Source organism: Castor canadensis, chromosome 17 (assembly GCF_047511655.1).
Source record: "Castor canadensis chromosome 17, mCasCan1.hap1v2, whole genome shotgun sequence".
Lineage (NCBI taxonomy): Eukaryota > Metazoa > Chordata > Mammalia > Rodentia > Castoridae > Castor > Castor canadensis.
In genome coordinates, this window is record NC_133402.1 from 24,875,311 (window position 1) to 24,947,399 (window position 72,089).

Genomic DNA, 72,089 nt, shown 5'->3' on the forward strand with positions numbered 1-72,089 from the left:
ATCTGTGTTAGAAGCAGGAGCAGCTAACACTTTGTATCCCTCTGAGAACTGAGGTAGGTTTTGAGAGGAACACTTCCTACACCCTAGGTTTTTCAAGGTGGAGATAGGCTGTCTTTGTTCCAAATAGGCCTATTTGGCTAAGGTGTAGAAACACATATACGTCACAAAAGACAATGATTTAGGTTAGAAGCAGGAGCACCTAGCACATAGTTTTCCTCTGAGAAGTGATTTAGATTTTGTAAGGAATACACACTGCCAATGAGAATTTTCAAACAGGAGAAATGCTTAGTTGGTTCCAAAGAGGACTGCCCAGCTAATTTGAAGGAACTCTTGTAACTCTCCAAAGAAAACTGTGTATGTTAGATGCCTCAGAACCTAGGGCATTGTTTCCTGTGAGAATTGAGTTACTTTTCAGAGGAATTCCTACCGCCAGTCTGAGTGTCAAGGTGGAGACATGCATATTTTGTTCGAGCTAAGTGGAAGCAGCACATGTATCTCTGGAAAGAAATCAATCTGTGTTTGGAGGAGGAGGATCTAGCACATTGTTTTCCTGTGAGAATTGTGAGAGGTTTTGTCAGAAATACTTCCTGCAACTTTCAGCTTTAAAGGAGAAACATGATCTCTTTGATCCAAATCGGCCTATACAGTGAAGATGAAAAGCCACATCTATGACTCGAAAGATAGCCATCTGTTTTAGGAGCAGAAGCATCGAGCACCAGCACATTGTTTCCCTGTGAGAATTGAGTAAGTCTTTGATAGGGATACATCCTGCAACTCAGGTTTCTCATGGTGGAGATAGGCTCACTATGTGCTAAGTAGACCCATAGCTGTGAGTTGAAGAAACACATGTATCTTTCCAAAGAAAACCACCCGTGTTAGGAGCTGCAGCATGTAGCACATTGTTTTCCTGTGAGAATTGAGTTAATTTTTGAAAAGCATAATTCCTGCAGAAAAGGTTTTTCAAGGTGGAATTAGGATCACTTGGTTCCAAATAGGTGTATTGGGCTGAGTCGAAGAGACACATGTATCTGTCAAAAGAAAACCATTTCCTCAGAACCAGGAGTTTCCAGCACTTTGTACTCCTGAACGAATTGAGTTAGTATTTAAAAGGAGTACTTCCTAAAAGTTAGGTTTTTCAATGTGGAGCTAGGCTGTCTTTTTTCCAAATTGTCTTATTTAGCTAAGTTGAAGAAACGCATGTATTTCTTGACCGAAAACTTTCTCTCTTAGAAGCAGGAGAATCTAGCACATTGTTTCCCTGTGAGAACTGACTTAGTTTTTGAAAAGAATTCTTTCTGCAACTTCGGTTTTTCAAAGTGGAGTTAGGCTTTCTTTGTTCCAACTAGGCCTTTTCAGCTGATTTATGAAACACATTTGTCTCTCCAAAGGAAAACATCTATCTATGTTGGAAGCTGCAGCTTGTGTGAGATTTGAGTTCGTGTTTAAACGGAATATTTCTGTAACTTAGGATTTTCACGGTGGACATAGGCTATGTTTATTCCAATCACGCCTCTTCAGCTGAGTTGAAGGAACACATGTATATCCTGAAAGAAAACCATGTGTGTTAGAAGCAGAAGCATCAAGCACATTGATTCCATGTGATATTTGAGTTGGTTTGGAAAGGAATACCTCCTGTCACGTAAGGTCTGCAAGGCAGAAGTAGGGTCTCTTCGTTCCAATAGTGCATTGTAGCTAGTTGAAGAAACAAAGGTATCTCTCGACAGAAAATCATATCTGTTAGAAGCAGGAGCATCTAGAGTATTTTTTCCCTGTAAGAATTGAGTTCCTTTGTGGAAGGAACACTTCATGCAACTTCGGATTTTCAAGGATGAGATTGGCACTCTTTGTTCCAAATAGGCCTATTAAGCTAAGTTGAAGAAACACAGGTATCACCCGAAAGAAAATAATCTGTGTTAGAAGCAGGAGGATGTTAAACAATACTTCCCTGTGAAAGTTGAGTTAGTTTTTTAAAGGAATACTTCCAGCACTTAGGTATTTCAAGGTGGAGATGGGCTCTCGTTTTTCACAAGAGGCCTGTTTAGCTGAGTTGGAGAAACCCATGTGTCTCTCAAAAGAAACCCACTTGTGTTAGAAGCAGGAACACCTACAACGATGTGTCCCAGTGAGAACCGAGTGAGTTTTTGAAGGGAATATTGACTGCAGCTTAGAATTCAAGGTTGAGATAGGCTACGTTTGTTCCTATTCTGTATTGTCAGTTGAGTTGAAGAGACACGTGAATCTCTTGAAAGAATACCTTCTGTGTTAGAAGCAGGCACCTCAAGCCCTTTGATTCCCTGAGGGAATTGAGTTTCTTCCGAAATGAATACCTTTTCAACGTAAATTTTCCAAGGCAGAGATAGGGTGTCTTTGCCCCAAATAGTCCTATTTACGTAAGTTGAAGAAACACATGGAGCACTAGAAAGAAAGACCATATTTGTTAGAGCATGTGCATGTAGGCCCAATTTGCCCTCTGACAGTTGAGTTAGTTCTGAAAGGAATTCATACACCCAATCCCAGTTTTCAAGGTGAAGAAAGGCTCATTTTGTGCCAAATAGGACTGTCCAGATAACTTGAAGAAACACATGAATTTCTCGAAAGAAATCCATCTATATTAGAAGCACAAGCATCAACCACATTGTTTTACTGTGAGAACGCAGTTAGTGTACTTAAGGCATAGTTTTTGCAACTTAGGATTTTCAGCGTAGAGATAAGCTCTCCTTATTCCAATAGACCTATTCAGCTGACTTCAAAACCACGTGAATCGAACCAGAGAAAACCATCTACGTGGTAAGCCTCAGAATTTAGGTCATGGTTTCCCTGCGAGTACTGACTTAGTTAGTGGAAGGAATTCACATGGCCATCAGAGTTTTCAAGGTGGAGAGTGGCTCATTTTGTTCCAAATAGGCCTCTCCAGACAAGTTGAAGGAACTCATGTATCTCTCAAAGAAAACCAGGGATGATAGAAGGAGGTGCATCTAGTCCATTATTTCTCTGTGAGAAATGAGGTAGGTTTTTAAAAGGAAACTTCCTGCAACTTAAGTATTTCAAGGTGGAGGTTGCCTCTCTTTGTTCCAAACAGTCCAGTTCAGCTGACTTGATGAAACCCATGTATCTCTGAAAAGAAAACAGTCTATGTTAGAAGCAGGAGCATCTCACACTTTCTTTCAATGTAAGAATTGAGGTAGATTTTGCAAAGAATGCTTCCTTCAACTTAGGTTTTTCCAGGTGGACATAGGCTCTCTTGGTTCCAAGTAGGCTTATTAGGCTGAGGTGAAGAAACACATGCATCTCGCCAAAGAAACCCACTTGTGTTAGATGCGGGAAGATGGAGAACATTATTGCCCTCTGAGAACTGAGTTAGTTTTGGCAAAGAATACCTCCTGAAACATAGGATTTTCAAGGTGCAGATAGGCTATGTATATTCCAAATTGGCCTTTTCAGCTGAGTTTAAGAAACACATTCATCTCTCAAAAGAAAACCCTTTGTGTCACAAGCAGGAGTGTCTAGCACATTGTTTCCCTCTGACAATCGAGTTAGTTCTCGAAAGGAATACCTCCTGCAACTTAGGTTTTTCAAAGTGCAGATGGGCCCTCTTTGTCCCAAACAGGTCTATACAGGTGAGTTGATGAAGCACGTAACTATCTCATTGGAAAACCATCTGTGTTAGAAGCAGGAGCAGCTAACACTTTGTATCCCTCTGAGAACTGAGGTAGGTTTTGAGAGGAACACTTCCTACACCCTAGGTTTTTCAAGGTGGAGATAGGCTGTCTTTGTTCCAAATAGGCCTATTTGGCTAAGGTGTAGAAACACATATACGTCACAAAAGACAATGATTTAGGTTAGAAGCAGGAGCACCTAGCACATAGTTTTCCTCTGAGAAGTGATTTAGATTTTGTAAGGAATACACACTGCCAATGAGAATTTTCAAACAGGAGAAATGCTTAGTTGGTTCCAAAGAGGACTGCCCAGCTAATTTGAAGGAACTCTTGTAACTCTCCAAAGAAAACTGTGTATGTTAGATGCCTCAGAACCTAGGGCATTGTTTCCTGTGAGAATTGAGTTACTTTTCAGAGGAATTCCTACCGCCAGTCTGAGTGTCAAGGTGGAGACATGCATATTTTGTTCGAGCTAAGTGGAAGCAGCACATGTATCTCTGGAAAGAAATCAATCTGTGTTTGGAGGAGGAGGATCTAGCACATTGTTTTCCTGTGAGAATTGTGAGAGGTTTTGTCAGAAATACTTCCTGCAACTTTCAGCTTTAAAGGAGAAACATGATCTCTTTGATCCAAATCGGCCTATACAGTGAAGATGAAAAGCCACATCTATGACTCGAAAGATAGCCATCTGTTTTAGGAGCAGAAGCATCGAGCACCAGCACATTGTTTCCCTGTGAGAATTGAGTAAGTCTTTGATAGGGATACATCCTGCAACTCAGGTTTCTCATGGTGGAGATAGGCTCACTATGTGCTAAGTAGACCCATAGCTGTGAGTTGAAGAAACACATGTATCTTTCCAAAGAAAACCACCCGTGTTAGGAGCTGCAGCATGTAGCACATTGTTTTCCTGTGAGAATTGAGTTAATTTTTGAAAAGCATAATTCCTGCAGAAAAGGTTTTTCAAGGTGGAATTAGGATCACTTGGTTCCAAATAGGTGTATTGGGCTGAGTCGAAGAGACACATGTATCTGTCAAAAGAAAACCATTTCCTCAGAACCAGGAGTTTCCAGCACTTTGTACTCCTGAACGAATTGAGTTAGTATTTAAAAGGAGTACTTCCTAAAAGTTAGGTTTTTCAATGTGGAGCTAGGCTGTCTTTTTTCCAAATTGTCTTATTTAGCTAAGTTGAAGAAACGCATGTATTTCTTGACCGAAAACTTTCTCTCTTAGAAGCAGGAGAATCTAGCACATTGTTTCCCTGTGAGAACTGACTTAGTTTTTGAAAAGAATTCTTTCTGCAACTTCGGTTTTTCAAAGTGGAGTTAGGCTTTCTTTGTTCCAACTAGGCCTTTTCAGCTGATTTATGAAACACATTTGTCTCTCCAAAGGAAAACATCTATCTATGTTGGAAGCTGCAGCTTGTGTGAGATTTGAGTTCGTGTTTAAACGGAATATTTCTGTAACTTAGGATTTTCACGGTGGACATAGGCTATGTTTATTCCAATCACGCCTCTTCAGCTGAGTTGAAGGAACACATGTATATCCTGAAAGAAAACCATGTGTGTTAGAAGCAGAAGCATCAAGCACATTGATTCCATGTGATATTTGAGTTGGTTTGGAAAGGAATACCTCCTGTCACGTAAGGTCTGCAAGGCAGAAGTAGGGTCTCTTCGTTCCAATAGTGCATTGTAGCTAGTTGAAGAAACAAAGGTATCTCTCGACAGAAAATCATATCTGTTAGAAGCAGGAGCATCTAGAGTATTTTTTCCCTGTAAGAATTGAGTTCCTTTGTGGAAGGAACACTTCATGCAACTTCGGATTTTCAAGGATGAGATTGGCACTCTTTGTTCCAAATAGGCCTATTAAGCTAAGTTGAAGAAACACAGGTATCACCCGAAAGAAAATAATCTGTGTTAGAAGCAGGAGGATGTTAAACAATACTTCCCTGTGAAAGTTGAGTTAGTTTTTTAAAGGAATACTTCCAGCACTTAGGTATTTCAAGGTGGAGATGGGCTCTCGTTTTTCACAAGAGGCCTGTTTAGCTGAGTTGGAGAAACCCATGTGTCTCTCAAAAGAAACCCACTTGTGTTAGAAGCAGGAACACCTACAACGATGTGTCCCAGTGAGAACCGAGTGAGTTTTTGAAGGGAATATTGACTGCAGCTTAGAATTCAAGGTTGAGATAGGCTACGTTTGTTCCTATTCTGTATTGTCAGTTGAGTTGAAGAGACACGTGAATCTCTTGAAAGAATACCTTCTGTGTTAGAAGCAGGCACCTCAAGCCCTTTGATTCCCTGAGGGAATTGAGTTTCTTCCGAAATGAATACCTTTTCAACGTAAATTTTCCAAGGCAGAGATAGGGTGTCTTTGCCCCAAATAGTCCTATTTACGTAAGTTGAAGAAACACATGGAGCACTAGAAAGAAAGACCATATTTGTTAGAGCATGTGCATGTAGGCCCAATTTGCCCTCTGACAGTTGAGTTAGTTCTGAAAGGAATTCATACACCCAATCCCAGTTTTCAAGGTGAAGAAAGGCTCATTTTGTGCCAAATAGGACTGTCCAGATAACTTGAAGAAACACATGAATTTCTCGAAAGAAATCCATCTATATTAGAAGCACAAGCATCAACCACATTGTTTTACTGTGAGAACGCAGTTAGTGTACTTAAGGCATAGTTTTTGCAACTTAGGATTTTCAGCGTAGAGATAAGCTCTCCTTATTCCAATAGACCTATTCAGCTGACTTCAAAACCACGTGAATCGAACCAGAGAAAACCATCTACGTGGTAAGCCTCAGAATTTAGGTCATGGTTTCCCTGCGAGTACTGACTTAGTTAGTGGAAGGAATTCACATGGCCATCAGAGTTTTCAAGGTGGAGAGTGGCTCATTTTGTTCCAAATAGGCCTCTCCAGACAAGTTGAAGGAACTCATGTATCTCTCAAAGAAAACCAGGGATGATAGAAGGAGGTGCATCTAGTCCATTATTTCTCTGTGAGAAATGAGGTAGGTTTTTAAAAGGAAACTTCCTGCAACTTAAGTATTTCAAGGTGGAGGTTGCCTCTCTTTGTTCCAAACAGTCCAGTTCAGCTGACTTGATGAAATCCATGTATTTCTGAAAAGAAAACAGTCTATGTTAGAAGCAGGAGCATCTCACACTTTCTTTCAATGTAAGAATTGAGGTAGATTTTGCAAAGAATGCTTCCTTCAACTTAGGTTTTTCCAGGTGGACATAGGCTCTCTTGGTTCCAAGTAGGCTTATTAGGCTGAGGTGAAGAAACACATGCATCTCGCCAAAGAAACCCACTTGTGTTAGATGCGGGAAGATGGAGAACATTATTGCCCTCTGAGAACTGAGTTAGTTTTGGCAAAGAATACCTCCTGAAACATAGGATTTTCAAGGTGCAGATAGGCTATGTATATTCCAAATTGGCCTTTTCAGCTGAGTTTAAGAAACACATTCATCTCTCAAAAGAAAACCCTTTGTGTCACAAGCAGGAGTGTCTAGCACATTGTTTCCCTCTGACAATCGAGTTAGTTCTCGAAAGGAATACCTCCTGCAACTTAGGTTTTTCAAAGTGCAGATGGGCCCTCTTTGTCCCAAACAGGTCTATACAGGTGAGTTGATGAAGCACGTAACTATCTCATTGGAAAACCATCTGTGTTAGAAGCAGGAGCAGCTAACACTTTGTATCCCTCTGAGAACTGAGGTAGGTTTTGAGAGGAACACTTCCTACAACCTAGGTTTTTCAAGGTGGAGATAGGCTGTCTTTGTTCCAAATAGGCCTATTTGGCTAAGGTGTAGAAACACATATACGTCACAAAAGACAATGATTTAGGTTAGAAGCAGGAGCACCTAGCACATAGTTTTCCTCTGAGAAGTGATTTAGATTTTGTAAGGAATACACACTGCCAATGAGAATTTTCAAACAGGAGAAATGCTTAGTTGGTTCCAAAGAGGACTGCCCAGCTAATTTGAAGGAACTCTTGTAACTCTCCAAAGAAAACTGTGTATGTTAGATGCCTCAGAACCTAGGGCATTGTTTCCTGTGAGAATTGAGTTACTTTTCAGAGGAATTCCTACCGCCAGTCTGAGTGTCAAGGTGGAGACATGCATATTTTGTTCGAGCTAAGTGGAAGCAGCACATGTATCTCTGGAAAGAAATCAATCTGTGTTTGGAGGAGGAGGATCTAGCACATTGTTTTCCTGTGAGAATTGTGAGAGGTTTTGTCAGAAATACTTCCTGCAACTTTCAGCTTTAAAGGAGAAACATGATCTCTTTGATCCAAATCGGCATATACAGTGAAGATGAAAAGCCACATCTATGACTCGAAAGATAGCCATCTGTTTTAGGAGCAGAAGCATCGAGCACCAGCACATTGTTTCCCTGTGAGAATTGAGTAAGTCTTTGATAGGGATACATCCTGCAACTCAGGTTTCTCATGGTGGAGATAGGCTCACTATGTGCTAAGTAGACCCATAGCTGTGAGTTGAAGAAACACATGTATCTTTCCAAAGAAAACCACCCGTGTTAGGAGCTGCAGCATGTAGCACATTGTTTTCCTGTGAGAATTGAGTTAATTTTTGAAAAGCATAATTCCTGCAGAAAAGGTTTTTCAAGGTGGAATTAGGATCACTTGGTTCCAAATAGGTGTATTGGGCTGAGTCGAAGAGACACATGTATCTGTCAAAAGAAAACCATTTCCTCAGAACCAGGAGTTTCCAGCACTTTGTACTCCTGAACGAATTGAGTTAGTATTTAAAAGGAGTACTTCCTAAAAGTTAGGTTTTTCAATGTGGAGCTAGGCTGTCTTTTTTCCAAATTGTCTTAATTAGCTAAGTTGAAGAAACGCATGTATTTCTTGACCGAAAACTTTCTCTCTTAGAAGCAGGAGAATCTAGCACATTGTTTCCCTGTGAGAACTGACTTAGTTTTTGAAAAGAATTCTTTCTGCAACTTCGGTTTTTCAAAGTGGAGTTAGGCTTTCTTTGTTCCAACTAGGCCTTTTCAGCTGATTTATGAAACACATTTGTCTCTCCAAAGGAAAACATCTATCTATGTTGGAAGCTGCAGCTTGTGTGAGATTTGAGTTCGTGTTTAAACGGAATATTTCTGTAACTTAGGATTTTCACGGTGGACATAGGCTATGTTTATTCCAATCACGCCTCTTCAGCTGAGTTGAAGGAACACATGTATATCCTGAAAGAAAACCATGTGTGTTAGAAGCAGAAGCATCAAGCACATTGATTCCATGTGATATTTGAGTTGGTTTGGAAAGGAATACCTCCTGTCACGTAAGGTCTGCAAGGCAGAAGTAGGGTCTCTTCGTTCCAATAGTGCATTGTAGCTAGTTGAAGAAACAAAGGTATCTCTCGACAGAAAATCATATCTGTTAGAAGCAGGAGCATCTAGAGTATTTTTTCCCTGTAAGAATTGAGTTCCTTTGTGGAAGGAACACTTCATGCAACTTCGGATTTTCAAGGATGAGATTGGCACTCTTTGTTCCAAATAGGCCTATTAAGCTAAGTTGAAGAAACACAGGTATCACCCGAAAGAAAATAATCTGTGTTAGAAGCAGGAGGATGTTAAACAATACTTCCCTGTGAAAGTTGAGTTAGTTTTTTAAAGGAATACTTCCAGCACTTAGGTATTTCAAGGTGGAGATGGGCTCTCGTTTTTCACAAGAGGCCTGTTTAGCTGAGTTGGAGAAACCCATGTGTCTCTCAAAAGAAACCCACTTGTGTTAGAAGCAGGAACACCTACAACGATGTGTCCCAGTGAGAACCGAGTGAGTTTTTGAAGGGAATATTGACTGCAGCTTAGAATTCAAGGTTGAGATAGGCTACGTTTGTTCCTATTCTGTATTGTCAGTTGAGTTGAAGAGACACGTGAATCTCTTGAAAGAATACCTTCTGTGTTAGAAGCAGGCACCTCAAGCCCTTTGATTCCCTGAGGGAATTGAGTTTCTTCCGAAATGAATACCTTTTCAACGTAAATTTTCCAAGGCAGAGATAGGGTGTCTTTGCCCCAAATAGTCCTATTTACGTAAGTTGAAGAAACACATGGAGCACTAGAAAGAAAGACCATATTTGTTAGAGCATGTGCATGTAGGCCCAATTTGCCCTCTGACAGTTGAGTTAGTTCTGAAAGGAATTCATACACCCAATCCCAGTTTTCAAGGTGAAGAAAGGCTCATTTTGTGCCAAATAGGACTGTCCAGATAACTTGAAGAAACACATGAATTTCTCGAAAGAAATCCATCTATATTAGAAGCACAAGCATCAACCACATTGTTTTACTGTGAGAACGCAGTTAGTGTACTTAAGGCATAGTTTTTGCAACTTAGGATTTTCAGCGTAGAGATAAGCTCTCCTTATTCCAATAGACCTATTCAGCTGACTTCAAAACCACGTGAATCGAACCAGAGAAAACCATCTACGTGGTAAGCCTCAGAATTTAGGTCATGGTTTCCCTGCGAGTACTGACTTAGTTAGTGGAAGGAATTCACATGGCCATCAGAGTTTTCAAGGTGGAGAGTGGCTCATTTTGTTCCAAATAGGCCTCTCCAGACAAGTTGAAGGAACTCATGTATCTCTCAAAGAAAACCAGGGATGATAGAAGGAGGTGCATCTAGTCCATTATTTCTCTGTGAGAAATGAGGTAGGTTTTTAAAAGGAAACTTCCTGCAACTTAAGTATTTCAAGGTGGAGGTTGCCTCTCTTTGTTCCAAACAGTCCAGTTCAGCTGACTTGATGAAATCCATGTATCTCTGAAAAGAAAACAGTCTATGTTAGAAGCAGGAGCATCTCACACTTTCTTTCAATGTAAGAATTGAGGTAGATTTTGCAAAGAATGCTTCCTTCAACTTAGGTTTTTCCAGGTGGACATAGGCTCTCTTGGTTCCAAGTAGGCTTATTAGGCTGAGGTGAAGAAACACATGCATCTCGCCAAAGAAACCCACTTGTGTTAGATGCGGGAAGATGGAGAACATTATTGCCCTCTGAGAACTGAGTTAGTTTTGGCAAAGAATACCTCCTGAAACATAGGATTTTCAAGGTGCAGATAGGCTATGTATATTCCAAATTGGCCTTTTCAGCTGAGTTTAAGAAACACATTCATCTCTCAAAAGAAAACCCTTTGTGTCACAAGCAGGAGTGTCTAGCACATTGTTTCCCTTTGACAATCGAGTTAGTTCTCGAAAGGAATACCTCCTGCAACTTAGGTTTTTCAAAGTGCAGATGGGCCCTCTTTGTCCCAAACAGGTCTATACAGGTGAGTTGATGAAGCACGTAACTATCTCATTGGAAAACCATCTGTGTTAGAAGCAGGAGCAGCTAACACTTTGTATCCCTCTGAGAACTGAGGTAGGTTTTGAGAGGAACACTTCCTACACCCTAGGTTTTTCAAGGTGGAGATAGGCTGTCTTTGTTCCAAATAGGCCTATTTGGCTAAGGTGTAGAAACACATATACGTCACAAAAGACAATGATTTAGGTTAGAAGCAGGAGCACCTAGCACATAGTTTTCCTCTGAGAAGTGATTTAGATTTTGTAAGGAATACACACTGCCAATGAGAATTTTCAAACAGGAGAAATGCTTAGTTGGTTCCAAAGAGCACTGCCCAGCTAATTTGAAGGAACTCTTGTAACTCTCCAAAGAAAACTGTGTATGTTAGATGCCTCAGAACCTAGGGCATTGTTTCCTGTGAGAATTGAGTTACTTTTCAGAGGAATTCCTACCGCCAGTCTGAGTGTCAAGGTGGAGACATGCATATTTTGTTCGAGCTAAGTGGAAGCAGCGCATGTATCTCTGGAAAGAAATCAATCTGTGTTTGGAGGAGGAGGATCTAGCACATTGTTTTCCTGTGAGAATTGTGAGAGGTGTTGTCAGAAATACTTCCTGCAACTTTCAGCTTTAAAGGAGAAACATGATCTCTTTGATCCAAATCGGCCTATACAGTGAAGATGAAAAGCCACATCTATGACTCGAAAGATAGCCATCTGTTTTAGGAGCAGAAGCATCGAGCACCAGCACATTGTTTCCCTGTGAGAATTGAGTAAGTCTTTGATAGGGATACATCCTGCAACTCAGGTTTCTCATGGTGGAGATAGGCTCACTATGTGCTAAGTAGACCCATAGCTGTGAGTTGAAGAAACACATGTATCTTTCCAAAGAAAACCACCCGTGTTAGGAGCTGCAGCATGTAGCACATTGTTTTCCTGTGAGAATTGAGTTAATTTTTGAAAAGCATAATTCCTGCAGAAAAGGTTTTTCAAGGTGGAATTAGGATCACTTGGTTCCAAATAGGTGTATTGGGCTGAGTCGAAGAGACACATGTATCTGTCAAAAGAAAACCATTTCCTCAGAACCAGGAGTTTCCAGCACTTTGTACTCCTGAACGAATTGAGTTAGTATTTAAAAGGAGTACTTCCTAAAAGTTAGGTTTTTCAATGTGGAGCTAGGCTGTCTTTTTTCCAAATTGTCTTATTTAGCTAAGTTGAAGAAACGCATGTATTTCTTGACCGAAAACTTTCTCTCTTAGAAGCAGGAGAATCTAGCACATTGTTTCCCTGTGAGAACTGACTTAGTTTTTGAAAAGAATTCTTTCTGCAACTTCGGTTTTTCAAAGTGGAGTTAGGCTTTCTTTGTTCCAACTAGGCCTTTTCAGCTGATTTATGAAACACATTTGTCTCTCCAAAGGAAAACATCTATCTATGTTGGAAGCTGCAGCTTGTGTGAGATTTGAGTTCGTGTTTAAACGGAATATTTCTGTAACTTAGGATTTTCACGGTGGACATAGGCTATGTTTATTCCAATCACGCCTCTTCAGCTGAGTTGAAGGAACACATGTATATCCTGAAAGAAAACCATGTGTGTTAGAAGCAGAAGCATCAAGCACATTGATTCCATGTGATATTTGAGTTGGTTTGGAAAGGAATACCTCCTGTCACGTAAGGTCTGCAAGGCAGAAGTAGGGTCTCTTCGTTCCAATAGTGCATTGTAGCTAGTTGAAGAAACAAAGGTATCTCTCGACAGAAAATCATATCTGTTAGAAGCAGGAGCATCTAGAGTATTTTTTCCCTGTAAGAATTGAGTTCCTTTGTGGAAGGAACACTTCATGCAACTTCGGATTTTCAAGGATGAGATTGGCACTCTTTGTTCCAAATAGGCCTATTAAGCTAAGTTGAAGAAACACAGGTATCACCCGAAAGAAAATAATCTGTGTTAGAAGCAGGAGGATGTTAAACAATACTTCCCTGTGAAAGTTGAGTTAGTTTTTTAAAGGAATACTTCCAGCACTTAGGTATTTCAAGGTGGAGATGGGCTCTCGTTTTTCACAAGAGGCCTGTTTAGCTGAGTTGGAGAAACCCATGTGTCTCTCAAAAGAAACCCACTTGTGTTAGAAGCAGGAACACCTACAACGATGTGTCCCAGTGAGAACCGAGTGAGTTTTTGAAGGGAATATTGACTGCAGCTTAGAATTCAAGGTTGAGATAGGCTACGTTTGTTCCTATTCTGTATTGTCAGTTGAGTTGAAGAGACACGTGAATCTCTTGAAAGAATACCTTCTGTGTTAGAAGCAGGCACCTCAAGCCCTTTGATTCCCTGAGGGAATTGAGTTTCTTCCGAAATGAATACCTTTTCAACGTAAATTTTCCAAGGCAGAGATAGGGTGTCTTTGCCCCAAATAGTCCTATTTACGTAAGTTGAAGAAACACATGGAGCACTAGAAAGAAAGACCATATTTGTTAGAGCATGTGCATGTAGGCCCAATTTGCCCTCTGACAGTTGAGTTAGTTCTGAAAGGAATTCATACACCCAATCCCAGTTTTCAAGGTGAAGAAAGGCTCATTTTGTGCCAAATAGGACTGTCCAGATAACTTGAAGAAACACATGAATTTCTCGAAAGAAATCCAACTATATTAGAAGCACAAGCATCAACCACATTGTTTTACTGTGAGAACGCAGTTAGTGTACTTAAGGCATAGTTTTTGCAACTTAGGATTTTCAGCGTAGAGATAAGCTCTCCTTATTCCAATAGACCTATTCAGCTGACTTCAAAACCACGTGAATCGAACCAGAGAAAACCATCTACGTGGTAAGGCTCAGAATTTAGGTCATGGTTTCCCTGCGAGTACTGACTTAGTTAGTGGAAGGAATTCACATGGCCATCAGAGTTTTCAAGGTGGAGAGTGGCTCATTTTGTTCCAAATAGGCCTCTCCAGACAAGTTGAAGGAACTCATGTATCTCTCAAAGAAAACCAGGGATGATAGAAGGAGGTGCATCTAGTCCATTATTTCTCTGTGAGAAATGAGGTAGGTTTTTAAAAGGAAACTTCCTGCAACTTAAGTATTTCAAGGTGGAGGTTGCCTCTCTTTGTTCCAAACAGTCCAGTTCAGCTGACTTGATGAAACCCATGTATCTCTGAAAAGAAAACAGTCTATGTTAGAAGCAGGAGCATCTCACACTTTCTTTCAATGTAAGAATTGAGGTAGATTTTGCAAAGAATGCTTCCTTCAACTTAGGTTTTTCCAGGTGGACATAGGCTCTCTTGGTTCCAAGTAGGCTTATTAGGCTGAGGTGAAGAAACACATGGATCTCGCCAAAGAAACCCACTTGTGTTAGATGCGGGAAGATGGAGAACATTATTGCCCTCTGAGAACTGAGTTAGTTTTGGCAAAGAATACCTCCTGAAACATAGGATTTTCAAGGTGCAGATAGGCTATGTATATTCCAAATTGGCCTTTTCAGCTGAGTTTAAGAAACACATTCATCTCTCAAAAGAAAACCCTTTGTGTCACAAGCAGGAGTGTCTAGCACATTGTTTCCCTCTGACAATCGAGTTAGTTCTCGAAAGGAATACCTCCTGCAACTTAGGTTTTTCAAAGTGCAGATGGGCCCTCTTTGTCCCAAACAGGTCTATACAGGTGAGTTGATGAAGCACGTAACTATCTCATTGGAAAACCATCTGTGTTAGAAGCAGGAGCAGCTAACACTTTGTATCCCTCTGAGAACTGAGGTAGGTTTTGAGAGGAACACTTCCTACACCCTAGGTTTTTCAAGGTGGAGATAGGCTGTCTTTGTTCCAAATAGGCCTATTTGGCTAAGGTGTAGAAACACATATACGTCACAAAAGACAATGATTTAGGTTAGAAGCAGGAGCACCTAGCACATAGTTTTCCTCTGAGAAGTGATTTAGATTTTGTAAGGAATACACACTGCCAATGAGAATTTTCAAACAGGAGAAATGCTTAGTTGGTTCCAAAGAGGACTGCCCAGCTAATTTGAAGGAACTCTTGTAACTCTCCAAAGAAAACTGTGTATGTTAGATGCCTCAGAACCTAGGGCATTGTTTCCTGTGAGAATTGAGTTACTTTTCAGAGGAATTCCTACCGCCAGTCTGAGTGTCAAGGTGGAGACATGCATATTTTGTTCGAGCTAAGTGGAAGCAGCACATGTATCTCTGGAAAGAAATCAATCTGTGTTTGGAGCAGGAGGATCTAGCACATTGTTTTCCTGTGAGAATTGTGAGAGGTTTTGTCAGAAATACTTCCTGCAACTTTCAGTTTTAAAGGAGAAACATGATCTCTTTGATCCAAATCGGCCTATACAGTGAAGATGAAAAGCCACATCTATGACTCGAAAGATAGCCATCTGTTTTAGGAGCAGAAGCATCGAGCACCAGCACATTGTTTCCCTGTGAGAATTGAGTAAGTCTTTGATAGGGATACATCCTGCAACTCAGGTTTCTCATGGTGGAGATAGGCTCACTATGTGCTAAGTAGACCCATAGCTGTGAGTTGAAGAAACACATGTATCTTTCCAAAGAAAACCACCCGTGTTAGGAGCTGCAGCATGTAGCACATTGTTTTCCTGTGAGAATTGAGTTAATTTTTGAAAAGCATAATTCCTGCAGAAAAGGTTTTTCAAGGTGGAATTAGGATCACTTGGTTCCAAATAGGTGTATTGGGCTGAGTCGAAGAGACACATGTATCTGTCAAAAGAAAACCATTTCCTCAGAACCAGGAGTTTCCAGCACTTTGTACTCCTGAACGAATTGAGTTAGTATTTAAAAGGAGTACTTCCTAAAAGTTAGGTTTTTCAATGTGGAGCTAGGCTGTCTTTTTTCCAAATTGTCTTAATTAGCTAAGTTGAAGAAACGCATGTATTTCTTGACCGAAAACTTTCTCTCTTAGAAGCAGGAGAATCTAGCACATTGTTTCCCTGTGAGAACTGACTTAGTTTTTGAAAAGAATTCTTTCTGCAACTTCGGTTTTTCAAAGTGGAGTTAGGCTTTCTTTGTTCCAACTAGGCCTTTTCAGCTGATTTATGAAACACATTTGTCTCTCCAAAGGAAAACATCTATCTATGTTGGAAGCTGCAGCTTGTGTGAGATTTGAGTTCGTGTTTAAACGGAATATTTTTGTAACTTAGGATTTTCACAGTGGACATAGGCTATGTTTATTCCAATCACGCCTCTTCAGCTGAGTTGAAGGAACACATGTATATCCTGAAAGAAAACCATGTGTGTTAGAAGCAGAAGCATCAAGCACATTGATTCCATGTGATATTTGAGTTGGTTTGGAAAGGAATACCTCCTGTCACGTAAGGTCTGCAAGGCAGAAGTAGGGTCTCTTCGTTCCAATAGTGCATTGTAGCTAGTTGAAGAAACAAAGGTATCTCTCGACAGAAAATCATATCTGTTAGAAGCAGGAGCATCTAGAGTATTTTTTCCCTGTAAGAATTGAGTTCCTTTGTGGAAGGAACACTTCATGCAACTTCGGATTTTCAAGGATGAGATTGGCACTCTTTGTTCCAAATAGGCCTATTAAGCTAAGTTGAAGAAACACAGGTATCACCCGAAAGAAAATAATCTGTGTTAGAAGCAGGAGGATGTTAAACAATACTTCCCTGTGAAAGTTGAGTTAGTTTTTTAAAGGAATACTTCCAGCACTTAGGTATTTCAAGGTGGAGATGGGCTCTCGTTTTTCACAAGAGGCCTGTTTAGCTGAGTTGGAGAAACCCATGTGTCTCTCAAAAGAAACCCACTTGTGTTAGAAGCAGGAACACCTACAACGATGTGTCCCAGTGAGAACCGAGTGAGTTTTTGAAGGGAATATTGACTGCAGCTTAGAATTCAAGGTTGAGATAGGCTACGTTTGTTCCTATTCTGTATTGTCAGTTGAGTTGAAGAGACACGTGAATCTCTTGAAAGAATACCTTCTGTGTTAGAAGCAGGCACCTCAAGCCCTTTGATTCCCTGAGGGAATTGAGTTTCTTCCGAAATGAATACCTTTTCAACGTAAATTTTCCAAGGCAGAGATAGGGTGTCTTTGCCCCAAATAGTCCTATTTACGTAAGTTGAAGAAACACATGGAGCACTAGAAAGAAAGACCATATTTGTTAGAGCATGTGCATGTAGGCCCAATTTGCCCTCTGACAGTTGAGTTAGTTCTGAAAGGAATTCATACACCCAATCCCAGTTTTCAAGGTGAAGAAAGGCTCATTTTGTGCCAAATAGGACTGTCCAGATAACTTGAAGAAACACATGAATTTCTCGAAAGAAATCCAACTATATTAGAAGCACAAGCATCAACCACATTGTTTTACTGTGAGAACGCAGTTAGTGTACTTAAGGCATAGTTTTTGCAACTTAGGATTTTCAGCGTAGAGATAAGCTCTCCTTATTCCAATAGACCTATTCAGCTGACTTCAAAACCACGTGAATCGAACCAGAGAAAACCATCTACGTGGTAAGGCTCAGAATTTAGGTCATGGTTTCCCTGCGAGTACTGACTTAGTTAGTGGAAGGAATTCACATGGCCATCAGAGTTTTCAAGGTGGAGAGTGGCTCATTTTGTTCCAAATAGGCCTCTCCAGACAAGTTGAAGGAACTCATGTATCTCTCAAAGAAAACCAGGGATGATAGAAGGAGGTGCATCTAGTCCATTATTTCTCTGTGAGAAATGAGGTAGGTTTTTAAAAGGAAACTTCCTGCAACTTAAGTATTTCAAGGTGGAGGTTGCCTCTCTTTGTTCCAAACAGTCCAGTTCAGCTGACTTGATGAAACCCATGTATCTCTGAAAAGAAAACAGTCTATGTTAGAAGCAGGAGCATCTCACACTTTCTTTCAATGTAAGAATTGAGGTAGATTTTGCAAAGAATGCTTCCTTCAACTTAGGTTTTTCCAGGTGGACATAGGCTCTCTTGGTTCCAAGTAGGCTTATTAGGCTGAGGTGAAGAAACACATGCATCTCGCCAAAGAAAGCCACTTGTGTTAGATGCGGGAAGATGGAGAACATTATTGCCCTCTGAGAACTGAGTTAGTTTTGGCAAAGAATACCTCCTGAAACATAGGATTTTCAAGGTGCAGATAGGCTATGTATATTCCAAATTGGCCTTTTCAGCTGAGTTTAAGAAACACATTCATCTCTCAAAAGAAAACCCTTTGTGTCACAAGCAGGAGTGTCTAGCACATTGTTTCCCTCTGACAATCGAGTTAGTTCTCGAAAGGAATACCTCCTGCAACTTAGGTTTTTCAAAGTGCAGATGGGCCCTCTTTGTCCCAAACAGGTCTATACAGGTGAGTTGATGAAGCACGTAACTATCTCATTGGAAAACCATCTGTGTTAGAAGCAGGAGCAGCTAACACTTTGTATCCCTCTGAGAACTGAGGTAGGTTTTGAGAGGAACACTTCCTACACCCTAGGTTTTTCAAGGTGGAGATAGGCTGTCTTTGTTCCAAATAGGCCTATTTGGCTAAGGTGTAGAAACACATATACGTCACAAAAGACAATGATTTAGGTTAGAAGCAGGAGCACCTAGCACATAGTTTTCCTCTGAGAAGTGATTTAGATTTTGTAAGGAATACACACTGCCAATGAGAATTTTCAAACAGGAGAAATGCTTAGTTGGTTCCAAAGAGGACTGCCCAGCTAATTTGAAGGAACTCTTGTAACTCTCCAAAGAAAACTGTGTATGTTAGATGCCTCAGAACCTAGGGCATTGTTTCCTGTGAGAATTGAGTTACTTTTCAGAGGAATTCCTACCGCCAGTCTGAGTGTCAAGGTGGAGACATGCATATTTTGTTCGAGCTAAGTGGAAGCAGCACATGTATCTCTGGAAAGAAATCAATCTGTGTTTGGAGCAGGAGGATCTAGCACATTGTTTTCCTGTGAGAATTGTGAGAGGTTTTGTCAGAAATACTTCCTGCAACTTTCAGTTTTAAAGGAGAAACATGATCTCTTTGATCCAAATCGGCCTATACAGTGAAGATGAAAAGCCACATCTATGACTCGAAAGATAGCCATCTGTTTTAGGAGCAGAAGCATCGAGCACCAGCACATTGTTTCCCTGTGAGAATTGAGTAAGTCTTTGAAAGGGATACATCCTGCAACTCAGGTTTCTCATGGTGGAGATAGGCTCACTATGTGCTAAGTAGACCCATAGCTGTGAGTTGAAGAAACACATGTATCTTTCCAAAGAAAACCACCCGTGTTAGGAGCTGCAGCATGTAGCACATTGTTTTCCTGTGAGAATTGAGTTAATTTTTGAAAAGCATAATTCCTGCAGAAAAGGTTTTTCAAGGTGGAATTAGGATCACTTGGTTCCAAATAGGTGTATTGGGCTGAGTCGAAGAGACACATGTATCTGTCAAAAGAAAACCATTTCCTCAGAACCAGGAGTTTCCAGCACTTTGTACTCCTGAACGAATTGAGTTAGTATTTAAAAGGAGTACTTCCTAAAAGTTAGGTTTTTCAATGTGGAGCTAGGCTGTCTTTTTTCCAAATTGTCTTATTTAGCTAAGTTGAAGAAACGCATGTATTTCGTGACCGAAAACTTTCTCTCTTAGAAGCAGGAGAATCTAGCACATTGTTTCCCTGTGAGAACTGACTTAGTTTTTGAAAAGAATTCTTTCTGCAACTTCGGTTTTTCAAAGTGGAGTTAGGCTTTCTTTGTTCCAACTAGGCCTTTTCAGCTGATTTATGAAACACATTTGTCTCTCCAAAGGAAAACTTCTATCTATGTTGGAAGCTGCAGCTTGTGTGAGATTTGAGTTCGTGTTTAAACGGAATATTTCTGTAACTTAGGATTTTCACGGTGGACATAGGCTATGTTTATTCCAATCACGCCTCTTCAGCTGAGTTGAAGGAACACATGTATATCCTGAAAGAAAACCATGTGTGTTAGAAGCAGAAGCATCAAGCACATTGATTCCATGTGATATTTGAGTTGGTTTGGAAAGGAATACCTCCTGTCACGTAAGGTCTGCAAGGCAGAAGTAGGGTCTCTTCGTTCCAATAGTGCATTGTAGCTAGTTGAAGAAACAAAGGTATCTCTCGACAGAAAATCATATCTGTTAGAAGCAGGAGCATCTAGAGTATTTTTTCCCTGTAAGAATTGAGTTCCTTTGTGGAAGGAACACTTCATGCAACTTCGGATTTTCAAGGATGAGATTGGCACTCTTTGTTCCAAATAGGCCTATTAAGCTAAGTTGAAGAAACACAGGTATCACCCGAAAGAAAATAATCTGTGTTAGAAGCAGGAGGATCTTAAACAATACTTCCCTGTGAAAGTTGAGTTAGTTTTTTAAAGGAATACTTCCAGCACTTAGGTATTTCAAGGTGGAGATGGGCTCTCGTTTTTCACAAGAGGCCTGTTTAGCTGAGTTGGAGAAACCCATGTGTCTCTCAAAAGAAACCCACTTGTGTTAGAAGCAGGAACACCTACAACGATGTGTCCCAGTGAGAACCGAGTGAGTTTTTGAAGGGAATATTGACTGCAGCTTAGAATTCAAGGTTGAGATAGGCTACGTTTGTTCCTATTCTGTATTGTCAGTTGAGTTGAAGAGACACGTGAATCTCTTGAAAGAATACCTTCTGTGTTAGAAGCAGGCACCTCAAGCCCTTTGATTCCCTGAGGGAATTGAGTTTCTTCCGAAATGAATACCTTTTCAACGTAAATTTTCCAAGGCAGAGATAGGGTGTCTTTGCCCCAAATAGTCCTATTTACGTAAGTTGAAGAAACACATGGAGCACTAGAAAGAAAGACCATATTTGTTAGAGCATGTGCATGTAGGCCCAATTTGCCCTCTGACAGTTGAGTTAGTTCTGAAAGGAATTCATACACCCAATCCCAGTTTTCAAGGTGAAGAAAGGCTCATTTTGTGCCAAATAGGACTGTCCAGATAACTTGAAGAAACACATGAATTTCTCGAAAGAAATCCATCTATATTAGAAGCACAAGCATCAACCACATTGTTTTACTGTGAGAACGCAGTTAGTGTACTTAAGGCATAGTTTTTGCAACTTAGGATTTTCAGCGTAGAGATAAGCTCTCCTTATTCCAATAGACCTATTCAGCTGACTTCAAAACCACGTGAATCGAACCAGAGAAAACCATCTACGTGGTAAGCCTCAGAATTTAGGTCATGGTTTCCCTGCGAGTACTGACTTAGTTAGTGGAAGGAATTCACATGGCCATCAGAGTTTTCAAGGTGGAGAGTGGCTCATTTTGTTCCAAATAGGCCTCTCCAGACAAGTTGAAGGAACTCATGTATCTCTCAAAGAAAACCAGGGATGATAGAAGGAGGTGCATCTAGTCCATTATTTCTCTGTGAGAAATGAGGTAGGTTTTTAAAAGGAAACTTCCTGCAACTTAAGTATTTCAAGGTGGAGGTTGCCTCTCTTTGTTCCAAACAGTCCAGTTCAGCTGACTTGATGAAACCCATGTATCTCTGAAAAGAAAACAGTCTATGTTAGAAGCAGGAGCATCTCACACTTTCTTTCAATGTAAGAATTGAGGTAGATTTTGCAAAGAATGCTTCCTTCAACTTAGGTTTTTCCAGGTGGACATAGGCTCTCTTGGTTCCAAGTAGGCTTATTAGGCTGAGGTGAAGAAACACATGCATCTCGCCAAAGAAACCCACTTGTGTTAGATGCGGGAAGATGGAGAACACTATTGCCCTCTGAGAACTGAGTTAGTTTTGGCAAAGAATACCTCCTGAAACATAGGATTTTCAAGGTGCAGATAGGCTATGTATATTCCAAATTGGCCTTTTCAGCTGAGTTTAAGAAACACATTCATCTCTCAAAAGAAAACCCTTTGTGTCACAAGCAGGAGTGTCTAGCACATTGTTTCCCTCTGACAATCGAGTTAGTTCTCGAAAGGAATACCTCCTGCAACTTAGGTTTTTCAAAGTGCAGATGGGCCCTCTTTGTCCCAAACAGGTCTATACAGGTGAGTTGATGAAGCACGTAACTATCTCATTGGAAAACCATCTGTGTTAGAAGCAGGAGCAGCTAACACTTTGTATCCCTCTGAGAACTGAGGTAGGTTTTGAGAGGAACACTTCCTACACCCTAGGTTTTTCAAGGTGGAGATAGGCTGTCTTTGTTCCAAATAGGCCTATTTGGCTAAGGTGTAGAAACACATATACGTCACAAAAGACAATGATTTAGGTTAGAAGCAGGAGCACCTAGCACATAGTTTTCCTCTGAGAAGTGATTTAGATTTTGTAAGGAATACACACTGCCAATGAGAATTTTCAAACAGGAGAAATGCTTAGTTGGTTCCAAAGAGGACTGCCCAGCTAATTTGAAGGAACTCTTGTAACTCTCCAAAGAAAACTGTGTATGTTAGATGCCTCAGAACCTAGGGCATTGTTTCCTGTGAGAATTGAGTTACTTTTCAGAGGAATTCCTACCGCCAGTCTGAGTGTCAAGGTGGAGACATGCATATTTTGTTCGAGCTAAGTGGAAGCAGCACATGTATCTCTGGAAAGAAATCAATCTGTGTTTGGAGCAGGAGGATCTAGCACATTGTTTTCCTGTGAGAATTGTGAGAGGTTTTGTCAGAAATACTTCCTGCAACTTTCAGCTTTAAAGGAGAAACATGATCTCTTTGATCCAAATCGGCCTATACAGTGAAGATGAAAAGCCACATCTATGACTCGAAAGATAGCCATCTGTTTTAGGAGCAGATGGCATCGAGCACCAGCACATTGTTTCCCTGTGAGAATTGAGTAAGTCTTTGATAGGGATACATCCTGCAACTCAGGTTTCTCATGGTGGAGATAGGCTCACTATGTGCTAAGTAGACCCATAGCTGTGAGTTGAAGAAACACATGTATCTTTCCAAAGAAAACCACCCGTGTTAGGAGCTGCAGCATGTAGCACATTGTTTTCCTGTGAGAATTGAGTTAATTTTTGAAAAGCATAATTCCTGCAGAAAAGGTTTTTCAAGGTGGAATTAGGATCACTTGGTTCCAAATAGGTGTATTGGGCTGAGTCGAAGAGACACATGTATCTGTCAAAAGAAAACCATTTCCTCAGAACCAGGAGTTTCCAGCACTTTGTACTCCTGAACGAATTGAGTTAGTATTTAAAAGGAGTACTTCCTAAAAGTTAGGTTTTTCAATGTGGAGCTAGGCTGTCTTTTTTCCAAATTGTCTTATTTAGCTAAGTTGAAGAAACGCATGTATTTCTTGACCGAAAACTTTCTCTCTTAGAAGCAGGAGAATCTAGCACATTGTTTCCCTGTGAGAACTGACTTAGTTTTTGAAAAGAATTCTTTCTGCAACTTCGGTTTTTCAAAGTGGAGTTAGGCTTTCTTTGTTCCAACTAGGCCTTTTCAGCTGATTTATGAAACACATTTGTCTCTCCAAAGGAAAACATCTATCTATGTTGGAAGCTGCAGCTTGTGTGAGATTTGAGTTCGTGTTTAAACGGAATATTTCTGTAACTTAGGATTTTCACGGTGGACATAGGCTATGTTTATTCCAATCACGCCTCTTCAGCTGAGTTGAAGGAACACATGTATATCCTGAAAGAAAACCATGTGTGTTAGAAGCAGAAGCATCAAGCACATTGATTCCATGTGATATTTGAGTTGGTTTGGAAAGGAATACCTCCTGTCACGTAAGGTCTGCAAGGCAGAAGTAGGGTCTCTTCGTTCCAATAGTGCATTGTAGCTAGTTGAAGAAACAAAGGTATCTCTCGACAGAAAATCATATCTGTTAGAAGCAGGAGCATCTAGAGTATTTTTTCCCTGTAAGAATTGAGTTCCTTTGTGGAAGGAACACTTCATGCAACTTCGGATTTTCAAGGATGAGATTGGCACTCTTTGTTCCAAATAGGCCTATTAAGCTAAGTTGAAGAAACACAGGTATCACCCGAAAGAAAATAATCTGTGTTAGAAGCAGGAGGATGTTAAACAATACTTCCCTGTGAAAGTTGAGTTAGTTTTTTAAAGGAATACTTCCAGCACTTAGGTATTTCAAGGTGGAGATGGGCTCTCGTTTTTCACAAGAGGCCTGTTTAGCTGAGTTGGAGAAACCCATGTGTCTCTCAAAAGAAACCCACTTGTGTTAGAAGCAGGAACACCTACAACGATGTGTCCCAGTGAGAACCGAGTGAGTTTTTGAAGGGAATATTGACTGCAGCTTAGAATTCAAGGTTGAGATAGGCTACGTTTGTTCCTATTCTGTATTGTCAGTTGAGTTGAAGAGACACGTGAATCTCTTGAAAGAATACCTTCTGTGTTAGAAGCAGGCACCTCAAGCCCTTTGATTCCCTGAGGGAATTGAGTTTCTTCCGAAATGAATACCTTTTCAACGTAAATTTTCCAAGGCAGAGATAGGGTGTCTTTGCCCCAAATAGTCCTATTTACGTAAGTTGAAGAAACACATGGAGCACTAGAAAGAAAGACCATATTTGTTAGAGCATGTGCATGTAGGCCCAATTTGCCCTCTGACAGTTGAGTTAGTTCTGAAAGGAATTCATACACCCAATCCCAGTTTTCAAGGTGAAGAAAGGCTCATTTTGTGCCAAATAGGACTGTCCAGATAACTTGAAGAAACACATGAATTTCTCGAAAGAAATCCAACTATATTAGAAGCACAAGCATCAACCACATTGTTTTACTGTGAGAACGCAGTTAGTGTACTTAAGGCATAGTTTTTGCAACTTAGGATTTTCAGCGTAGAGATAAGCTCTCCTTATTCCAATAGACCTATTCAGCTGACTTCAAAACCACGTGAATCGAACCAGAGAAAACCATCTACGTGGTAAGCCTCAGAATTTAGGTCATGGTTTCCCTGCGAGTACTGACTTAGTTAGTGGAAGGAATTCACATGGCCATCAGAGTTTTCAAGGTGGAGAGTGGCTCATTTTGTTCCAAATAGGCCTCTCCAGACAAGTTGAAGGAACTCATGTATCTCTCAAAGAAAACCAGGGATGATAGAAGGAGGTGCATCTAGTCCATTATTTCTCTGTGAGAAATGAGGTAGGTTTTTAAAAGGAAACTTCCTGCAACTTAAGTATTTCAAGGTGGAGGTTGCCTCTCTTTGTTCCAAACAGTCCAGTTCAGCTGACTTGATGAAACCCATGTATCTCTGAAAAGAAAACAGTCTATGTTAGAAGCAGGAGCATCTCACACTTTCTTTCAATGTAAGAATTGAGGTAGATTTTGCAAAGAATGCTTCCTTCAACTTAGGTTTTTCCAGGTGGACATAGGCTCTCTTGGTTCCAAGTAGGCTTATTAGGCTGAGGTGAAGAAACACATGCATCTCGCCAAAGAAACCAACTTGTGTTAGATGCGGGAAGATGGAGAACATTATTGCCCTCTGAGAACTGAGTTAGTTTTGGCAAAGAATACCTCCTGAAACATAGGATTTTCAAGGTGCAGATAGGCTATGTATATTCCAAATTGGCCTTTTCAGCTGAGTTTAAGAAACACATTCATCTCTCAAAAGAAAACCCTTTGTGTCACAAGCAGGAGTGTCTAGCACATTGTTTCCCTCTGACAATCGAGTTAGTTCTCGAAAGGAATACCTCCTGCAACTTAGGTTTTTCAAAGTGCAGATGGGCCCTCTTTGTCCCAAACAGGTCTATACAGGTGAGTTGATGAAGCACGTAACTATCTCATTGGAAAACCATCTGTGTTAGAAGCAGGAGCAGCTAACACTTTGTATCCCTCTGAGAACTGAGGTAGGTTTTGAGAGGAACACTTCCTACACCCTAGGTTTTTCAAGGTGGAGATAGGCTGTCTTTGTTCCAAATAGGCCTATTTGGCTAAGGTGTAGAAACACATATACGTCACAAAAGACAATGATTTAGGTTAGAAGCAGGAGCACCTAGCACATAGTTTTCCTCTGAGAAGTGATTTAGATTTTGTAAGGAATACACACTGCCAATGAGAATTTTCAAACAGGAGAAATGCTTAGTTGGTTCCAAAGAGGACTGCCCAGCTAATTTGAAGGAACTCTTGTAACTCTCCAAAGAAAACTGTGTATGTTAGATGCCTCAGAACCTAGGGCATTGTTTCCTGTGAGAATTGAGTTACTTTTCAGAGGAATTCCTACCGCCAGTCTGAGTGTCAAGGTGGAGACATGCATATTTTGTTCGAGCTAAGTGGAAGCAGCACATGTATCTCTGGAAAGAAATCAATCTGTGTTTGGAGCAGGAGGATCTAGCACATTGTTTTCCTGTGAGAATTGTGAGAGGTTTTGTCAGAAATACTTCCTGCAACTTTCAGCTTTAAAGGAGAAACATGATCTCTTTGATCCAAATCGGCCTATACAGTGAAGATGAAAAGCCACATCTATGACTCGAAAGATAGCCATCTGTTTTAGGAGCAGAAGCATCGAACACCAGCACATTGTTTCCCTGTGAGAATTGAGTAAGTCTTTGATAGGGATACATCCTGCAACTCAGGTTTCTCATGGTGGAGATAGGCTCACTATGTGCTAAGTAGACCCATAGCTGTGATTTGAAGAAACACATGTATCTTTCCAAAGAAAACCACCCGTGTTAGGAGCTGCAGCATGTAGCACATTGTTTTCCTGTGAGAATTGAGTTAATTTTTGAAAAGCATAATTCCTGCAGAAAAGGTTTTTCAAGGTGGAATTAGGATCACTTGGTTCCAAATAGGTGTATTGGGCTGAGTCGAAGAGACACATGTATCTGTCAAAAGAAAACCATTTCCTCAGAACCAGGAGTTTCCAGCACTTTGTACTCCTGAACGAATTGAGTTAGTATTTAAAAGGAGTACTTCCTAAAAGTTAGGTTTTTCAATGTGGAGCTAGGCTGTCTTTTTTCCAAATTGTCTTATTTAGCTAAGTTGAAGAAACGCATGTATTTCTTGACCGAAAACTTTCTCTCTTAGAAGCAGGAGAATCTAGCACATTGTTTCCCTGTGAGAACTGACTTAGTTTTTGAAAAGAATTCTTTCTGCAACTTCGGTTTTTCAAAGTGGAGTTAGGCTTTCTTTGTTCCAACTAGGCCTTTTCAGCTGATTTATGAAACACATTTGTCTCTCCAAAGGAAAACTTCTATCTATGTTGGAAGCTGCAGCTTGTGTGAGATTTGAGTTCGTGTTTAAACGGAATATTTCTGTAACTTAGGATTTTCACGGTGGACATAGGCTATGTTTATTCCAATCACGCCTCTTCAGCTGAGTTGAAGGAACACATGTATATCCTGAAAGAAAACCATGTGTGTTAGAAGCAGAAGCATCAAGCACATTGATTCCATGTGATATTTGAGTTGGTTTGGAAAGGAATACCTCCTGTCACGTAAGGTCTGCAAGGCAGAAGTAGGGTCTCTTCGTTCCAATAGTGCATTGTAGCTAGTTGAAGAAACAAAGGTATCTCTCGACAGAAAATCATATCTGTTAGAAGCAGGAGCATCTAGAGTATTTTTTCCCTGTAAGAATTGAGTTCCTTTGTGGAAGGAACACTTCATGCAACTTCGGATTTTCAAGGATGAGATTGGCACTCTTTGTTCCAAATAGGCCTATTAAGCTAAGTTGAAGAAACACAGGTATCACCCGAAAGAAAATAATCTGTGTTAGAAGCAGGAGGATGTTAAACAATACTTCCCTGTGAAAGTTGAGTTAGTTTTTTAAAGGAATACTTCCAGCACTTAGGTATTTCAAGGTGGAGATGGGCTCTCGTTTTTCACAAGAGGCCTGTTTAGCTGAGTTGGAGAAACCCATGTGTCTCTCAAAAGAAACCCACTTGTGTTAGAAGCAGGAACACCTACAACGATGTGTCCCAGTGAGAACCGAGTGAGTTTTTGAAGGGAATATTGACTGCAGCTTAGAATTCAAGGTTGAGATAGGCTACGTTTGTTCCTATTCTGTATTGTCAGTTGAGTTGAAGAGACACGTGAATCTCTTGAAAGAATACCTTCTGTGTTAGAAGCAGGCACCTCAAGCCCTTTGATTCCCTGAGGGAATTGAGTTTCTTCCGAAATGAATACCTTTTCAACGTAAATTTTCCAAGGCAGAGATAGGGTGTCTTTGCCCCAAATAGTCCTATTTACGTAAGTTGAAGAAACACATGGAGCACTAGAAAGAAAGACCATATTTGTTAGAGCATGTGCATGTAGGCCCAATTTGCCCTCTGACAGTTGAGTTAGTTCTGAAAGGAATTCATACACCCAATCCCAGTTTTCAAGGTGAAGAAAGGCTCATTTTGTGCCAAATAGGACTGTCCAGATAACTTGAAGAAACACATGAATTTCTCGAAAGAAATCCATCTATATTAGAAGCACAAGCATCAACCACATTGTTTTACTGTGAGAACGCAGTTAGTGTACTTAAGGCATAGTTTTTGCAACTTAGGATTTTCAGCGTAGAGATAAGCTCTCCTTATTCCAATAGACCTATTCAGCTGACTTCAAAACCACGTGAATCGAACCAGAGAAAACCATCTACGTGGTAAGCCTCAGAATTTAGGTCATGGTTTCCCTGCGAGTACTGACTTAGTTAGTGGAAGGAATTCACATGGCCATCAGAGTTTTCAAGGTGGAGAGTGGCTCATTTTGTTCCAAATAGGCCTCTCCAGACAAGTTGAAGGAACTCATGTATCTCTCAAAGAAAACCAGGGATGATAGAAGGAGGTGCATCCAGTCCATTATTTCTCTGTGAGAAATGAGGTAGGTTTTTAAAAGGAAACTTCCTGCAACTTAAGTATTTCAAGGTGGAGGTTGCCTCTCTTTGTTCCAAACAGTCCAGTTCAGCTGACTTGATGAAACCCATGTATCTCTGAAAAGAAAACAGTCTATGTTAGAAGCAGGAGCATCTCACACTTTCTTTCAATGTAAGAATTGAGGTAGATTTTGCAAAGAATGCTTCCTTCAACTTAGGTTTTTCCAGGTGGACATAGGCTCTCTTGGTTCCAAGTAGGCTTATTAGGCTGAGGTGAAGAAACACATGCATCTCGCCAAAGAAACCCACTTGTGTTAGATGCGGGAAGATGGAGAACATTATTGCCCTCTGAGAACTGAGTTAGTTTTGGCAAAGAATACCTCCTGAAACATAGGATTTTCAAGGTGCAGATAGGCTATGTATATTCCAAATTGGCCTTTTCAGCTGAGTTTAAGAAACACATTCATCTCTCAAAAGAAAACCCTTTGTGTCACAAGCAGGAGTGTCTAGCACATTGTTTCCCTCTGACAATCGAGTTAGTTCTCGAAAGGAATACCTCCTGCAACTTAGGTTTTTCAAAGTGCAGATGGGCCCTCTTTGTCCCAAACAGGTCTATACAGGTGAGTTGATGAAGCACGTAACTATCTCATTGGAAAACCATCTGTGTTAGAAGCAGGAGCAGCTAACACTTTGTATCCCTCTGAGAACTGAGGTAGGTTTTGAGAGGAACACTTCCTACACCCTAGGTTTTTCAAGGTGGAGATAGGCTGTCTTTGTTCCAAATAGGCCTATTTGGCTAAGGTGTAGAAACACATATACGTCACAAAAGACAATGATTTAGGTTAGAAGCAGGAGCACCTAGCACATAGTTTTCCTCTGAGAAGTGATTTAGATTTTGTAAGGAATACACACTGCCAATGAGAATTTTCAAACAGGAGAAATGCTTAGTTGGTTCCAAAGAGGACTGCCCAGCTAATTTGAAGGAACTCTTGTAACTCTCCAAAGAAAACTGTGTATGTTAGATGCCTCAGAACCTAGGGCATTGTTTCCTGTGAGAATTGAGTTACTTTTCAGAGGAATTCCTACCGCCAGTCTGAGTGTCAAGGTGGAGACATGCATATTTTGTTCGAGCTAAGTGGAAGCAGCACATGTATCTCTGGAAAGAAATCAATCTGTGTTTGGAGCAGGAGGATCTAGCACATTGTTTTCCTGTGAGAATTGTGAGAGGTTTTGTCAGAAATACTTCCTGCAACTTTCAGCTTTAAAGGAGAAACATGATCTCTTTGATCCAAATCGGCCTATACAGTGAAGATGAAAAGCCACATCTATGACTCGAAAGATAGCCATCTGTTTTAGGAGCAGATGGCATCGAGCACCAGCACATTGTTTCCCTGTGAGAATTGAGTAAGTCTTTGATAGGGATACATCCTGCAACTCAGGTTTCTCATGGTGGAGATAGGCTCACTATGTGCTAAGTAGACCCATAGCTGTGAGTTGAAGAAACACATGTATCTTTCCAAAGAAAACCACCCGTGTTAGGAGCTGCAGCATGTAGCACATTGTTTTCCTGTGAGAATTGAGTTAATTTTTGAAAAGCATAATTCCTGCAGAAAAGGTTTTTCAAGGTGGAATTAGGATCACTTGGTTCCAAATAGGTGTATTGGGCTGAGTCGAAGAGACACATGTATCTGTCAAAAGAAAACCATTTCCTCAGAACCAGGAGTTTCCAGCACTTTGTACTCCTGAACGAATTGAGTTAGTATTTAAAAGGAGTACTTCCTAAAAGTTAGGTTTTTCAATGTGGAGCTAGGCTGTCTTTTTTCCAAATTGTCTTATTTAGCTAAGTTGAAGAAACGCATGTATTTCTTGACCGAAAACTTTCTCTCTTAGAAGCAGGAGAATCTAGCACATTGTTTCCCTGTGAGAACTGACTTAGTTTTTGAAAAGAATTCTTTCTGCAACTTCGGTTTTTCAAAGTGGAGTTAGGCTTTCTTTGTTCCAACTAGGCCTTTTCAGCTGATTTATGAAACACATTTGTCTCTCCAAAGGAAAACATCTATCTATGTTGGAAGCTGCAGCTTGTGTGAGATTTGAGTTCGTGTTTAAACGGAATATTTCTGTAACTTAGGATTTTCACGGTGGACATAGGCTATGTTTATTCCAATCACGCCTCTTCAGCTGAGTTGAAGGAACACATGTATATCCTGAAAGAAAACCATGTGTGTTAGAAGCAGAAGCATCAAGCACATTGATTCCATGTGATATTTGAGTTGGTTTGGAAAGGAATACCTCCTGTCACGTAAGGTCTGCAAGGCAGAAGTAGGGTCTCTTCGTTCCAATAGTGCATTGTAGCTAGTTGAAGAAACAAAGGTATCTCTCGACAGAAAATCATATCTGTTAGAAGCAGGAGCATCTAGAGTATTTTTTCCCTGTAAGAATTGAGTTCCTTTGTGGAAGGAACACTTCATGCAACTTCGGATTTTCAAGGATGAGATTGGCACTCTTTGTTCCAAATAGGCCTATTAAGCTAAGTTGAAGAAACACAGGTATCACCCGAAAGAAAATAATCTGTGTTAGAAGCAGGAGGATGTTAAACAATACTTCCCTGTGAAAGTTGAGTTAGTTTTTTAAAGGAATACTTCCAGCACTTAGGTATTTCAAGGTGGAGATGGGCTCTCGTTTTTCACAAGAGGCCTGTTTAGCTGAGTTGGAGAAACCCATGTGTCTCTCAAAAGAAACCCACTTGTGTTAGAAGCAGGAACACCTACAACGATGTGTCCCAGTGAGAACCGAGTGAGTTTTTGAAGGGAATATTGACTGCAGCTTAGAATTCAAGGTTGAGATAGGCTACGTTTGTTCCTATTCTGTATTGTCAGTTGAGTTGAAGAGACACGTGAATCTCTTGAAAGAATACCTTCTGTGTTAGAAGCAGGCACCTCAAGCCCTTTGATTCCCTGAGGGAATTGAGTTTCTTCCGAAATGAATACCTTTTCAACGTAAATTTTCCAAGGCAGAGATAGGGTGTCTTTGCCCCAAATAGTCCTATTTACGTAAGTTGAAGAAACACATGGAGCACTAGAAAGAAAGACCATATTTGTTAGAGCATGTGCATGTAGGCCCAATTTGCCCTCTGACAGTTGAGTTAGTTCTGAAAGGAATTCATACACCCAATCCCAGTTTTCAAGGTGAAGAAAGGCTCATTTTGTGCCAAATAGGACTGTCCAGATAACTTGAAGAAACACATGAATTTCTCGAAAGAAATCCATCTATATTAGAAGCACAAGCATCAACCACATTGTTTTACTGTGAGAACGCAGTTAGTGTACTTAAGGCATAGTTTTTGCAACTTAGGATTTTCAGCGTAGAGATAAGCTCTCCTTATTCCAATAGACCTATTCAGCTGACTTCAAAACCACGTGAATCGAACCAGAGAAAACCATCTACGTGGTAAGGCTCAGAATTTAGGTCATGGTTTCCCTGCGAGTACTGACTTAGTTAGTGGAAGGAATTCACATGGCCATCAGAGTTTTCAAGGTGGAGAGTGGCTCATTTTGTTCCAAATAGGCCTCTCCAGACAAGTTGAAGGAACTCATGTATCTCTCAAAGAAAACCAGGGATGATAGAAGGAGGTGCATCTAGTCCATTATTTCTCTGTGAGAAATGAGGTAGGTTTTTAAAAGGAAACTTCCTGCAACTTAAGTATTTCAAGGTGGAGGTTGCCTCTCTTTGTTCCAAACAGTCCAGTTCAGCTGACTTGATGAAACCCATGTATCTCTGAAAAGAAAACAGTCTATGTTAGAAGCAGGAGCATCTCACACTTTCTTTCAATGTAAGAATTGAGGTAGATTTTGCAAAGAATGCTTCCTTCAACTTAGGTTTTTCCAGGTGGACATAGGCTCTCTTGGTTCCAAGTAGGCTTATTAGGCTGAGGTGAAGAAACACATGCATCTCGCCAAAGAAACCAACTTGTGTTAGATGCGGGAAGATGGAGAACATTATTGCCCTCTGAGAACTGAGTTAGTTTTGGCAAAGAATACCTCCTGAAACATAGGATTTTCAAGGTGCAGATAGGCTATGTATATTCCAAATTGGCCTTTTCAGCTGAGTTTAAGAAACACATTCATCTCTCAAAAGAAAACCCTTTGTGTCACAAGCAGGAGTGTCTAGCACATTGTTTCCCTCTGACAATCGAGTTAGTTCTCGAAAGGAATACCTCCTGCAACTTAGGTTTTTCAAAGTGCAGGTGGGCCCTCTTTGTCCCAAACAGGTCTATACAGGTGAGTTGATGAAGCACGTAACTATCTCATTGGAAAACCATCTGTGTTAGAAGCAGGAGCAGCTAACACTTTGTATCCCTCTGAGAACTGAGGTAGGTTTTGAGAGGAACACTTCCTACACCCTAGGTTTTTCAAGGTGGAGATAGGCTGTCTTTGTTCCAAATAGGCCTATTTGGCTAAGGTGTAGAAACACATATACGTCACAAAAGACAATGATTTAGGTTAGAAGCAGGAGCACCTAGCACATAGTTTTCCTCTGAGAAGTGATTTAGATTTTGTAAGGAATACACACTGCCAATGAGAATTTTCAAACAGGAGAAATGCTTAGTTGGTTCCAAAGAGGACTGCCCAGCTAATTTGAAGGAACTCTTGTAACTCTCCAAAGAAAACTGTGTATGTTAGATGCCTCAGAACCTAGGGCATTGTTTCCTGTGAGAATTGAGTTACTTTTCAGAGGAATTCCTACCGCCAGTCTGAGTGTCAAGGTGGAGACATGCATATTTTGTTCGAGCTAAGTGGAAGCAGCACATGTATCTCTGGAAAGAAATCAATCTGTGTTTGGAGCAGGAGGATCTAGCACATTGTTTTCCTGTGAGAATTGTGAGAGGTTTTGTCAGAAATACTTCCTGCAACTTTCAGCTTTAAAGGAGAAACATGATCTCTTTGATCCAAATCGGCCTATACAGTGAAGATGAAAAGCCACATCTATGACTCGAAAGATAGCCATCTGTTTTAGGAGCAGAAGCATCGAACACCAGCACATTGTTTCCCTGTGAGAATTGAGTAAGTCTTTGATAGGGATACATCCTGCAACTCAGGTTTCTCATGGTGGAGATAGGCTCACTATGTGCTAAGTAGACCCATAGCTGTGATTTGAAGAAACACATGTATCTTTCCAAAGAAAACCACCCGTGTTAGGAGCTGCAGCATGTAGCACATTGTTTTCCTGTGAGAATTGAGTTAATTTTTGAAAAGCATAATTCCTGCAGAAAAGGTTTTTCAAGGTGGAATTAGGATCACTTGGTTCCAAATAGGTGTATTGGGCTGAGTCGAAGAGACACATGTATCTGTCAAAAGAAAACCATTTCCTCAGAACCAGGAGTTTCCAGCACTTTGTACTCCTGAACGAATTGAGTTAGTATTTAAAAGGAGTACTTCCTAAAAGTTAGGTTTTTCAATGTGGAGCTAGGCTGTCTTTTTTCCAAATTGTCTTATTTAGCTAAGTTGAAGAAACGCATGTATTTCTTGACCGAAAACTTTCTCTCTTAGAAGCAGGAGAATCTAGCACATTGTTTCCCTGTGAGAACTGACTTAGTTTTTGAAAAGAATTCTTTCTGCAACTTCGGTTTTTCAAAGTGGAGTTAGGCTTTCTTTGTTCCAACTAGGCCTTTTCAGCTGATTTATGAAACACATTTGTCTCTCCAAAGGAAAACTTCTATCTATGTTGGAAGCTGCAGCTTGTGTGAGATTTGAGTTCGTGTTTAAACGGAATATTTCTGTAACTTAGGATTTTCACGGTGGACATAGGCTATGTTTATTCCAATCACGCCTCTTCAGCTGAGTTGAAGGAACACATGTATATCCTGAAAGAAAACCATGTGTGTTAGAAGCAGAAGCATCAAGCACATTGATTCCATGTGATATTTGAGTTGGTTTGGAAAGGAATACCTCCTGTCACGTAAGGTCTGCAAGGCAGAAGTAGGGTCTCTTCGTTCCAATAGTGCATTGTAGCTAGTTGAAGAAACAAAGGTATCTCTCGACAGAAAATCATATCTGTTAGAAGCAGGAGCATCTAGAGTATTTTTTCCCTGTAAGAATTGAGTTCCTTTGTGGAAGGAACACTTCATGCAACTTCGGATTTTCAAGGATGAGATTGGCACTCTTTGTTCCAAATAGGCCTATTAAGCTAAGTTGAAGAAACACAGGTATCACCCGAAAGAAAATAATCTGTGTTAGAAGCAGGAGGATGTTAAACAATACTTCCCTGTGAAAGTTGAGTTAGTTTTTTAAAGGAATACTTCCAGCACTTAGGTATTTCAAGGTGGAGATGGGCTCTCGTTTTTCACAAGAGGCCTGTTTAGCTGAGTTGGAGAAACCCATGTGTCTCTCAAAAGAAACCCACTTGTGTTAGAAGCAGGAACACCTACAACGATGTGTCCCAGTGAGAACCGAGTGAGTTTTTGAAGGGAATATTGACTGCAGCTTAGAATTCAAGGTTGAGATAGGCTACGTTTGTTCCTATTCTGTATTGTCAGTTGAGTTGAAGAGACACGTGAATCTCTTGAAAGAATACCTTCTGTGTTAGAAGCAGGCACCTCAAGCCCTTTGATTCCCTGAGGGAATTGAGTTTCTTCCGAAATGAATACCTTTTCAACGTAAATTTTCCAAGGCAGAGATAGGGTGTCTTTGCCCCAAATAGTCCTATTTACGTAAGTTGAAGAAACACATGGAGCACTAGAAAGAAAGACCATATTTGTTAGAGCATGTGCATGTAGGCCCAATTTGCCCTCTGACAGTTGAGTTAGTTCTGAAAGGAATTCATACACCCAATCCCAGTTTTCAAGGTGAAGAAAGGCTCATTTTGTGCCAAATAGGACTGTCCAGATAACTTGAAGAAACACATGAATTTCTCGAAAGAAATCCATCTATATTAGAAGCACAAGCATCAACCACATTGTTTTACTGTGAGAACGCAGTTAGTGTACTTAAGGCATAGTTTTTGCAACTTAGGATTTTCAGCGTAGAGATAAGCTCTCCTTATTCCAATAGACCTATTCAGCTGACTTCAAAACCACGTGAATCGAACCAGAGAAAACCATCTACGTGGTAAGCCTCAGAATTTAGGTCATGGTTTCCCTGCGAGTACTGACTTAGTTAGTGGAAGGAATTCACATGGCCATCAGAGTTTTCAAGGTGGAGAGTGGCTCATTTTGTTCCAAATAGGCCTCTCCAGACAAGTTGAAGGAACTCATGTATCTCTCAAAGAAAACCAGGGATGATAGAAGGAGGTGCATCTAGTCCATTATTTCTCTGTGAGAAATGAGGTAGGTTTTTAAAAGGAAACTTCCTGCAACTTAAGTATTTCAAGGTGGAGGTTGCCTCTCTTTGTTCCAAACAGTCCAGTTCAGCTGACTTGATGAAACCCATGTATCTCTGAAAAGAAAACAGTCTATGTTAGAAGCAGGAGCATCTCACACTTTCTTTCAATGTAAGAATTGAGGTAGATTTTGCAAAGAATGCTTCCTTCAACTTAGGTTTTTCCAGGTGGACATAGGCTCTCTTGGTTCCAAGTAGGCTTATTAGGCTGAGGTGAAGAAACACATGCATCTCGCCAAAGAAACCCACTTGTGTTAGATGCGGGAAGATGGAGAACATTATTGCCCTCTGAGAACTGAGTTAGTTTTGGCAAAGAATACCTCCTGAAACATAGGATTTTCAAGGTGCAGATAGGCTATGTATATTCCAAATTGGCCTTTTCAGCTGAGTTTAAGAAACACATTCATCTCTCAAAAGAAAACCCTTTGTGTCACAAGCAGGAGTGTCTAGCACATTGTTTCCCTCTGACAATCGAGTTAGTTCTCGAAAGGAATACCTCCTGCAACTTAGGTTTTTCAAAGTGCAGATGGGCCCTCTTTGTCCCAAACAGGTCTATACAGGTGAGTTGATGAAGCACGTAACTATCTCATTGGAAAACCATCTGTGTTAGAAGCAGGAGCAGCTAACACTTTGTATCCCTCTGAGAACTGAGGTAGGTTTTGAGAGGAACACTTCCTACACCCTAGGTTTTTCAAGGTGGAGATAGGCTGTCTTTGTTCCAAATAGGCCTATTTGGCTAAGGTGTAGAAACACATATACGTCACAAAAGACAATGATTTAGGTTAGAAGCAGGAGCACCTAGCACATAGTTTTCCTCTGAGAAGTGATTTAGATTTTGTAAGGAATACACACTGCCAATGAGAATTTTCAAACAGGAGAAATGCTTAGTTGGTTCCAAAGAGGACTGCCCAGCTAATTTGAAGGAACTCTTGTAACTCTCCAAAGAAAACTGTGTATGTTAGATGCCTCAGAACCTAGGGCATTGTTTCCTGTGAGAATTGAGTTACTTTTCAGAGGAATTCCTACCGCCAGTCTGAGTGTCAAGGTGGAGACATGCATATTTTGTTCGAGCTAAGTGGAAGCAGCACATGTATCTCTGGAAAGAAATCAATCTGTGTTTGGAGCAGGAGGATCTAGCACATTGTTTTCCTGTGAGAATTGTGAGAGGTTTTGTCAGAAATACTTCCTGCAACTTTCAGCTTTAAAGGAGAAACATGATCTCTTTGATCCAAATCGGCCTATACAGTGAAGATGAAAAGCCACATCTATGACTCGAAAGATAGCCATCTGTTTTAGGAGCAGAAGCATCGAGCACCAGCACATTGTTTCCCTGTGAGAATTGAGTAAGTCTTTGATAGGGATACATCCTGCAACTCAGGTTTCTCATGGTGGAGATAGGCTCACTATGTGCTAAGTAGACCCATAGCTGTGAGTTGAAGAAACACATGTATCTTTCCAAAGAAAACCACCCGTGTTAGGAGCTGCAGCATGTAGCACATTGTTTTCCTGTGAGAATTGAGTTAATTTTTGAAAAGCATAATTCCTGCAGAAAAGGTTTTTCAAGGTGGAATTAGGATCACTTGGTTCCAAATAGGTGTATTGGGCTGAGTCGAAGAGACACATGTATCTGTCAAAAGAAAACCATTTCCTCAGAACCAGGAGTTTCCAGCACTTTGTACTCCTGAACGAATTGAGTTAGTATTTAAAAGGAGTACTTCCTAAAAGTTAGGTTTTTCAATGTGGAGCTAGGCTGTCTTTTTTCCAAATTGTCTTATTTAGCTAAGTTGAAGAAACGCATGTATTTCTTGACCGAAAACTTTCTCTCTTAGAAGCAGGAGAATCTAGCACATTGTTTCCCTGTGAGAACTGACTTAGTTTTTGAAAAGAATTCTTTCTGCAACTTCGGTTTTTCAAAGTGGAGTTAGGCTTTCTTTGTTCCAACTAGGCCTTTTCAGCTGATTTATGAAACACATTTGTCTCTCCAAAGGAAAACATCTATCTATGTTGGAAGCTGCAGCTTGTGTGAGATTTGAGTTCGTGTTTAAACGGAATATTTCTGTAACTTAGGATTTTCACGGTGGACATAGGCTATGTTTATTCCAATCACGCCTCTTCAGCTGAGTTGAAGGAACACATGTATATCCTGAAAGAAAACCATGTGTGTTAGAAGCAGAAGCATCAAGCACATTGATTCCATGTGATATTTGAGTTGGTTTGGAAAGGAATACCTCCTGTCACGTAAGGTCTGCAAGGCAGAAGTAGGGTCTCTTCGTTCCAATAGTGCATTGTAGCTAGTTGAAGAAACAAAGGTATCTCTCGACAGAAAATCATATCTGTTAGAAGCAGGAGCATCTAGAGTATTTTTTCCCTGTAAGAATTGAGTTCCTTTGTGGAAGGAACACTTCATGCAACTTCGGATTTTCAAGGATGAGATTGGCACTCTTTGTTCCAAATAGGCCTATTAAGCTAAGTTGAAGAAACACAGGTATCACCCGAAAGAAAATAATCTGTGTTAGAAGCAGGAGGATGTTAAACAATACTTCCCTGTGAAAGTTGAGTTAGTTTTTTAAAGGAATACTTCCAGCACTTAGGTATTTCAAGGTGGAGATGGGCTCTCGTTTTTCACAAGAGGCCTGTTTAGCTGAGTTGGAGAAACCCATGTGTCTCTCAAAAGAAACCCACTTGTGTTAGAAGCAGGAACACCTACAACGATGTGTCCCAGTGAGAACCGAGTGAGTTTTTGAAGGGAATATTGACTGCAGCTTAGAATTCAAGGTTGAGATAGGCTACGTTTGTTCCTATTCTGTATTGTCAGTTGAGTTGAAGAGACACGTGAATCTCTTGAAAGAATACCTTCTGTGTTAGAAGCAGGCACCTCAAGCCCTTTGATTCCCTGAGGGAATTGAGTTTCTTCCGAAATGAATACCTTTTCAACGTAAATTTTCCAAGGCAGAGATAGGGCGTCTTTGCCCCAAATAGTCCTATTTACGTAAGTTGAAGAAACACATGGAGCACTAGAAAGAAAGACCATATTTGTTAGAGCATGTGCATGTAGGCCCAATTTGCCCTCTGACAGTTGAGTTAGTTCTGAAAGGAATTCATACACCCAATCCCAGTTTTCAAGGTGAAGAAAGGCTCATTTTGTGCCAAATAGGACTGTCCAGATAACTTGAAGAAACACATGAATTTCTCGAAAGAAATCCATCTATATTTGAAGCACAAGCATCAACCACATTGTTTTACTGTGAGAACGCAGTTAGTGTACTTAAGGCATAGTTTTTGCAACTTAGGATTTTCAGCGTAGAGATAAGCTCTCCTTATTCCAATAGACCTATTCAGCTGACTTCAAAACCACGTGAATCGAACCAGAGAAAACCATCTACGTGGTAAGCCTCAGAATTTAGGTCATGGTTTCCCTGCGAGTACTGACTTAGTTAGTGGAAGGAATTCACATGGCCATCAGAGTTTTCAAGGTGGAGAGTGGCTCATTTTGTTCCAAATAGGCCTCTCCAGACAAGTTGAAGGAACTCATGTATCTCTCAAAGAAAACCAGGGATGATAGAAGGAGGTGCATCTAGTCCATTATTTCTCTGTGAGAAATGAGGTAGGTTTTTAAAAGGAAACTTCCTGCAACTTAAGTATTTCAAGGTGGAGGTTGCCTCTCTTTGTTCCAAACAGTCCAGTTCAGCTGACTTGATGAAACCCATGTATCTCTGAAAAGAAAACAGTCTATGTTAGAAGCAGGAGCATCTCACACTTTCTTTCAATGTAAGAATTGAGGTAGATTTTGCAAAGAATGCTTCCTTCAACTTAGGTTTTTCCAGGTGGACATAGGCTCTCTTGGTTCCAAGTAGGCTTATTAGGCTGAGGTGAAGAAACACATGCATCTCGCCAAAGAAACCAACTTGTGTTAGATGCGGGAAGATGGAGAACATTATTGCCCTCTGAGAACTGAGTTAGTTTTGGCAAAGAATACCTCCTGAAACATAGGATTTTCAAGGTGCAGATAGGCTATGTATATTCCAAATTGGCCTTTTCAGCTGAGTTTAAGAAACACATTCATCTCTCAAAAGAAAACCCTTTGTGTCACAAGCAGGAGTGTCTAGCACATTGTTTCCCTCTGACAATCGAGTTAGTTCTCGAAAGGAATACCTCCTGCAACTTAGGTTTTTCAAAGTGCAGATGGGCCCTCTTTGTCCCAAACAGGTCTATACAGGTGAGTTGATGAAGCACGTAACTATCTCATTGGAAAACCATCTGTGTTAGAAGCAGGAGCAGCTAACACTTTGTATCCCTCTGAGAACTGAGGTAGGTTTTGAGAGGAACACTTCCTACACCCTAGGTTTTTCAAGGTGGAGATAGGCTGTCTTTGTTCCAAATAGGCCTATTTGGCTAAGGTGTAGAAACACATATACGTCACAAAAGACAATGATTTAGGTTAGAAGCAGGAGCACCTAGCACATAGTTTTCCTCTGAGAAGTGATTTAGATTTTGTAAGGAATACACACTGCCAATGAGAATTTTCAAACAGGAGAAATGCTTAGTTGGTTCCAAAGAGGACTGCCCAGCTAATTTGAAGGAACTCTTGTAACTCTCCAAAGAAAACTGTGTATGTTAGATGCCTCAGAACCTAGGGCATTGTTTCCTGTGAGAATTGAGTTACTTTTCAGAGGAATTCCTACCGCCAGTCTGAGTGTCAAGGTGGAGACATGCATATTTTGTTCGAGCTAAGTGGAAGCAGCACATGTATATCTGGAAAGAAATCAATCTGTGTTTGGAGCAGGACGATCTAGCACATTGTTTTCCTGTGAGAATTGTGAGAGGTTTTGTCAGAAATACTTCCTGCAACTTTCAGCTTTAAAGGAGAAACATGATCTCTTTGATCCAAATCGGCCTATACAGTGAAGATGAAAAGCCACATCTATGACTCGAAAGATAGCCATCTGTTTTAGGAGCAGAAGCATCGAGCACCAGCACATTGTTTCCCTGTGAGAATTGAGTAAGTCTTTGATAGGGATACATCCTGCAACTCAGGTTTCTCATGGTGGAGATAGGCTCACTATGTGCTAAGTAGACCCATAGCTGTGAGTTGAAGAAACACATGTATCTTTCCAAAGAAAACCACCCGTGTTAGGAGCTGCAGCATGTAGCACATTGTTTTCCTGTGAGAATTGAGTTAATTTTTGAAAAGCATAATTCCTGCAGAAAAGGTTTTTCAAGGTGGAATTAGGATCACTTGGATCCAAATAGGTGTATTGGGCTGAGTCGAAGAGACACATGTATCTGTCAAAAGAAAACCATTTCCTCAGAACCAGGAGTTTCCAGCACTTTGTACTCCTGAACGAATTGAGTTAGTATTTAAAAGGAGTACTTCCTAAAAGTTAGGTTTTTCAATGTGGAGCTAGGCTGTCTTTTTTCCAAATTGTCTTATTTAGCTAAGTTGAAGAAACGCATGTATTTCTTGACCGAAAACTTTCTCTCTTAGAAGCAGGAGAATCTAGCACATTGTTTCCCTGTGAGAACTGAGTTAGTTTTTGAAAAGAATTCTTTCTGCAACTTCGGTTTTTCAAAGTGGAGTTAGGCTTTCTTTGTTCCAACTAGGCCTTTTCAGCTGATTTATGAAACACATTTGTCTCTCCAAAGGAAAACATCTATCTATGTTGGAAGCTGCAGCTTGTGTGAGATTTGAGTTCGTGTTTAAACGGAATATTTCTGTAACTTAGGATTTTCACGGTGGACATAGGCTATGTTTATTCCAATCACGCCTCTTCAGCTGAGTTGAAGGAACACATGTATATCCTGAAAGAAAACCATGTGTGTTAGAAGCAGAAGCATCAAGCACATTGATTCCATGTGATATTTGAGTTGGTTTGGAAAGGAATACCTCCTGTCACGTAAGGTCTGCAAGGCAGAAGTAGGGTCTCTTCGTTCCAATAGTGCATTGTAGCTAGTTGAAGAAACAAAGGTATCTCTCGACAGAAAATCATATCTGTTAGAAGCAGGAGCATCTAGAGTATTTTTTCCCTGTAAGAATTGAGTTCCTTTGTGGAAGGAACACTTCATGCAACTTCGGATTTTCAAGGATGAGATTGGCACTCTTTGTTCCAAATAGGCCTATTAAGCTAAGTTGAAGAAACACAGGTATCACCCGAAAGAAAATAATCTGTGTTAGAAGCAGGAGGATGTTAAACAATACTTCCCTGTGAAAGTTGAGTTAGTTTTTTAAAGGAATACTTCCAGCACTTAGGTATTTCAAGGTGGAGATGGGCTCTCGTTTTTCACAAGAGGCCTGTTTAGCTGAGTTGGAGAAACCCGTGTGTCTCTCAAAAGAAACCCACTTGTGTTAGAAGCAGGAACACCTACAACGATGTGTCCCAGTGAGAACCGAGTGAGTTTTTGAAGGGAATATTGACTGCAGCTTAGAATTCAAGGTTGAGATAGGCTACGTTTGTTCCTATTCTGTATTGTCAGTTGAGTTGAAGAGACACGTGAATCTCTTGAAAGAATACCTTCTGTGTTAGAAGCAGGCACCTCAAGCCCTTTGATTCCCTGAGGGAATTGAGTTTCTTCCGAAATGAATACCTTTTCAACGTAAATTTTCCAAGGCAGAGATAGGGTGTCTTTGCCCCAAATAGTCCTATTTACGTAAGTTGAAGAAACACATGGAGCACTAGAAAGAAAGACCATATTTGTTAGAGCATGTGCATGTAGGCCCAATTTGCCCTCTGACAGTTGAGTTAGTTCTGAAAGGAATTCATACACCCAATCCCAGTTTTCAAGGTGAAGAAAGGCTCATTTTGTGCCAAATAGGACTGTCCAGATAACTTGAAGAAACACATGAATTTCTCGAAAGAAATCCATCTATATTAGAAGCACAAGCATCAACCACATTGTTTTACTGTGAGAACGCAGTTAGTGTACTTAAGGCATAGTTTTTGCAACTTAGGATTTTCAGCGTAGAGATAAGCTCTCCTTATTCCAATAGACCTATTCAGCTGACTTCAAAACCACGTGAATCGAACCAGAGAAAACCATCTACGTGGTAAGCCTCAGAATTTAGGTCATGGTTTCCCTGCGAGTACTGACTTAGTTAGTGGAAGGAATTCACATGGCCATCAGAGTTTTCAAGGTGGAGAGTGGCTCATTTTGTTCCAAATAGGCCTCTCCAGACAAGTTGAAGGAACTCATGTATCTCTCAAAGAAAACCAGGGATGATAGAAGGAGGTGCATCTAGTCCATTATTTCTCTGTGAGAAATGAGGTAGGTTTTTAAAAGGAAACTTCCTGCAACTTAAGTATTTCAAGGTGGAGGTTGCCTCTCTTTGTTCCAAACAGTCCAGTTCAGCTGACTTGATGAAACCCATGTATCTCTGAAAAGAAAACAGTCTATGTTAGAAGCAGGAGCATCTCACACTTTCTTTCAATGTAAGAATTGAGGTAGATTTTGCAAAGAATGCTTCCTTCAACTTAGGTTTTTCCAGGTGGACATAGGCTCTCTTGGTTCCAAGTAGGCTTATTAGGCTGAGGTGAAGAAACACATGCATCTCGCCAAAGAAACCCACTTGTGTTAGATGCGGGAAGATGGAGAACATTATTGCCCTCTGAGAACTGAGTTAGTTTTGGCAAAGAATACCTCCTGAAACATAGGATTTTCAAGGTGCAGATAGGCTATGTATATTCCAAATTGGCCTTTTCAGCTGAGTTTAAGAAACACATTCATCTCTCAAAAGAAAACCCTTTGTGTCACAAGCAGGAGTGTCTAGCACATTGTTTCCCTCTGACAATCGAGTTAGTTCTCGAAAGGAATACCTCCTGCAACTTAGGTTTTTCAAAGTGCAGATGGGCCCTCTTTGTCCCAAACAGGTCTATACAGGTGAGTTGATGAAGCACGTAACTATCTCATTGGAAAACCATCTGTGTTAGAAGCAGGAGCAGCTAACACTTTGTATCCCTCTGAGAACTGAGGTAGGTTTTGAGAGGAACACTTCCTACACCCTAGGTTTTTCAAGGTGGAGATAGGCTGTCTTTGTTCCAAATAGGCCTATTTAGCTAAGGTGTAGAAACACATATACGTCACAAAAGACAATGATTTAGGTTAGAAGCAGGAGCACCTAGCACATAGTTTTCCTCTGAGAAGTGATTTAGATTTTGTAAGGAATACACACTGCCAATGAGAATTTTCAAACAGGAGAAATGCTTAGTTGGTTCCAAAGAGGACTGCCCAGCTAATTTGAAGGAACTCTTGTAACTCTCCAAAGAAAACTGTGTATGTTAGATGCCTCAGAACCTAGGGCATTGTTTCCTGTGAGAATTGAGTTACTTTTCAGAGGAATTCCTACCGCCAGTCTGAGTGTCAAGGTGGAGACATGCATATTTTGTTCGAGCTAAGTGGAAGCAGCACATGTATCTCTGGAAAGAAATCAATCTGTGTTTGGAGCAGGAGGATCTAGCACATTGTTTTCCTGTGAGAATTGTGAGAGGTTTTGTCAGAAATACTTCCTGCAACTTTCAGCTTTAAAGGAGAAACATGATCTCTTTGATCCAAATCGGCCTATACAGTGAAGATGAAAAGCCACATCTATGACTCGAAAGATAGCCATCTGTTTTAGGAGCAGAAGCATCGAGCACCAGCACATTGTTTCCCTGTGAGAATTGAGTAAGTCTTTGATAGGGATACATCCTGCAACTCAGGTTTCTCATGGTGGAGATAGGCTCACTATGTGCTAAGTAGACCCATAGCTGTGAGTTGAAGAAACACATGTATCTTTCCAAAGAAAACCACCCGTGTTAGGAGCTGCAGCATGTAGCACATTGTTTTCCTGTGAGAATTGAGTTAATTTTTGAAAAGCATAATTCCTGCAGAAAAGGTTTTTCAAGGTGGAATTAGGATCACTTGGTTCCAAATAGGTGTATTGGGCTGAGTCGAAGAGACACATGTATCTGTCAAAAGAAAACCATTTCCTCAGAACCAGGAGTTTCCAGCACTTTGTACTCCTGAACGAATTGAGTTAGTATTTAAAAGGAGTACTTCCTAAAAGTTAGGTTTTTCAATGTGGAGCTAGGCTGTCTTTTTTCCAAATTGTCTTATTTAGCTAAGTTGAAGAAACGCATGTATTTCTTGACCGAAAACTTTCTCTCTTAGAAGCAGGAGAATCTAGCACATTGTTTCCCTGTGAGAACTGACTTAGTTTTTGAAAAGAATTCTTTCTGCAACTTCGGTTTTTCAAAGTGGAGTTAGGCTTTCTTTGTTCCAACTAGGCCTTTTCAGCTGATTTATGAAACACATTTGTCTCTCCAAAGGAAAACATCTATCTATGTTGGAAGCTGCAGCTTGTGTGAGATTTGAGTTCGTGTTTAAACGGAATATTTCTGTAACTTAGGATTTTCACGGTGGACATAGGCTATGTTTATTCCAATCACGCCTCTTCAGCTGAGTTGAAGGAACACATGTATATCCTGAAAGAAAACCATGTGTGTTAGAAGCAGAAGCATCAAGCACATTGATTCCATGTGATATTTGAGTTGGTTTGGAAAGGAATACCTCCTGTCACGTAAGGTCTGCAAGGCAGAAGTAGGGTCTCTTCGTTCCAATAGTGCATTGTAGCTAGTTGAAGAAACAAAGGTATCTCTCGACAGAAAATCATATCTGTTAGAAGCAGGAGCATCTAGAGTATTTTTTCCCTGTAAGAATTGAGTTCCTTTGTGGAAGGAACACTTCATGCAACTTCGGATTTTCAAGGATGAGATTGGCACTCTTTGTTCCAAATAGGCCTATTAAGCTAAGTTGAAGAAACACAGGTATCACCCGAAAGAAAATAATCTGTGTTAGAAGCAGGAGGATGTTAAACAATACTTCCCTGTGAAAGTTGAGTTAGTTTTTTAAAGGAATACTTCCAGCACTTAGGTATTTCAAGGTGGAGATGGGCTCTCGTTTTTCACAAGAGGCCTGTTTAGCTGAGTTGGAGAAACCCATGTGTCTCTCAAAAGAAACCCACTTGTGTTAGAAGCAGGAACACCTACAACGATGTGTCCCAGTGAGAACCGAGTGAGTTTTTGAAGGGAATATTGACTGCAGCTTAGAATTCAAGGTTGAGATAGGCTACGTTTGTTCCTATTCTGTATTGTCAGTTGAGTTGAAGAGACACGTGAATCTCTTGAAAGAATACCTTCTGTGTTAGAAGCAGGCACCTCAAGCCCTTTGATTCCCTGAGGGAATTGAGTTTCTTCCGAAATGAATACCTTTTCAACGTAAATTTTCCAAGGCAGAGATAGGGTGTCTTTGCCCCAAATAGTCCTATTTACGTAAGTTGAAGAAACACATGGAGCACTAGAAAGAAAGACCATATTTGTTAGAGCATGTGCATGTAGGCCCAATTTGCCCTCTGACAGTTGAGTTAGTTCTGAAAGGAATTCATACACCCAATCCCAGTTTTCAAGGTGAAGAAAGGCTCATTTTGTGCCAAATAGGACTGTCCAGATAACTTGAAGAAACACATGAATTTCTCGAAAGAAATCCATCTATATTAGAAGCACAAGCATCAACCACATTGTTTTACTGTGAGAACGCAGTTAGTGTACTTAAGGCATAGTTTTTGCAACTTAGGATTTTCAGCGTAGAGATAAGCTCTCCTTATTCCAATAGACCTATTCAGCTGACTTCAAAACCACGTGAATCGAACCAGAGAAAACCATCTACGTGGTAAGCCTCAGAATTTAGGTCATGGTTTCCCTGCGAGTACTGACTTAGTTAGTGGAAGGAATTCACATGGCCATCAGAGTTTTCAAGGTGGAGAGTGGCTCATTTTGTTCCAAATAGGCCTCTCCAGACAAGTTGAAGGAACTCATGTATCTCTCAAAGAAAACCAGGGATGATAGAAGGAGGTGCATCTAGTCCATTATTTCTCTGTGAGAAATGAGGTAGGTTTTTAAAAGGAAACTTCCTGCAACTTAAGTATTTCAAGGTGGAGGTTGCCTCTCTTTGTTCCAAACAGTCCAGTTCAGCTGACTTGATGAAACCCATGTATCTCTGAAAAGAAAACAGTCTATGTTAGAAGCAGGAGCATCTCACACTTTCTTTCAATGTAAGAATTGAGGTAGATTTTGCAAAGAATGCTTCCTTCAACTTAGGTTTTTCCAGGTGGACATAGGCTCTCTTGGTTCCAAGTAGGCTTATTAGGCTGAGGTGAAGAAACACATGCATCTCGCCAAAGAAACCCACTTGTGTTAGATGCGGGAAGATGGAGAACATTATTGCCCTCTGAGAACTGAGTTAGTTTTGGCAAAGAATACCTCCTGAAACATAGGATTTTCAAGGTGCAGATAGGCTATGTATATTCCAAATTGGCCTTTTCAGCTGAGTTTAAGAAACACATTCATCTCTCAAAAGAAAACCCTTTGTGTCACAAGCAGGAGTGTCTAGCACATTGTTTCCCTCTGACAATCGAGTTAGTTCTCGAAAGGAATACCTCCTGCAACTTAGGTTTTTCAAAGTGCAGATGGGCCCTCTTTGTCCCAAACAGGTCTATACAGGTGAGTTGATGAAGCACGTAACTATCTCATTGGAAAACCATCTGTGTTAGAAGCAGGAGCAGCTAACACTTTGTATCCCTCTGAGAACTGAGGTAGGTTTTGAGAGGAACACTTCCTACACCCTAGGTTTTTCAAGGTGGAGATAGGCTGTCTTTGTTCCAAATAGGCCTATTTAGCTAAGGTGTAGAAACACATATACGTCACAAAAGACAATGATTTAGGTTAGAAGCAGGAGCACCTAGCACATAGTTTTCCTCTGAGAAGTGATTTAGATTTTGTAAGGAATACACACTGCCAATGAGAATTTTCAAACAGGAGAAATGCTTAGTTGGTTCCAAAGAGGACTGCCCAGCTAATTTGAAGGAACTCTTGTAACTCTCCAAAGAAAACTGTGTATGTTAGATGCCTCAGAACCTAGGGCATTGTTTCCTGTGAGAATTGAGTTACTTTTCAGAGGAATTCCTACCGCCAGTCTGAGTGTCAAGGTGGAGACATGCATATTTTGTTCGAGCTAAGTGGAAGCAGCACATGTATCTCTGGAAAGAAATCAATCTGTGTTTGGAGCAGGACGATCTAGCACATTGTTTTCCTGTGAGAATTGTGAGAGGTTTTGTCAGAAATACTTCCTGCAACTTTCAGCTTTAAAGGAGAAACATGATCTCTTTGATCCAAATCGGCCTATACAGTGAAGATGAAAAGCCACATCTATGACTCGAAAGATAGCCATCTGTTTTAGGAGCAGAAGCATCGAGCACCAGCACATTGTTTCCCTGTGAGAATTGAGTAAGTCTTTGATAGGGATACATCCTGCAACTCAGGTTTCTCATGGTGGAGATAGGCTCACTATGTGCTAAGTAGACCCATAGCTGTGAGTTGAAGAAACACATGTATCTTTCCAAAGAAAACCACCCGTGTTAGGAGCTGCAGCATGTAGCACATTGTTTTCCTGTGAGAATTGAGTTAATTTTTGAAAAGCATAATTCCTGCAGAAAAGGTTTTTCAAGGTGGAATTAGGATCACTTGGTTCCAAATAGGTGTATTGGGCTGAGTCGAAGAGACACATGTATCTGTCAAAAGAAAACCATTTCCTCAGAACCAGGAGTTTCCAGCACTTTGTACTCCTGAACGAATTGAGTTAGTATTTAAAAGGAGTACTTCCTAAAAGTTAGGTTTTTCAATGTGGAGCTAGGCTGTCTTTTTTCCAAATTGTCTTATTTAGCTAAGTTGAAGAAACGCATGTATTTCTTGACCGAAAACTTTCTCTCTTAGAAGCAGGAGAATCTAGCACATTGTTTCCCTGTGAGAACTGACTTAGTTTTTGAAAAGAATTCTTTCTGCAACTTCGGTTTTTCAAAGTGGAGTTAGGCTTTCTTTGTTCCAACTAGGCCTTTTCAGCTGATTTATGAAACACATTTGTCTCTCCAAAGGAAAACATCTATCTATGTTGGAAGCTGCAGCTTGTGTGAGATTTGAGTTCGTGTTTAAACGGAATATTTCTGTAACTTAGGATTTTCACGGTGGACATAGGCTATGTTTATTCCAATCACGCCTCTTCAGCTGAGTTGAAGGAACACATGTATATCCTGAAAGAAAACCATGTGTGTTAGAAGCAGAAGCATCAAGCACATTGATTCCATGTGATATTTGAGTTGGTTTGGAAAGGAATACCTCCTGTCACGTAAGGTCTGCAAGGCAGAAGTAGGGTCTCTTCGTTCCAATAGTGCATTGTAGCTAGTTGAAGAAACAAAGGTATCTCTCGACAGAAAATCATATCTGTTAGAAGCAGGAGCATCTAGAGTATTTTTTCCCTGTAAGAATTGAGTTCCTTTGTGGAAGGAACACTTCATGCAACTTCGGATTTTCAAGGATGAGATTGGCACTCTTTGTTCCAAATAGGCCTATTAAGCTAAGTTGAAGAAACACAGGTATCACCCGAAAGAAAATAATCTGTGTTAGAAGCAGGAGGATGTTAAACAATACTTCCCTGTGAAAGTTGAGTTAGTTTTTTAAAGGAATACTTTCAGCACTTAGGTATTTCAAGGTGGAGATGGGCTCTCGTTTTTCACAAGAGGCCTGTTTAGCTGAGTTGGAGAAACCCATGTGTCTCTCAAAAGAAACCCACTTGTGTTAGAAGCAGGAACACCTACAACGATGTGTCCCAGTGAGAACTGAGTGAGTTTTTGAAGGGAATATTGACTGCAGCTTAGAATTCAAGGTTGAGATAGGCTACGTTTGTTCCTATTCTGTATTGTCAGTTGAGTTGAAGAGACACGTGAATCTCTTGAAAGAATACCTTCTGTGTTAGAAGCAGGCACCTCAAGCCCTTTGATTCCCTGAGGGAATTGAGTTTCTTCCGAAATGAATACCTTTTCAACGTAAATTTTCCAAGGCAGAGATAGGGTGTCTTTGCCCCAAATAGTCCTATTTACGTAAGTTGAAGAAACACATGGAGCACTAGAAAGAAAGACCATATTTGTTAGAGCATGTGCATGTAGGCCCAATTTGCCCTCTGACAGTTGAGTTAGTTCTGAAAGGAATTCATACACCCAATCCCAGTTTTCAAGGTGAAGAAAGGCTCATTTTGTGCCAAATAGGACTGTCCAGATAACTTGAAGAAACACATGAATTTCTCGAAAGAAATCCATCTATATTAGAAGCACAAGCATCAACCACATTGTTTTACTGTGAGAACGCAGTTAGTGTACTTAAGGCATAGTTTTTGCAACTTAGGATTTTCAGCGTAGAGATAAGCTCTCCTTATTCCAATAGACCTATTCAGCTGACTTCAAAACCACGTGAATCGAACCAGAGAAAACCATCTACATGGTAAGCCTCAGAATTTAGGTCATGGTTTCCCTGCGAGTACTGACTTAGTTAGTGGAAGGAATTCACATGGCCATCAGAGTTTTCAAGGTGGAGAGTGGCTCATTTTGTTCCAAATAGGCCTCTCCAGACAAGTTGAAGGAACTCATGTATCTCTCAAAGAAAACCAGGGATGATAGAAGGAGGTGCATCTAGTCCATTATTTCTCTGTGAGAAATGAGGTAGGTTTTTAAAAGGAAACTTCCTGCAACTTAAGTATTTCAAGGTGGAGGTTGCCTCTCTTTGTTCCAAACAGTCCAGTTCAGCTGACTTGATGAAACCCATGTATCTCTGAAAAGAAAACAGTCTATGTTAGAAGCAGGAGCATCTCACACTTTCTTTCAATGTAAGAATTGAGGTAGATTTTGCAAAGAATGCTTCCTTCAACTTAGGTTTTTCCAGGTGGACATAGGCTCTCTTGGTTCCAAGTAGGCTTATTAGGCTGAGGTGAAGAAACACATGCATCTCGCCAAAGAAACCCACTTGTGTTAGATGCGGGAAGATGGAGAACATTATTGCCCTCTGAGAACTGAGTTAGTTTTGGCAAAGAATACCTCCTGAAACATAGGATTTTCAAGGTGCAGATAGGCTATGTATATTCCAAATTGGCCTTTTCAGCTGAGTTTAAGAAACACATTCATCTCTCAAAAGAAAACCCTTTGTGTCACAAGCAGGAGTGTCTAGCACATTGTTTCCCTCTGACAATCGAGTTAGTTCTCGAAAGGAATACCTCCTGCAACTTAGGTTTTTCAAAGTGCAGATGGGCCCTCTTTGTCCCAAACAGGTCTATACAGGTGAGTTGATGAAGCACGTAACTATCTCATTGGAAAACCATCTGTGTTAGAAGCAGGAGCAGCTAACACTTTGTATCCCTCTGAGAACTGAGGTAGGTTTTGAGAGGAACACTTCCTACACCCTAGGTTTTTCAAGGTGGAGATAGGCTGTCTTTGTTCCAAATAGGCCTATTTAGCTAAGGTGTAGAAACACATATACGTCACAAAAGACAATGATTTAGGTTAGAAGCAGGAGCACCTAGCACATAGTTTTCCTCTGAGAAGTGATTTAGATTTTGTAAGGAATACACACTGCCAATGAGAATTTTCAAACAGGAGAAATGCTTAGTTGGTTCCAAAGAGGACTGCCCAGCTAATTTGAAGGAACTCTTGTAACTCTCCAAAGAAAACTGTGTATGTTAGATGCCTCAGAACCTAGGGCATTGTTTCCTGTGAGAATTGAGTTACTTTTCAGAGGAATTCCTACCGCCAGTCTGAGTGTCAAGGTGGAGACATGCATATTTTGTTCGAGCTAAGTGGAAGCAGCACATGTATCTCTGGAAAGAAATCAATCTGTGTTTGGAGCAGGAGGATCTAGCACATTGTTTTCCTGTGAGAATTGTGAGAGGTTTTGTCAGAAATACTTCCTGCAACTTTCAGCTTTAAAGGAGAAACATGATCTCTTTGATCCAAATCGGCCTATACAGTGAAGATGAAAAGCCACATCTATGACTCGAAAGATAGCCATCTGTTTTAGGAGCAGAAGCATCGAGCACCAGCACATTGTTTCCCTGTGAGAATTGAGTAAGTCTTTGATAGGGATACATCCTGCAACTCAGGTTTCTCATGGTGGAGATAGGCTCACTATGTGCTAAGTAGACCCATAGCTGTGAGTTGAAGAAACACATGTATCTTTCCAAAGAAAACCACCCGTGTTAGGAGCTGCAGCATGTAGCACATTGTTTTCCTGTGAGAATTGAGTTAATTTTTGAAAAGCATAATTCCTGCAGAAAAGGTTTTTCAAGGTGGAATTAGGATCACTTGGTTCCAAATAGGTGTATTGGGCTGAGTCGAAGAGACACATGTATCTGTCAAAAGAAAACCATTTCCTCAGAACCAGGAGTTTCCAGCACTTTGTACTCCTGAACGAATTGAGTTAGTATTTAAAAGGAGTACTTCCTAAAAGTTAGGTTTTTCAATGTGGAGCTAGGCTGTCTTTTTTCCAAATTGTCTTATTTAGCTAAGTTGAAGAAACGCATGTATTTCTTGACCGAAAACTTTCTCTCTTAGAAGCAGGAGAATCTAGCACATTGTTTCCCTGTGAGAACTGACTTAGTTTTTGAAAAGAATTCTTTCTGCAACTTCGGTTTTTCAAAGTGGAGTTAGGCTTTCTTTGTTCCAACTAGGCCTTTTCAGCTGATTTATGAAACACATTTGTCTCTCCAAAGGAAAACATCTATCTATGTTGGAAGCTGCAGCTTGTGTGAGATTTGAGTTCGTGTTTAAACGGAATATTTCTGTAACTTAGGATTTTCACGGTGGACATAGGCTATGTTTATTCCAATCACGCCTCTTCAGCTGAGTTGAAGGAACACATGTATATCCTGAAAGAAAACCATGTGTGTTAGAAGCAGAAGCATCAAGCACATTGATTCCATGTGATATTTGAGTTGGTTTGGAAAGGAATACCTCCTGTCACGTAAGGTCTGCAAGGCAGAAGTAGGGTCTCTTCGTTCCAATAGTGCATTGTAGCTAGTTGAAGAAACAAAGGTATCTCTCGACAGAAAATCATATCTGTTAGAAGCAGGAGCATCTAGAGTATTTTTTCCCTGTAAGAATTGAGTTCCTTTGTGGAAGGAACACTTCATGCAACTTCGGATTTTCAAGGATGAGATTGGCACTCTTTGTTCCAAATAGGCCTATTAAGCTAAGTTGAAGAAACACAGGTATCACCCGAAAGAAAATAATCTGTGTTAGAAGCAGGAGGATGTTAAACAATACTTCCCTGTGAAAGTTGAGTTAGTTTTTTAAAGGAATACTTTCAGCACTTAGGTATTTCAAGGTGGAGATGGGCTCTCGTTTTTCACAAGAGGCCTGTTTAGCTGAGTTGGAGAAACCCATGTGTCTCTCAAAAGAAACCCACTTGTGTTAGAAGCAGGAACACCTACAACGATGTGTCCCAGTGAGAACTGAGTGAGTTTTTGAAGGGAATATTGACTGCAGCTTAGAATTCAAGGTTGAGATAGGCTACGTTTGTTCCTATTCTGTATTGTCAGTTGAGTTGAAGAGACACGTGAATCTCTTGAAAGAATACCTTCTGTGTTAGAAGCAGGCACCTCAAGCCCTTTGATTCCCTGAGGGAATTGAGTTTCTTCCGAAATGAATACCTTTTCAACGTAAATTTTCCAAGGCAGAGATAGGGTGTCTTTGCCCCAAATAGTCCTATTTACGTAAGTTGAAGAAACACATGGAGCACTAGAAAGAAAGACCATATTTGTTAGAGCATGTGCATGTAGGCCCAATTTGCCCTCTGACAGTTGAGTTAGTTCTGAAAGGAATTCATACACCCAATCCCAGTTTTCAAGGTGAAGAAAGGCTCATTTTGTGCCAAATAGGACTGTCCAGATAACTTGAAGAAACACATGAATTTCTCGAAAGAAATCCATCTATATTAGAAGCACAAGCATCAACCACATTGTTTTACTGTGAGAACGCAGTTAGTGTACTTAAGGCATAGTTTTTGCAACTTAGGATTTTCAGCGTAGAGATAAGCTCTCCTTATTCCAATAGACCTATTCAGCTGACTTCAAAACCACGTGAATCGAACCAGAGAAAACCATCTACATGGTAAACCTCAGAATTTAGGTCATGGTTTCCCTGCGAGTACTGACTTAGTTAGTGGAAGGAATTCACATGGCCATCAGAGTTTTCAAGGTGGAGAGTGGCTCATTTTGTTCCAAATAGGCCTCTCCAGACAAGTTGAAGGAACTCATGTATCTCTCAAAGAAAACCAGGGATGATAGAAGGAGGTGCATCTAGTCCATTATTTCTCTGTGAGAAATGAGGTAGGTTTTTAAAAGGAAACTTCCTGCAACTTAAGTATTTCAAGGTGGAGGTTGCCTCTCTTTGTTCCAAACAGTCCAGTTCAGCTGACTTGATGAAACCCATGTATCTCTGAAAAGAAAACAGTCTATGTTAGAAGCAGGAGCATCTCACACTTTCTTTCAATGTAAGAATTGAGGTAGATTTTGCAAAGAATGCTTCCTTCAACTTAGGTTTTTCCAGGTGGACATAGGCTCTCTTGGTTCCAAGTAGGCTTATTAGGCTGAGGTGAAGAAACACATGCATCTCGCCAAAGAAACCCACTTGTGTTAGATGCGGGAAGATGGAGAACATTATTGCCCTCTGAGAACTGAGTTAGTTTTGGCAAAGAATACCTCCTGAAACATAGGATTTTCAAGGTGCAGATAGGCTATGTATATTCCAAATTGGCCTTTTCAGCTGAGTTTAAGAAACACATTCATCTCTCAAAAGAAAACCCTTTGTGTCACAAGCAGGAGTGTCTAGCACATTGTTTCCCTCTGACAATCGAGTTAGTTCTCGAAAGGAATACCTCCTGCAACTTAGGTTTCTCAAAGTGCAGATGGGCCCTCTTTGTCCCAAACAGGTCTATACAGGTGAGTTGATGAAGCACGTAACTATCTCATTGGAAAACCATCTGTGTTAGAAGCAGGAGCAGCTAACACTTTGTATCCCTCTGAGAACTGAGGTAGGTTTTGAGAGGAACACTTCCTACACCCTAGGTTTTTCAAGGTGGAGATAGGCTGTCTTTGTTCCAAATAGGCCTATTTAGCTAAGGTGTAGAAACACATATACGTCACAAAAGACAATGATTTAGGTTAGAAGCAGGAGCACCTAGCACATAGTTTTCCTCTGAGAAGTGATTTAGATTTTGTAAGGAATACACACTGCCAATGAGAATTTTCAAACAGGAGAAATGCTTAGTTGGTTCCAAAGAGGACTGCCCAGCTAATTTGAAGGAACTCTTGTAACTCTCCAAAGAAAACTGTGTATGTTAGATGCCTCAGAACCTAGGGCATTGTTTCCTGTGAGAATTGAGTTACTTTTCAGAGGAATTCCTACCGCCAGTCTGAGTGTCAAGGTGGAGACATGCATATTTTGTTCGAGCTAAGTGGAAGCAGCACATGTATCTCTGGAAAGAAATCAATCTGTGTTTGGAGCAGGAAGATCTAGCACATTGTTTTCCTGTGAGAATTGTGAGAGGTTTTGTCAGAAATACTTCCTGCAACTTTCAGCTTTAAAGGAGAAACATGATCTCTTTGATCCAAATCGGCCTATACAGTGAAGATGAAAAGCCACATCTATGACTCGAAAGATAGCCATCTGTTTTAGGAGCAGAAGCATCGAGCACCAGCACATTGTTTCCCTGTGAGAATTGAGTAAGTCTTTGATAGGGATACATCCTGCAACTCAGGTTTCTCATGGTGGAGATAGGCTCACTATGTGCTAAGTAGACCCATAGCTGTGAGTTGAAGAAACACATGTATCTTTCCAAAGAAAACCACCCGTGTTAGGAGCTGCAGCATGTAGCACATTGTTTTCCTGTGAGAATTGAGTTAATTTTTGAAAAGCATAATTCCTGCAGAAAAGGTTTTTCAAGGTGGAATTAGGATCACTTGGTTCCAAATAGGTGTATTGGGCTGAGTCGAAGAGACACATGTATCTGTCAAAAGAAAACCATTTCCTCAGAACCAGGAGTTTCCAGCACTTTGTACTCCTGAACGAATTGAGTTAGTATTTAAAAGGAGTACTTCCTAAAAGTTAGGTTTTTCAATGTGGAGCTAGGCTGTCTTTTTTCCAAATTGTCTTATTTAGCTAAGTTGAAGAAACGCATGTATTTCTTGACCGAAAACTTTCTCTCTTAGAAGCAGGAGAATCTAGCACATTGTTTCCCTGTGAGAACTGACTTAGTTTTTGAAAAGAATTCTTTCTGCAACTTCGGTTTTTCAAAGTGGAGTTAGGCTTTCTTTGTTCCAACTAGGCCTTTTCAGCTGATTTATGAAACACATTTGTCTCTCCAAAGGAAAACATCTATCTATGTTGGAAGCTGCAGCTTGTGTGAGATTTGAGTTCGTGTTTAAACGGAATATTTCTGTAACTTAGGATTTTCACGGTGGACATAGGCTATGTTTATTCCAATCACGCCTCTTCAGCTGAGTTGAAGGAACACATGTATATCCTGAAAGAAAACCATGTGTGTTAGAAGCAGAAGCATCAAGCACATTGATTCCATGTGATATTTGAGTTGGTTTGGAAAGGAATACCTCCTGTCACGTAAGGTCTGCAAGGCAGAAGTAGGGTCTCTTCGTTCCAATAGTGCATTGTAGCTAGTTGAAGAAACAAAGGTATCTCTCGACAGAAAATCATATCTGTTAGAAGCAGGAGCATCTAGAGTATTTTTTCCCTGTAAGAATTGAGTTCCTTTGTGGAAGGAACACTTCATGCAACTTCGGATTTTCAAGGATGAGATTGGCACTCTTTGTTCCAAATAGGCCTATTAAGCTAAGTTGAAGAAACACAGGTATCACCCGAAAGAAAATAATCTGTGTTAGAAGCAGGAGGATGTTAAACAATACTTCCCTGTGAAAGTTGAGTTAGTTTTTTAAAGGAATACTTTCAGCACTTAGGTATTTCAAGGTGGAGATGGGCTCTCGTTTTTCACAAGAGGCCTGTTTAGCTGAGTTGGAGAAACCCATGTGTCTCTCAAAAGAAACCCACTTTTGTTAGAAGCAGGAACACCTACAACGATGTGTCCCAGTGAGAACCGAGTGAGTTTTTGAAGGGAATATTGACTGCAGCTTAGAATTCAAGGTTGAGATAGGCTACGTTTGTTCCTATTCTGTATTGTCAGTTGAGTTGAAGAGACACGTGAATCTCTTGAAAGAATACCTTCTGTGTTAGAAGCAGGCACCTCAAGCCCTTTGATTCCCTGAGGGAATTGAGTTTCTTCCGAAATGAATACCTTTTCAACGTAAATTTTCCAAGGCAGAGATAGGGTGTCTTTGCCCCAAATAGTCCTATTTACGTAAGTTGAAGAAACACATGGAGCACTAGAAAGAAAGACCATATTTGTTAGAGCATGTGCATGTAGGCCCAATTTGCCCTCTGACAGTTGAGTTAGTTCTGAAAGGAATTCATACACCCAATCCCAGTTTTCAAGGTGAAGAAAGGCTCATTTTGTGCCAAATAGGACTGTCCAGATAACTTGAAGAAACACATGAATTTCTCGAAAGAAATCCATCTATATTAGAAGCACAAGCATCAACCACATTGTTTTACTGTGAGAACGCAGTTAGTGTACTTAAGGCATAGTTTTTGCAACTTAGGATTTTCAGCGTAGAGATAAGCTCTCCTTATTCCAATAGACCTATTCAGCTGACTTCAAAACCACGTGAATCGAACCAGAGAAAACCATCTACGTGGTAAGCCTCAGAATTTAGGTCATGGTTTCCCTGCGAGTACTGACTTCGTTAGTGGAAGGAATTCACATGGCCATCAGAGTTTTCAAGGTGGAGAGTGGCTCATTTTGTTCCAAATAGGCCTCTCCAGGCAAGTTGAAGGAACTCATGTATCTCTCAAAGAAAACCAGGGATGATAGAAGGAGGTGCATCTAGTCCATTATTTCTCTGTGAGAAATGAGGTAGGTTTTTAAAAGGAAACTTCCTGCAACTTAAGTATTTCAAGGTGGAGGTTGCCTCTCTTTGTTCCAAACAGTCCAGTTCAGCTGACTTGATGAAACCCATGTATCTCTGAAAAGAAAACAGTCTATGTTAGAAGCAGGAGCATCTCACACTTTCTTTCAATGTAAGAATTGAGGTAGATTTTGCAAAGAATGCTTCCTTCAACTTAGGTTTTTCCAGGTGGACATAGGCTCTCTTGGTTCCAAGTAGGCTTATTAGGCTGAGGTGAAGAAACACATGCATCTCGCCAAAGAAACCCACTTGTGTTAGATGCGGGAAGATGGAGAACATTATTGCCCTCTGAGAACTGAGTTAGTTTTGGCAAAGAATACCTCCTGAAACATAGGATTTTCAAGGTGCAGATAGGCTATGTATATTCCAAATTGGCCTTTTCAGCTGAGTTTAAGAAACACATTCATCTCTCAAAAGAAAACCCTTTGTGTCACAAGCAGGAGTGTCTAGCACATTGTTTCCCTCTGACAATCGAGTTAGTTCTCGAAAGGAATACCTCCTGCAACTTAGGTTTTTCAAAGTGCAGATGGGCCCTCTTTGTCCCAAACAGGTCTATACAGGTGAGTTGATGAAGCACGTAACTATCTCATTGGAAAACCATCTGTGTTAGAAGCAGGAGCAGCTAACACTTTGTATCCCTCTGAGAACTGAGGTAGGTTTTGAGAGGAACACTTCCTACACCCTAGGTTTTTCAAGGTGGAGATAGGCTGTCTTTGTTCCAAATAGGCCTATTTAGCTAAGGTGTAGAAACACATATACGTCACAAAAGACAATGATTTAGGTTAGAAGCAGGAGCACCTAGCACATAGTTTTCCTCTGAGAAGTGATTTAGATTTTGTAAGGAATACACACTGCCAATGAGAATTTTCAAACAGGAGAAATGCTTAGTTGGTTCCAAAGAGGACTGCCCAGCTAATTTGAAGGAACTCTTGTAACTCTCCAAAGAAAACTGTGTATGTTAGATGCCTCAGAACCTAGGGCATTGTTTCCTGTGAGAATTGAGTTACTTTTCAGAGGAATTCCTACCGCCAGTCTGAGTGTCAAGGTGGAGACATGCATATTTTGTTCGAGCTAAGTGGAAGCAGCACATGTATCTCTGGAAAGAAATCAATCTGTGTTTGGAGCAGGAGGATCTAGCACATTGTTTTCCTGTGAGAATTGTGAGAGGTTTTGTCAGAAATACTTCCTGCAACTTTCAGCTTTAAAGGAGAAACATGATCTCTTTGATCCAAATCGGCCTATACAGTGAAGATGAAAAGCCACATCTATGACTCGAAAGATAGCCATCTGTTTTAGGAGCAGAAGCATCGAGCACCAGCACATTGTTTCCCTGTGAGAATTGAGTAAGTCTTTGATAGGGATACATCCTGCAACTCAGGTTTCTCATGGTGGAGATAGGCTCACTATGTGCTAAGTAGACCCATAGCTGTGAGTTGAAGAAACACATGTATCTTTCCAAAGAAAACCACACGTGTTAGGAGCTGCAGCATGTAGCACATTGTTTTCCTGTGAGAATTGAGTTAATTTTTGAAAAGCATAATTCCTGCAGAAAAGGTTTTTCAAGGTGGAATTAGGATCACTTGGTTCCAAATAGGTGTATTGGGCTGAGTCGAAGAGACACATGTATCTGTCAAAAGAAAACCATTTCCTCAGAACCAGGAGTTTCCAGCACTTTGTACTCCTGAACGAATTGAGTTAGTATTTAAAAGGAGTACTTCCTAAAAGTTAGGTTTTTCAATGTGGAGCTAGGCTGTCTTTTTTTCCAAATTGTCTTATTTAGCTAAGTTGAAGAAACGCATGTATTTCTTGACCGAAAACTTTCTCTCTTAGAAGCAGGAGAATCTAGCACATTGTTTCCCTGTGAGAACTGACTTAGTTTTTGAAAAGAATTCTTTCTGCAACTTCGGTTTTTCAAAGTGGTGTTAGGCTTTCTTTGTTCCAACTAGGCCTTTTCAGCTGATTTATGAAACACATTTGTCTCTCCAAAGGAAAACATCTATCTATGTTGGAAGCTGCAGCTTGTGTGAGATTTGAGTTCGTGTTTAAACGGAATATTTCTGTAACTTAGGATTTTCACGGTGGACATAGGCTATGTTTATTCCAATCACGCCTCTTCAGCTGAGTTGAAGGAACACATGTATATCCTGAAAGAAAACCATGTGTGTTAGAAGCAGAAGCATCAAGCACATTGATTCCATGTGATATTTGAGTTGGTTTGGAAAGGAATACCTCCTGTCACGTAAGGTCTGCAAGGCAGAAGTAGGGTCTCTTCGTTCCAATAGTGCATTGTAGCTAGTTGAAGAAACAAAGGTATCTCTCGACAGAAAATCATATCTGTTAGAAGCAGGAGCATCTAGAGTATTTTTTCCCTGTAAGAATTGAGTTCCTTTGTGGAAGGAACACTTCATGCAACTTCGGATTTTCAAGGATGAGATTGGCACTCTTTGTTCCAAATAGGCCTATTAAGCTAAGTTGAAGAAACACAGGTATCACCCGAAAGAAAATAATCTGTGTTAGAAGCAGGAGGATGTTAAACAATACTTCCCTGTGAAAGTTGAGTTAGTTTTTTAAAGGAATACTTTCAGCACTTAGGTATTTCAAGGTGGAGATGGGCTCTCGTTTTTCACAAGAGGCCTGTTTAGCTGAGTTGGAGAAACCCATGTGTCTCTCAAAAGAAACCCACTTGTGTTAGAAGCAGGAACACCTACAACGATGTGTCCCAGTGAGAACCGAGTGAGTTTTTGAAGGGAATATTGACTGCAGCTTAGAATTCAAGGTTGAGATAGGCTACGTTTGTTCCTATTCTGTATTGTCAGTTGAGTTGAAGAGACACGTGAATCTCTTGAAAGAATACCTTCTGTGTTAGAAGCAGGCACCTCAAGCCCTTTGATTCCCTGAGGGAATTGAGTTTCTTCCGAAATGAATACCTTTTCAACGTAAATTTTCCAAGGCAGAGATAGGGTGTCTTTGCCCCAAATAGTCCTATTTACGTAAGTTGAAGAAACACATGGAGCACTAGAAAGAAAGACCATATTTGTTAGAGCATGTGCATGTAGGCCCAATTTGCCCTCTGACAGTTGAGTTAGTTCTGAAAGGAATTCATACACCCAATCCCAGTTTTCAAGGTGAAGAAAGGCTCATTTTGTGCCAAATAGGACTGTCCAGATAACTTGAAGAAACACATGAATTTCTCGAAAGAAATCCATCTATATTAGAAGCACAAGCATCAACCACATTGTTTTACTGTGAGAACGCAGTTAGTGTACTTAAGGCATAGTTTTTGCAACTTAGGATTTTCAGCGTAGAGATAAGCTCTCCTTATTCCAATAGACCTATTCAGCTGACTTCAAAACCACGTGAATCGAACCAGAGAAAACCATCTACGTGGTAAGCCTCAGAATTTAGGTCATGGTTTCCCTGCGAGTACTGACTTCGTTAGTGGAAGGAATTCACATGGCCATCAGAGTTTTCAAGGTGGAGAGTGGCTCATTTTGTTCCAAATAGGCCTCTCCAGGCAAGTTGAAGGAACTCATGTATCTCTCAAAGAAAACCAGGGATGATAGAAGGAGGTGCATCTAGTCCATTATTTCTCTGTGAGAAATGAGGTAGGTTTTTAAAAGGAAACTTCCTGCAACTTAAGTATTTCAAGGTGGAGGTTGCCTCTCTTTGTTCCAAACAGTCCAGTTCAGCTGACTTGATGAAACCCATGTATCTCTGAAAAGAAAACAGTCTATGTTAGAAGCAGGAGCATCTCACACTTTCTTTCAATGTAAGAATTGAGGTAGATTTTGCAAAGAATGCTTCCTTCAACTTAGGTTTTTCCAGGTGGACATAGGCTCTCTTGGTTCCAAGTAGGCTTATTAGGCTGAGGTGAAGAAACACATGCATCTCGCCAAAGAAACCCACTTGTGTTAGATGCGGGAAGATGGAGAACATTATTGCCCTCTGAGAACTGAGTTAGTTTTGGCAAAGAATACCTCCTGAAACATAGGATTTTCAAGGTGCAGATAGGCTATGTATATTCCAAATTGGCCTTTTCAGCTGAGTTTAAGAAACACATTCATCTCTCAAAAGAAAACCCTTTGTGTCACAAGCAGGAGTGTCTAGCACATTGTTTCCCTCTGACAATCGAGTTAGTTCTCGAAAGGAATACCTCCTGCAACTTAGGTTTTTCAAAGTGCAGATGGGCCCTCTTTGTCCCAAACCGGTCTATACAGGTGAGTTGATGAAGCACGTAACTATCTCATTGGAAAACCATCTGTGTTAGAAGCAGGAGCAGCTAACACTTTGTATCCCTCTGAGAACTGAGGTAGGTTTTGAGAGGAACACTTCCTACACCCTAGGTTTTTCAAGGTGGAGATAGGCTGTCTTTGTTCCAAATAGGCCTATTTAGCTAAGGTGTAGAAACACATATACGTCACAAAAGACAATGATTTAGGTTAGAAGCAGGAGCACCTAGCACATAGTTTTCCTCTGAGAAGTGATTTAGATTTTGTAAGGAATACACACTGCCAATGAGAATTTTCAAACAGGAGAAATGCTTAGTTGGTTCCAAAGAGGACTGCCCAGCTAATTTGAAGGAACTCTTGTAACTCTCCAAAGAAAACTGTGTATGTTAGATGCCTCAGAACCTAGGGCATTGTTTCCTGTGAGAATTGAGTTACTTTTCAGAGGAATTCCTACCGCCAGTCTGAGTGTCAAGGTGGAGACATGCATATTTTGTTCGAGCTAAGTGGAAGCAGCACATGTATCTCTGGAAAGAAATCAATCTGTGTTTGGAGCAGGAGGATCTAGCACATTGTTTTCCTGTGAGAATTGTGAGAGGTTTTGTCAGAAATACTTCCTGCAACTTTCAGCTTTAAAGGAGAAACATGATCTCTTTGATCCAAATCGGCCTATACAGTGAAGATGAAAAGCCACATCTATGACTCGAAAGATAGCCATCTGTTTTAGGAGCAGAAGCATCGAGCACCAGCACATTGTTTCCCTGTGAGAATTGAGTAAGTCTTTGATAGGGATACATCCTGCAACTCAGGTTTCTCATGGTGGAGATAGGCTCACTATGTGCTAAGTAGACCCATAGCTGTGAGTTGAAGAAACACATGTATCTTTCCAAAGAAAACCACCCGTGTTAGGAGCTGCAGCATGTAGCACATTGTTTTCCTGTGAGAATTGAGTTAATTTTTGAAAAGCATAATTCCTGCAGAAAAGGTTTTTCAAGGTGGAATTAGGATCACTTGGTTCCAAATAGGTGTATTGGGCTGAGTCGAAGAGACACATGTATCTGTCAAAAGAAAACCATTTCCTCAGAACCAGGAGTTTCCAGCACTTTGTACTCCTGAACGAATTGAGTTAGTATTTAAAAGGAGTACTTCCTAAAAGTTAGGTTTTTCAATGTGGAGCTAGGCTGTCTTTTTTCCAAATTGTCTTATTTAGCTAAGTTGAAGAAACGCATGTATTTCTTGACCGAAAACTTTCTCTCTTAGAAGCAGGAGAATCTAGCACATTGTTTCCCTGTGAGAACTGACTTAGTTTTTGAAAAGAATTCTTTCTGCAACTTCGGTTTTTCAAAGTGGAGTTAGGCTTTCTTTGTTCCAACTAGGCCTTTTCAGCTGATTTATGAAACACATTTGTCTCTCCAAAGGAAAACATCTATCTATGTTGGAAGCTGCAGCTTGTGTGAGATTTGAGTTCGTGTTTAAACGGAATATTTCTGTAACTTAGGATTTTCACGGTGGACATAGGCTATGTTTATTCCAATCACGCCTCTTCAGCTGAGTTGAAGGAACACATGTATATCCTGAAAGAAAACCATGTGTGTTAGAAGCAGAAGCATCAAGCACATTGATTCCATGTGATATTTGAGTTGGTTTGGAAAGGAATACCTCCTGTCACGTAAGGTCTGCAAGGCAGAAGTAGGGTCTCTTCGTTCCAATAGTGCATTGTAGCTAGTTGAAGAAACAAAGGTATCTCTCGACAGAAAATCATATCTGTTAGAAGCAGGAGCATCTAGAGTATTTTTTCCCTGTAAGAATTGAGTTCCTTTGTGGAAGGAACACTTCATGCAACTTCGGATTTTCAAGGATGAGATTGGCACTCTTTGTTCCAAATAGGCCTATTAAGCTAAGTTGAAGAAACACAGGTATCACCCGAAAGAAAATAATCTGTGTTAGAAGCAGGAGGATGTTAAACAATACTTCCCTGTGAAAGTTGAGTTAGTTTTTTAAAGGAATACTTCCAGCACTTAGGTATTTCAAGGTGGAGATGGGCTCTCGTTTTTCACAAGAGGCCTGTTTAGCTGAGTTGGAGAAACCCATGTGTCTCTCAAAAGAAACCCACTTGTGTTAGAAGCAGGAACACCTACAACGATGTGTCCCAGTGAGAACCGAGTGAGTTTTTGAAGGGAATATTGACTGCAGCTTAGAATTCAAGGTTGAGATAGGCTACGTTTGTTCCTATTCTGTATTGTCAGTTGAGTTGAAGAGACACGTGAATCTCTTGAAAGAATACCTTCTGTGTTAGAAGCAGGCACCTCAAGCCCTTTGATTCCCTGAGGGAATTGAGTTTCTTCCGAAATGAATACCTTTTCAACGTAAATTTTCCAAGGCAGAGATAGGGTGTCTTTGCCCCAAATAGTCCTATTTACGTAAGTTGAAGAAACACATGGAGCACTAGAAAGAAAGACCATATTTGTTAGAGCATGTGCATGTAGGCCCAATTTGCCCTCTGACAGTTGAGTTAGTTCTGAAAGGAATTCATACACCCAATCCCAGTTTTCAAGGTGAAGAAAGGCTCATTTTGTGCCAAATAGGACTGTCCAGATAACTTGAAGAAACACATGAATTTCTCGAAAGAAATCCATCTATATTAGAAGCACAAGCATCAACCACATTGTTTTACTGTGAGAACGCAGTTAGTGTACTTAAGGCATAGTTTTTGCAACTTAGGATTTTCAGCGTAGAGATAAGCTCTCCTTATTCCAATAGACCTATTCAGCTGACTTCAAAACCACGTGAATCGAACCAGAGAAAACCATCTACGTGGTAAGCCTCAGAGTTTAGGTCATGGTTTCCCTGCGAGTACTGACTTAGTTAGTGGAAGGAATTCACATGGCCATCAGAGTTTTCAAGGTGGAGAGTGGCTCATTTTGTTCCAAATAGGCCTCTCCAGACAAGTTGAAGGAACTCATGTATCTCTCAAAGAAAACCAGGGATGATAGAAGGAGGTGCATCTAGTCCATTATTTCTCTGTGAGAAATGAGGTAGGTTTTTAAAAGGAAACTTCCTGCAACTTAAGTATTTCAAGGTGGAGGTTGCCTCTCTTTGTTCCAAACAGTCCAGTTCAGCTGACTTGATGAAACCCATGTATCTCTGAAAAGAAAACAGTCTATGTTAGAAGCAGGAGCATCTCACACTTTCTTTCAATGTAAGAATTGAGGTAGATTTTGCAAAGAATGCTTCCTTCAACTTAGGTTTTTCCAGGTGGACATAGGCTCTCTTGGTTCCAAGTAGGCTTATTAGGCTGAGGTGAAGAAACACATGCATCTCGCCAAAGAAACCCACTTGTGTTAGATGCGGGAAGATGGAGAACATTATTGCCCTCTGAGAACTGAGTTAGTTTTGGCAAAGAATACCTCCTGAAACATAGGATTTTCAAGGTGCAGATAGGCTATGTATATTCCAAATTGGCCTTTTCAGCTGAGTTTAAGAAACACATTCATCTCTCAAAAGAAAACCCTTTGTGTCACAAGCAGGAGTGTCTAGCACATTGTTTCCCTCTGACAATCGAGTTAGTTCTCGAAAGGAATACCTCCTGCAACTTAGGTTTTTCAAAGTGCAGATGGGCCCTCTTTGTCCCAAACAGGTCTATACAGGTGAGTTGATGAAGCACGTAACTATCTCATTGGAAAACCATCTGTGTTAGAAGCAGGAGCAGCTAACACTTTGTATCCCTCTGAGAACTGAGGTAGGTTTTGAGAGGAACACTTCCTACACCCTAGGTTTTTCAAGGTGGAGATAGGCTGTCTTTGTTCCAAATAGGCCTATTTAGCTAAGGTGTAGAAACACATATACGTCACAAAAGACAATGATTTAGGTTAGAAGCAGGAGCACCTAGCACATAGTTTTCCTCTGAGAAGTGATTTAGATTTTGTAAGGAATACACACTGCCAATGAGAATTTTCAAACAGGAGAAATGCTTAGTTGGTTCCAAAGAGGACTGCCCAGCTAATTTGAAGGAACTCTTGTAACTCTCCAAAGAAAACTGTGTATGTTAGATGCCTCAGAACCTAGGGCATTGTTTCCTGTGAGAATTGAGTTACTTTTCAGAGGAATTCCTACCGCCAGTCTGAGTGTCAAGGTGGAGACATGCATATTTTGTTCGAGCTAAGTGGAAGCAGCACATGTATCTCTGGAAAGAAATCAATCTGTGTTTGGAGCAGGAGGATCTAGCACATTGTTTTCCTGTGAGAATTGTGAGAGGTTTTGTCAGAAATACTTCCTGCAACTTTCAGTTTTAAAGGAGAAACATGATCTCTTTGATCCAAATCGGCCTATACAGTGAAGATGAAAAGCCACATCTATGACTCGAAAGATAGCCATCTGTTTTAGGAGCAGAAGCATCGAGCACCAGCACATTGTTTCCCTGTGAGAATTGAGTAAGTCTTTGATAGGGATACATCCTGCAACTCAGGTTTCTCATGGTGGAGATAGGCTCACTATGTGCTAAGTAGACCCATAGCTGTGAGTTGAAGAAACACATGTATCTTTCCAAAGAAAACCACCCGTGTTAGGAGCTGCAGCATGTAGCACATTGTTTTCCTGTGAGAATTGAGTTAATTTTTGAAAAGCATAATTCCTGCAGAAAAGGTTTTTCAAGGTGGAATTAGGATCACTTGGTTCCAAATAGGTGTATTGGGCTGAGTCGAAGAGACACATGTATCTGTCAAAAGAAAACCATTTCCTCAGAACCAGGAGTTTCCAGCACTTTGTACTCCTGAACGAATTGAGTTAGTATTTAAAAGGAGTACTTCCTAAAAGTTAGGTTTTTCAATGTGGAGCTAGGCTGTCTTTTTTCCAAATTGTCTTATTTAGCTAAGTTGAAGAAACGCATGTATTTCTTGACCGAAAACTTTCTCTCTTAGAAGCAGGAGAATCTAGCACATTGTTTCCCTGTGAGAACTGACTTAGTTTTTGAAAAGAATTCTTTCTGCAACTTCGGTTTTTCAAAGTGGAGTTAGGCTTTCTTTGTTCCAACTAGGCCTTTTCAGCTGATTTATGAAACACATTTGTCTCTCCAAAGGAAAACATCTATCTATGTTGGAAGCTGCAGCTTGTGTGAGATTTGAGTTCGTGTTTAAACGGAATATTTCTGTAATTTAGGATTTTCACGGTGGACATAGGCTATGTTTATTCCAATCACGCCTCTTCAGCTGAGTTGAAGGAACACATGTATATCCTGAAAGAAAACCATGTGTGTTAGAAGCAGAAGCATCAAGCACATTGATTCCATGTGATATTTGAGTTGGTTTGGAAAGGAATACCTCCTGTCACGTAAGGTCTGCAAGGCAGAAGTAGGGTCTCTTCGTTCCAATAGTGCATTGTAGCTAGTTGAAGAAACAAAGGTATCTCTCGACAGAAAATCATATCTGTTAGAAGCAGGAGCATCTAGAGTATTTTTTCCCTGTAAGAATTGAGTTCCTTTGTGGAAGGAACACTTCATGCAACTTCGGATTTTCAAGGATGAGATTGGCACTCTTTGTTCCAAATAGGCCTATTAAGCTAAGTTGAAGAAACACAGGTATCACCCGAAAGAAAATAATCTGTGTTAGAAGCAGGAGGATGTTAAACAATACTTCCCTGTGAAAGTTGAGTTAGTTTTTTAAAGGAATACTTCCAGCACTTAGGTATTTCAAGGTGGAGATGGGCTCTCGTTTTTCACAAGAGGCCTGTTTGGCTGAGTTGGAGAAACCCATGTGTCTCTCAAAAGAAACCCACTTGTGTTAGAAGCAGGAACACCTACAACGCTGTGTCCCAGTGAGAACTGAGTGAGTTTTTGAAGGGAATATTGACTGCAGCTTAGAATTCAAGGTTGAGATAGGCTACGTTTGTTCCTATTCTGTATTGTCAGTTGAGTTGAAGAGACACGTGAATCTCTTGAAAGAATACCTTCTGTGTTAGAAGCAGGCACCTCAAGCCCTTTGATTCCCTGAGGGAATTGAGTTTCTTCCGAAATGAATACCTTTTCAACGTAAATTTTCCAAGGCAGAGATAGGGTGTCTTTGCCCCAAATAGTCCTATTTACGTAAGTTGAAGAAACACATGGAGCACTAGAAAGAAAGACCATATTTGTTAGAGCATGTGCATGTAGGCCCAATTTGCCCTCTGACAGTTGAGTTAGTTCTGAAAGGAATTCATACACCCAATCCCAGTTTTCAAGGTGAAGAAAGGCTCATTTTGTGCCAAATAGGACTGTCCAGATAACTTGAAGAAACACATGAATTTCTCGAAAGAAATCCATCTATATTAGAAGCACAAGCATCAACCACATTGTTTTACTGTGAGAACGCAGTTAGTGTACTTAAGGCATAGTTTTTGCAACTTAGGATTTTCAGCGTAGAGATAAGCTCTCCTTATTCCAATAGACCTATTCAGCTGACTTCAAAACCACGTGAATCGAACCAGAGAAAACCATCTACGTGGTAAGCCTCAGAGTTCAGGTCATGGTTTCCCTGCGAGTACTGACTTAGTTAGTGGAAGGAATTCACATGGCCATCAGAGTTTTCAAGGTGGAGAGTGGCTCATTTTGTTCCAAATAGGCCTCTCCAGACAAGTTGAAGGAACTCATGTATCTCTCAAAGAAAACCAGGGATGATAGAAGGAGGTGCATCTAGTCCATTATTTCTCTGTGAGAAATGAGGTAGGTTTTTAAAAGGAAACTTCCTGCAACTTAAGTATTTCAAGGTGGAGGTTGCCTCTCTTTGTTCCAAACAGTCCAGTTCAGCTGACTTGATGAAACCCATGTATCTCTGAAAAGAAAACAGTCTATGTTAGAAGCAGGAGCATCTCACACTTTCTTTCAATGTAAGAATTGAGGTAGATTTTGCAAAGAATGCTTCCTTCAACTTAGGTTTTTCCAGGTGGACATAGGCTCTCTTGGTTCCAAGTAGGCTTATTAGGCTGAGGTGAAGAAACACATGGATCTCGCCAAAGAAACCCACTTGTGTTAGATGCGGGAAGATGGAGAACATTATTGCCCTCTGAGAACTGAGTTAGTTTTGGCAAAGAATACCTCCTGAAACATAGGATTTTCAAGGTGCAGATAGGCTATGTATATTCCAAATTGGCCTTTTCAGCTGAGTTTAAGAAACACATTCATCTCTCAAAAGAAAACCCTTTGTGTCACAAGCAGGAGTGTCTAGCACATTGTTTCCCTCTGACAATCGAGTTAGTTCTCGAAAGGAATACCTCCTGCAACTTAGGTTTTTCAAAGTGCAGATGGGCCCTCTTTGTCCCAAACAGGTCTATACAGGTGAGTTGATGAAGCACGTAACTATCTCATTGGAAAACCATCTGTGTTAGAAGCAGGAGCAGCTAACACTTTGTATCCCTCTGAGAACTGAGGTAGGTTTTGAGAGGAACACTTCCTACACCCTAGGTTTTTCAAGGTGGAGATAGGCTGTCTTTGTTCCAAATAGGCCTATTTAGCTAAGGTGTAGAAACACATATACGTCACAAAAGACAATGATTTAGGTTAGAAGCAGGAGCACCTAGCACATAGTTTTCCTCTGAGAAGTGATTTAGATTTTGTAAGGAATACACACTGCCAATGAGAATTTTCAAACAGGAGAAATGCTTAGTTGGTTCCAAAGAGGACTGCCCAGCTAATTTGAAGGAACTCTTGTAACTCTCCAAAGAAAACTGTGTATGTTAGATGCCTCAGAACCTAGGGCATTGTTTCCTGTGAGAATTGAGTTACTTTTCAGAGGAATTCCTACCGCCAGTCTGAGTGTCAAGGTGGAGACATGCATATTTTGTTCGAGCTAAGTGGAAGCAGCACATGTATCTCTGGAAAGAAATCAATCTGTGTTTGGAGCAGGAGGATCTAGCACATTGTTTTCCTGTGAGAATTGTGAGAGGTTTTGTCAGAAATACTTCCTGCAACTTTCAGTTTTAAAGGAGAAACATGATCTCTTTGATCCAAATCGGCCTATACAGTGAAGATGAAAAGCCACATCTATGACTCGAAAGATAGCCATCTGTTTTAGGAGCAGAAGCATCGAGCACCAGCACATTGTTTCCCTGTGAGAATTGAGTAAGTCTTTGATAGGGATACATCCTGCAACTCAGGTTTCTCATGGTGGAGATAGGCTCACTATGTGCTAAGTAGACCCATAGCTGTGAGTTGAAGAAACACATGTATCTTTCCAAAGAAAACCACCCGTGTTAGGAGCTGCAGCATGTAGCACATTGTTTTCCTGTGAGAATTGAGTTAATTTTTGAAAAGCATAATTCCTGCAGAAAAGGTTTTTCAAGGTGGAATTAGGATCACTTGGTTCCAAATAGGTGTATTGGGCTGAGTCGAAGAGACACATGTATCTGTCAAAAGAAAACCATTTCCTCAGAACCAGGAGTTTCCAGCACTTTGTACTCCTGAACGAATTGAGTTAGTATTTAAAAGGAGTACTTCCTAAAAGTTAGGTTTTTCAATGTGGAGCTAGGCTGTCTTTTTTCCAAATTGTCTTATTTAGCTAAGTTGAAGAAACGCATGTATTTCTTGACCGAAAACTTTCTCTCTTAGAAGCAGGAGAATCTAGCACATTGTTTCCCTGTGAGAACTGACTTAGTTTTTGAAAAGAATTCTTTCTGCAACTTCGGTTTTTCAAAGTGGAGTTAGGCTTTCTTTGTTCCAACTAGGCCTTTTCAGCTGATTTATGAAACACATTTGTCTCTCCAAAGGAAAACATCTATCTATGTTGGAAGCTGCAGCTTGTGTGAGATTTGAGTTCGTGTTTAAACGGAATATTTCTGTAATTTAGGATTTTCACGGTGGACATAGGCTATGTTTATTCCAATCACGCCTCTTCAGCTGAGTTGAAGGAACACATGTATATCCTGAAAGAAAACCATGTGTGTTAGAAGCAGAAGCATCAAGCACATTGATTCCATGTGATATTTGAGTTGGTTTGGAAAGGAATACCTCCTGTCACGTAAGGTCTGCAAGGCAGAAGTAGGGTCTCTTCGTTCCAATAGTGCATTGTAGCTAGTTGAAGAAACAAAGGTATCTCTCGACAGAAAATCATATCTGTTAGAAGCAGGAGCATCTAGAGTATTTTTTCCCTGTAAGAATTGAGTTCCTTTGTGGAAGGAACACTTCATGCAACTTCGGATTTTCAAGGATGAGATTGGCACTCTTTGTTCCAAATAGGCCTATTAAGCTAAGTTGAAGAAACACAGGTATCACCCGAAAGAAAATAATCTGTGTTAGAAGCAGGAGGATGTTAAACAATACTTCCCTGTGAAAGTTGAGTTAGTTTTTTAAAGGAATACTTCCAGCACTTAGGTATTTCAAGGTGGAGATGGGCTCTCGTTTTTCACAAGAGGCCTGTTTAGCTGAGTTGGAGAAACCCATGTGTCTCTCAAAAGAAACCCACTTGTGTTAGAAGCAGGAACACCTACAACGATGTGTCCCAGTGAGAACTGAGTGAGTTTTTGAAGGGAATATTGACTGCAGCTTAGAATTCAAGGTTGAGATAGGCTACGTTTGTTCCTATTCTGTATTGTCAGTTGAGTTGAAGAGACACGTGAATCTCTTGAAAGAATACCTTCTGTGTTAGAAGCAGGCACCTCAAGCCCTTTGATTCCCTGAGGGAATTGAGTTTCTTCCGAAATGAATACCTTTTCAACGTAAATTTTCCAAGGCAGAGATAGGGTGTCTTTGCCCCAAATAGTCCTATTTACGTAAGTTGAAGAAACACATGGAGCACTAGAAAGAAAGACCATATTTGTTAGAGCATGTGCATGTAGGCCCAATTTGCCCTCTGACAGTTGAGTTAGTTCTGAAAGGAATTCATACACCCAATCCCAGTTTTCAAGGTGAAGAAAGGCTCATTTTGTGCCAAATAGGACTGTCCAGATAACTTGAAGAAACACATGAATTTCTCGAAAGAAATCCATCTATATTAGAAGCACA